This window comes from Eucyclogobius newberryi, unplaced genomic scaffold (assembly GCF_026437365.1).
Source record: "Eucyclogobius newberryi isolate DKJ021-1_F unplaced genomic scaffold, fEucNew1.0.hap1 SCAF_107, whole genome shotgun sequence".
Classification (NCBI taxonomy): Eukaryota; Metazoa; Chordata; class Actinopteri; order Gobiiformes; family Gobiidae; genus Eucyclogobius; species Eucyclogobius newberryi.
In genome coordinates this window covers 147,129-216,890 of record NW_027315732.1, presented here as the reverse complement: position 1 = coordinate 216,890, position 69,762 = coordinate 147,129, and the positions used below count along the sequence as shown (strand labels likewise).

General features: G+C 53.0%; 2 protein-coding genes and 1 long non-coding RNA gene across 3 annotated transcripts in view; all 3 read right to left on the bottom strand.

Moving 5' to 3' along the window:
• Positions 1–13,243, bottom strand: part of slc18a2 (solute carrier family 18 member 2) — an 81,565-nt gene extending 68,322 nt beyond the window's left edge. Inside the window, exons 1-5 of the mRNA XM_072432250.1 lie at positions 13,082–13,243; positions 9,573–9,882; positions 7,796–7,854; positions 7,642–7,725; positions 5,320–5,412 (exon numbers count right to left, since the gene is read on the bottom strand). Coding sequence (XP_072288351.1) covers positions 5,320–5,412; positions 7,642–7,725; positions 7,796–7,854; positions 9,573–9,882; positions 13,082–13,205 — 670 coding nt within the window. The 5' untranslated portion in view covers positions 13,206–13,243. The remainder of the gene's footprint in view (positions 1–5,319; positions 5,413–7,641; positions 7,726–7,795; positions 7,855–9,572; positions 9,883–13,081) is intronic.
• A 9,882-nt stretch (positions 13,244–23,125) lies between these two features.
• On the bottom strand, positions 23,126–56,252 carry LOC140345269 (cytosolic phospholipase A2 beta-like). Its single transcript, XM_072432247.1, has 18 exons — positions 56,139–56,252; positions 54,276–54,416; positions 53,951–54,082; positions 53,798–53,838; positions 50,663–50,705; positions 49,896–49,950; positions 49,403–49,554; positions 46,761–46,786; positions 46,191–46,329; positions 43,657–43,793; positions 43,291–43,510; positions 42,385–42,502; positions 34,000–34,137; positions 32,010–32,114; positions 30,858–31,037; positions 27,499–27,671; positions 25,437–25,623; positions 23,126–23,377 (listed from the first exon to the last, which is right to left on the bottom strand). Exons 1-18 carry the CDS (start codon positions 56,250–56,252, stop codon positions 23,175–23,177), a joined length of 2,304 nt encoding a protein of 767 aa, XP_072288348.1. The 3' UTR covers positions 23,126–23,174.
• A 2,239-nt stretch (positions 56,253–58,491) lies between these two features.
• LOC140345258 (uncharacterized) lies at positions 58,492–60,371 on the bottom strand. The gene is made up of 3 exons (XR_011923860.1): positions 59,901–60,371; positions 59,503–59,536; positions 58,492–58,564 (listed from the first exon to the last, which is right to left on the bottom strand). It is a non-coding gene; the product is annotated as an uncharacterized lncRNA (long non-coding RNA).
• Between the last annotated feature and the right edge of the window lie 9,391 nt (positions 60,372–69,762).

Sequence of the window (69,762 nt, the reverse complement as noted above, 5' to 3'; positions counted from 1 at the left end):
TCGGAGACGAGTCGGAGACGAGTGGGAGACGAGTGGGAGACGAGTCGGAGACGAGTCGGAGACGAGTGGGAGACGAGTGGGAGACGAGTCGGAGACGAGTGGGAGACGAGTCGGAGACGAGTGGGAGACGAGTGGGAGACGAGTCGGAGACGAGTCGGAGACGAGTGGGAGACGAGTCAGAGACGAGTCAGAGACGAGTCAGAGACGAGTCGGGGAGACGAGTCGGAGAGACGAGTCGGGGAGACGAGTCGGGGAGACGAGTCGGGGAGACGAGTCGGGGAGACGAGTCGGAGAGACGAGTCGGGGAGACGAGTCTGAGACGAGTGGGAGACGAGTCAGAGAGACGAGTCGGACACGAGTCGGGGAGACGAGTCGGGGAGACGAGTCGGGGGGACGAGTCGGGGGGACGAGTCGGGGGGACGAGTCGGGGAGACGAGTGGGAGACGAGTGGGAGACGAGTCGGAGACGAGTCGGAGGCGAGTGGGAGACGAGTGGGAGGCGAGTCGGAGACGAGTCGGAGACGAGTCGGAGACGAGTGGGAGACGAGTGGGAGACGAGTGGGAGACGAGTGGGAGACGAGTCGGAGACGAGTGGGAGACGAGTCGGAGACGAGTCGGAGACGAGTCGGAGACGAGTGGGAGACGAGTGGGGGAGACGAGTCGGAGACGAGTCGGAGACGAGTCGGAGACGAGTCGGAGACGAGTGTGAGACGAGTGTGAGACGAGTCGGAGACGAGTGGGAGACGAGTCGGAGACGAGTCGGAGACGAGTGGGAGACGAGTGGGGGAGACGAGTCGGAGACGAGTGGGAGACGAGTCGGAGACGAGTCGGAGACGAGTGGGAGACGAGTGGGGGAGACGAGTCGGAGACGAGTCGGAGACGAGTGGGAGACGAGTCGGAGACGAGTGGGAGACGAGTGGGAGACGAGTCGGAGACGAGTGGGAGACGAGTCGGAGACGAGTGGGAGACGAGTGGGAGACGAGTCGGAGACGAGTCGGAGACGAGTCGGAGACGAGTGGGAGACGAGTGGGGGAGACGAGTCGGAGACGAGTCGGAGACGAGTCGGAGACGAGTCGGAGACGAGTGGGAGACGAGTGGGGGAGACGAGTCGGAGACGAGTCGGAGACGAGTCGGAGACGAGTGGGAGACGAGTGGGAGACGAGTCGGAGACGAGTCGGAGACGAGTGGGAGACGAGTCGGAGACGAGTGGGAGACGAGTGGGAGACGAGTGGGAGACGAGTCGGAGACGAGTCGGAGACGAGTGTGAGACGAGTGTGAGACGAGTCGGAGACGAGTGGGAGACGAGTCGGAGACGAGTCGGAGACGAGTGGGAGACGAGTCGGAGACGAGTCGGAGACGAGTGGGAGACGAGTCGGAGACGAGTCGGAGACGAGTCGGAGACGAGTGGGAGACGAGTCGGAGACGAGTCGGAGACGAGTCGGAGACGAGTGGGAGACGAGTCGGAGACGAGTCGGAGACGAGTCGGAGACGAGTGTGAGACGAGTCGGAGACGAGTCGGAGACGAGTCGGAGACGAGTGGGAGACGAGTCGGAGACGAGTCGGAGACGAGTGGGAGACGAGTGGGGGAGACGAGTCGGAGACGAGTCGGAGACGAGTCGGAGACGAGTGGGGGAGACGAGTCGGAGACGAGTGGGAGACGAGTGGGAGACGAGTGGGAGACGAGTCGGAGACGAGTCGGAGACGAGTCGGAGACGAGTGGGAGACGAGTGGGAGACGAGTCGGAGACGAGTGGGAGACGAGTGGGAGACGAGTGTGAGACGAGTCGGAGACGAGTGGGAGACGAGTCGGAGACGAGTGGGAGACGAGTGGGGGAGACGAGTCGGAGACGAGTGGGAGACGAGTCGGAGACGAGTCGGAGACGAGTGGGAGACGAGTGGGAGACGAGTCGGAGACGAGTCGGAGACGAGTGTGAGACGAGTCGGAGACGAGTGGGAGACGAGTCGGAGACGAGTGGGAGACGAGTCGGAGACGAGTGGGAGACGAGTCGGAGACGAGTCGGAGACGAGTGGGAGACGAGTGGGGGAGACGAGTCGGAGACGAGTCGGAGACGAGTCGGAGACGAGTGGGAGACGAGTCGGAGACGAGTGGGAGACGAGTGGGGGAGACGAGTCGGAGACGAGTCGGAGACGAGTGTGAGACGAGTGTGAGACGAGTCGGAGACGAGTGGGAGACGAGTCGGAGACGAGTCGGAGACGAGTGGGAGACGAGTGGGGGAGACGAGTCGGAGACGAGTGGGAGACGAGTCGGAGACGAGTCGGAGACGAGTGGGAGACGAGTCGGAGACGAGTCGGAGACGAGTCGGAGACGAGTGGGAGACGAGTATGAGACGAGTCGGAGACGAGTCGGAGACGAGTGGGAGACGAGTGGGAGACGAGTGGGAGACGAGTCGGAGACGAGTCGGAGACGAGTGTGAGACGAGTCGGAGACGAGTGGGAGACGAGTCGGAGACGAGTGGGAGACGAGTCGGAGACGAGTCGGAGACGAGTGGGAGACGAGTGGGGGAGACGAGTCGGAGACGAGTGGGAGACGAGTCGGAGACGAGTCGGAGACGAGTGGGAGACGAGTGGGGGAGACGAGTCGGAGACGAGTGGGAGACGAGTCGGAGACGAGTGGGAGACGAGTGGGAGACGAGTGGGAGACGAGTGGGAGACGAGTCGGAGACGAGTCGGAGACGAGTGGGAGACGAGTCGGAGACGAGTGGGAGACGAGTGGGGGAGACGAGTCGGAGACGAGTCGGAGACGAGTGGGAGACGAGTGGGGGAGACGAGTCGGAGACGAGTCGGAGACGAGTGGGAGACGAGTGGGGGAGACGAGTCGGAGACGAGTCGGAGACGAGTCGGAGACGAGTCGGAGACGAGTCGGAGACGAGTGGGAGACGAGTGGGAGACGAGTGGGAGACGAGTGGGGGAGACGAGTCGGAGACGAGTCGGAGACGAGTGGGAGACGAGTCGGAGACGAGTGGGAGACGAGTGGGAGACGAGTGGGAGACGAGTGGGAGACGAGTCGGAGACGAGTCGGAGACGAGTCGGAGACGAGTGTGAGACGAGTCGGAGACGAGTGGGAGACGAGTCGGAGACGAGTCGGAGACGAGTGGGGGAGACGAGTGGGAGACGAGTGGGAGACGAGTCGGAGACGAGTGGGAGACGAGTGGGAGACGAGTGGGAGACGAGTCGGAGACGAGTCGGAGACGAGTCGGAGACGAGTCGGAGACGAGTCGGAGACGAGTGTGAGACGAGTGGGAGACGAGTCGGAGACGAGTGGGAGACGAGTGGGAGACGAGTGGGAGACGAGTCGGAGACGAGTGGGAGACGAGTGGGAGACGAGTCGGAGACGAGTCGGAGACGAGTCGGAGACGAGTGGGAGATGAGTGGGAGACGAGTGGGAGACGAGTCGGAGACGAGTGGGAGACGAGTGGGAGACGAGTCGGAGACGAGTCGGAGACGAGTCGGAGACGAGTGGGAGACGAGTGGGAGACGAGTCGGAGACGAGTCGGAGACGAGTGGGAGACGAGTGGGAGACGAGTCGGAGACGAGTCGGAGACGAGTGGGAGACGAGTGGGAGACGAGTCGGAGACGAGTGGGAGACGAGTCGGAGACGAGTGGGAGACGAGTGGGAGACGAGTCGGAGACGAGTCGGAGACGAGTGGGAGACGAGTCAGAGACGAGTCAGAGACGAGTCAGAGACGAGTCGGGGAGACGAGTCGGAGAGACGAGTCGGGGAGACGAGTCGGGGAGACGAGTCGGGGAGACGAGTCGGGGAGACGAGTCGGAGAGACGAGTCGGGGAGACGAGTCTGAGACGAGTGGGAGACGAGTCAGAGAGACGAGTCGGACACGAGTCGGGGAGACGAGTCGGGGAGACGAGTCGGGGGGACGAGTCGGGGGGACGAGTCGGGGGGACGAGTCGGGGAGACGAGTGGGAGACGAGTGGGAGACGAGTCGGAGACGAGTCGGAGGCGAGTGGGAGACGAGTGGGAGGCGAGTCGGAGACGAGTCGGAGACGAGTCGGAGACGAGTGGGAGACGAGTGGGAGACGAGTCGGAGACGAGTGGGAGACGAGTCGGAGACGAGTCGGAGACGAGTCGGAGACGAGTGGGAGACGAGTCGGAGACGAGTGTGAGACGAGTCGGAGACGAGTGGGAGACGAGTGGGAGACGAGTCGGAGAGACGAGTCGGAGACGAGTCGGGGAGACGAGTCGGGGAGACGAGTCGCTGAGACGAGTCGGGGGGACGAGTCGGGGAGACAAGTCGGAGACGAGTGGGAGACGAGTCAGAGAGACGAGTCGGAGACGAGTCAGAGACGAGTCGGGGAGACGAGTCGGGGAGACGAGTCGGGGAGACGAGTCGCTGAGACGAGTCGGGGGGACGAGTCGGAGAGACGAGTCGGGGGAGACGAGTCGGGGAGACGAGTCGGGGAGACGAGTCGGGGACGAGTCGGAGAGATGAGTCGGGGAGACGAGTCGGGGACGAGTAGGGGAGACGAGTCGGAGAGACGAGTCGGGGAGACGAGTCGGAGAGACGAGTCGGGGAGACGAGTCGGGGACGAGTCGGAGAGACGAGTCGGGGAGACGAGTGGGAGACGAGTGGGAGACGAGTCGGAGACGAGTCGGAGGCGAGTGGGAGACGAGTGGGAGGCGAGTCGGAGACGAGTCGGAGACGAGTCGGAGACGAGTGGGAGACGAGTGGGAGACGAGTCGGAGACGAGTGGGAGACGAGTCGGAGACGAGTCGGAGACGAGTCGGAGACGAGTCGGAGACGAGTGGGAGACGAGTCGGAGACGAGTGTGAGACGAGTCGGAGACGAGTGGGAGACGAGTGGGAGACGAGTCGGAGAGACGAGTCGGAGACGAGTCGGGGAGACGAGTCGGGGAGACGAGTCGCTGAGACGAGTCGGGGGGACGAGTCGGGGAGACAAGTCGGAGACGAGTGGGAGACGAGTCAGAGAGACGAGTCGGAGACGAGTCAGAGACGAGTCGGGGAGACGAGTCGGGGAGACGAGTCGGGGAGACGAGTCGCTGAGACGAGTCGGGGGGACGAGTCGGAGAGACGAGTCGGGGGAGACGAGTCGGGGAGACGAGTCGGGGAGACGAGTCGGGGACGAGTCGGAGAGATGAGTCGGGGAGACGAGTCGGGGACGAGTAGGGGAGACGAGTCGGAGAGACGAGTCGGGGAGACGAGTCGGAGAGACGAGTCGGGGAGACGAGTCGGGGACGAGTCGGAGAGACGAGTCGGGGAGACGAGTGGGAGACGAGTTGGAGAGACGAGTCGGAGATGAAGGAATTAAATTTTCCGTAAAACTGACCGAGCACGCCCATGGCCAGGCCGCCCAGAGCGATGCCAATGGCGTGTCCTCTTTCCTCATCGTCTGTGTAAACGCTCGCCAGCATCCCCATCCCTGAAACGCTCAAGAAACATGAACGTGAACCACGTCTGAGCGACACCTGAGCGAATCCTGAGCAAATCCTGAGCGACACCTGAGCGGATCCTGAGCGAGGCCTGAGCGACACCTGAGCGGATCCTGAGCGAGGCCTGAGCGACACCTGAGCGGATCCTGAGCGACACCTGAGCGAATCCTGAGCAAGGCCTGAGCGACACCTGAGCGGATCCTGAGCGAGGCCTGAGCGACACCTGAGCGAATCCTGAGCGACACCTGAGCGAATCCTGAGCGAGGCCTGAGCGAGGCCTGAGCGGATCCTGAGCGAGGCCTGAGCGAGGCCTGAGCGACACCTGAGCGAATCCTGAGCGAGGCCTGAGCGAGGCCTGCGCAAATCCTGAGCGAGGCCTGAGCGACACCTGAGTGACACCTGAGCAAATCCTGAGCGAGGCCTGAGCGACACCTGAGCAAATCCTGAGCGACACCTGAGCGAATCCTGAGCGAGGCCTGAGCGACACCTGAGAGAATCCTGAGCAAGGCCTGAGCGACACCTGAGCGACACCTGAGCGAATCCTGAGCGAGGCCTGAGCGACACCTGAGCGACACCTGAGCAAATCCTGAGCAAGGCCTGAGCGACACCTGAGCAAATCCTGAGCGAATCCTGAGCGACACCTGAGCGACACCTGAGCGAGGCCTGAGCGACACCTGAGCGAATCCTGAGCGAGGCCTGAGCGACACCTGAGCGAATCCTGAGCGACACCTGAGCGAATCCTGAGCGAGGCCTGAGCGACACCTGAGCGAATCCTGAGCGAGGCCTGAGCGAGGCCTGAGCGACACCTGAGCAAATCCTGAGCGAGGCCTGAGCAAATCATGAGCGACACCTGAGCGAATCCTGAGCGAGGCCTGAGCGACACCTGAGCAAATCCTGAGCGAGGCCTGAGCGACACCTGAGCGATATCTGAACGAATCCTGAGCGACACCTGAGCGAATCCTGAGCGAGGCCTGAGCGACACCTGAGCGACACCTGAGCAAATCCTGAGCAAGGCCTGAGCGACACCTGAGCAAATCCTGAGCGACACCTGAGCAAATCCTGAGCAAGGCCTGAGCGACACCTGAGCAAATCCTGAGCGAATCCTGAGCGACACCTGAGCGAGGCCTGAGCGACACCTGAGCGACACCTGAGCGAGGCCTGAGCGACACCTGAGCGGATCCTGAGCGACACCTGAGCGACACCTGAGCGAGGCCTGAGCGACACCTGAGCGATATCTGAACGAATCCTGAGCGACACCTGAGCGAATCCTGAGCGAGGCCTGAGCGACACCTGAGCGACACCTGAGCAAATCCTGAGCAAGGCCTGAGCGACACCTGAGCAAATCCTGAGCAAGGCCTGAGCGACACCTGAGCAAATCCTAAGCGAATCCTGAGCGACACCTGAGCGACACCTGAGCGAGGCCTGAGCGACACCTGAGCGAGGCCTGAGCGACACCTGAGCGACACCTGAGCGAGGCCTGAGCGACACCTGAGCGACACCTGAGCGAGGCCTGAGCGACACCTGAGCGACACCTGAGCGAGGCCTGAGCGACACCTGAGCGACACCTGAGCGAGGCCTGAGCGACACCTGAGCGAGGCCTGAGCGACACCTGAGCGACACCTGAGCGAGGCCTGAGCGACACCTGAGCGAGGCCTGAGCGACACCTGAGCGACACCTGAGCGAGGCCTGAGCGACACCTGAGCGAGGCCTGAGCGACACCTGAGCGAGGCCTGAGCGACACCTGAGCGACACCTGAGCGAGGCCTGAGCGACACCTGAGCGAGGCCTGAGCGACACCTGAGCGACACCTGAGCGAGGCCTGAGCGACACCTGAGCGAGGCCTGAGCGACACCTGAGCGACACCTGAGCGACACCTGAGCGAGGCCTGAGCGACACCTGAGCGAGGCCTGAGCGACACCTGAGCGACACCTGAGCGAGGCCTGAGCGACACCTGAGCGAGGCCTGAGCGACACCTGAGCGAGGCCTGAGCGACACCTGAGCGACACCTGAGCGAGGCCTGAGCGACACCTGAGCGAGGCCTGAGCGACACCTGAGCGACACCTGAGCGAGGCCTGAGCGACACCTGAGCGAGGCCTGAGCGACACCTGAGCGAGGCCTGAGCGACACCTGAGCGACACCTGAGCGAGGCCTGAGCGAGGCCTGAGCGAGGCCTGAGCGAGGCCTGAGCGAGGCCTGAGCGACACCTGAGCGAGGTGTTACCTGCGACCGAAGAGCAGGAGGAGCCGACTCCCTGCAGAGATCGAGCCAGAAACAGCAGAGCGTAACTGGAGGAAAAGGCGAACACTGCAGAGAAAAGAGGACGTTCAGGAGAAAAAAGGACAAACTGGACTAAATGTGAGCGAGAGACACCGACTGATGGTCGACAGGAACATGATGCAGAAGCCGGCAAAGATGGGGATCTGGTACCCGATCCTGCAAGACACGACACAAATGAGGACTAAACCAGGACTAAACCAGAGCTAAACCAGGGCTAAACCAGGACTAAACCAGGGCTAAACCAGGACTAAACCAGGACTAAACCAGGACTAAGCCAGGACTAAACCAGGGCTAAACCAGGGCTAAACCAGGTCTAAACCAGGACTAAACCAGGACTAAACCAGGGCTAAACCAGGACTAAACCAGAGCTAAACCAGGACTAAACCAGGACTAAACCAGGACTAAACCAGGACTAAACCAGGACTAAGCCAGGACTAAACCAGGGCTAAACCAGGACTAAACCAGGACTAAACCAGGACTAAGCCAGGACTAAACCAGGGCTAAACCAGGACTAAACCAGGACTAAACCAGGACTAAACCAGGGCTAAACCAGGACTAAACCAGGGCTAAACCAGGACTAAACCAGGACTAAACCAGGACTAAACCAGGACTAAACCAGGACTAAGCCAGGACTAAGCCAGGACTAAACCAGGGCTAAACCAGGACTAAACCAGGGCTAAACCAGGACTAAACCAGGACTAAACCAGGACTAAACCAGGACTAAACCAGGACTAAGCCAGGACTAAACCAGGGCTAAACCAGGACTAAACCAGGACTAAACCAGGACTAAGCCAGGACTAAACCAGGGCTAAACCAGGACTAAACCAGGACTAAACCAGGACTAAACCAGGGCTAAACCAGGACTAAACCAGGGCTAAACCAGGACTAAACCAGGACTAAACCAGGACTAAACCAGGACTAAGCCAGGACTAAGCCAGGACTAAACCAGGGCTAAACCAGGACTAAACCAGGGCTAAACCAGGACTAAACCAGGACTAAACCAGGACTAAACCAGGACTAAACCAGGACTAAGCCAGGGCTAAACCAGGGCTAAACCAGGACTAAACCAGGACTAAACCAGGACTAAACCAGGACTAAACCAGGTCTAAACTAGGACTAAACTAGGACTAAACTAGGACTAAACTAGGACTAAACCAGGACTAAACCAGGACTAAACCAGGACTAAACCAGGGCTAAACCAGGACTAAACCAGGACTAAACCAGGACTAAAGCAGGGCTAAACCAGAACTAAACCAGGGCTAAACTAGGACTAAAGCAGGACTAAACCAGGTCCAAACAGGACCATGGATGGTCTGGTCTTGGCGCCTGCTTCAGGCCCAGATGTTCATAACGTGATAAAGTCAGACTCATGTTCTTCGTCCTCTTGACCGCTCTTGACAGACGACGTTTAAAGCTGGATTGATGTTTTCTGATTAATCAGGTTTAAAACACAAACGCGCACTTCCTGGTTCTGTTTTATGCATCAAATCACACCATCGCAACGAGCCACATTTACATAACGCCTGGGCACGTCCTCCTGTGTGTCGGATGCCCTCCCGTCCACATGAGTCCACATTCAGACCTGCTTCTCCTCTTTATTCCCCGTTTGAGTGAATGTTGTGTCTTTGTGTGTGAGTCACGACGACAAGGACGAGTCAAGGCAAATGAAGCGTTCAGCCCGAAGAGCCAGAGCCACTTACGGCACCACAATTCTGACGTGTGTGAGGGGCGTGGCTAAAGCTAGTGTGTGTGAGGGGCGTGGCTAAAGCTAGTGTGTGTGAGGGGCGTGGCTAAAGCTAGTGTGTGTGAGGGGCGTGGCTAAAGCTAGTGTGTGTGAGGGGCGTGGCCCCCTGGCCCCGTGGCCCCGCCCTCACCTGTTGGTCAGAGGGCCAATGAAAGGGTTGGTGATGAGCTGGACCGTGGCTTTGGAGGCGAAGAGCAGTCCCACTTTGACGTTCTCGTTGACCAGACTGGAGCGGGACAGGGGACAGTCCGAGGCGTTTCCCTGGACGGGGCCTGGGTCAGGACTCGGACTGGGGCCCGTGGAGAGCGAGGAGTTGGACGAGGACGACTTGACACTGTTGTCGTACAGAGACACGATGTTCTGGAAGGATCCGGAGGAGCTGATGTTCTGAGCAGGTTCAGGTTTGTCCAACTGATACAAGTAGTTTGGGATTATGGGAACTGTAACGAGAACCAGAACCAGAACCATAATCAGAACCATAATCAGAACCATAATCAGAACCAGAACCAGAACCATAATCAGAACCATAATCAGAACCATAATCAGAACCATAATCAGAACCATAATCAGAACCAGAACCAGAACCATGATCAGAACCATAATCAGAACCATAATCAGAACCATGATCAGAACCAGAACCAGAAAAGGTTTATTCTCATTGTCAATGAACAGATTTCACAAACAGAGGAACTTGTCCTGATTCAACATGAAACAAATGAACAAAGATAAAACAAATAGAAACAATTTAAATCTAATAAAGGATGAAAATAAAAAGGCTTAATATTCAAAAAATGAACAGTTCAGTTACAGATGAAGAGCAGAAAGTGACAGTGATTAAGAAGTGTTCATGAGTCATGAGGGGAGTGGCCTCCTCCTGAGGGGAGTGGCCTCCTCCTGAGGGGAGTGGCCTCCTCCTGAGGGGAGTGGCCTCCTCCTGAGGGGAGTGGCCTCCTCCTGAGGGGAGTGGCCTCCTGCAGCTGATCATCTTCTCATTAGAGGGCGCTGTAGTCTCTGTTTTTCCCTGTCTGTGGCTCCAGCCTACCGTACGGTGATGGAGGAGGTGATGGAGGAGGTGATGGAGGAGGTGATAGAGGAGGTGGTGGAGGAGGTGATGGAGGAGGTGATGGAGGAGGTGATGGAGGAGGTGATAGAGGAGGTGGTGGAGGAGGTGATGGAGGAGGTGATGGAGGAAGTGAGGGAGGAGGTGATAGAGGAGGTGATGTAGGAGGTGATGGAGGAGGTGATGGAGGAGGTGATAGAGGAGGTGGTGGAGGAGGTGGTGGAGGAGGTGATGGAGGAGGTGATAGAGGAGGTGGTGGAGGAGGTGGTGGAGGAGGAGGTGATGGAGGAAGTGAGGGAGGAGGTGATGGAGGAGGTGATAGAGGAGGTGGTGGAGGAGGAGGTGAGGGAGGAGGTGATGGAGGAGGTGGTGGAGGAGGTGGTGGAGGAGGTGGTGGAGGAGGAGGTGAGGGAGGAGGTGATGGAGGAGGTGGTGGAGGAGGTGGTGGAGGAGGTGGTGGAGGAGGAGGTGAGGGAGGAGGTGATGGAGGAGGTGGTGGAGGAGGAGGTGAGGGAGGAGGTGATGGAGGAGGTGATGGTCGTGTAGAACTGCTCCATCATCATCTTGTCTTTCTTCAGCTGCTGCAGGAAGAACATCCTCTGCTGGAGCTGATGGAGGCTCCTCCCACTTGAGGTCCTGGTGATGGAGGCTCCTCCCACTTGAGGTCCTGGTGATGGAGGCTCCTCCCACTTGAGGTCCTGGTGATGGAGGCTCCTCCCACTTGAGGTCCTGGTGATGGTGGCTCCTCCCACTTGAGGTCCTGGTCGTGGTGGCTCCTCCCACTTGAGGTCCTGGTGGTGGAGGCTCCTCCCACTTGAGGTCCTGGTGGTGGTGGCTCCTCCCACTTGAGGTCCTGGTAGTGGTGGCTCCTCCCACTTGAGGTCCTGGTGATGGAGGCTCCTCCCACTTGAGGTCCTGGTGGTGGTGGCTCCTCCCACTTGAGGTCCTGGTGATGGAGGCTCCTCCCACTTGAGGTCCTGGTGATGGAGGCTCCTCCCACTTGAGGTCCTGGTGATGGAGGCTCCTCCCACTTGAGGTCCTGGTGGTGGTGGCTCCTCCCACTTGAGGTCCTGGTGATGGAGGCTCCTCCCACTTGAGGTCCTGGTGATAGAGGCTCCTCCCACTTGAAGTCCTGGTGATGGTGGCTCCTCCCACTTGAGGTCCTGGTGGTGGTGGCTCCTCCCACTGGAGGTCCTGGTGATGGTGGCTCCTCCCACTTGAGGTCCTGGTGGTGGTGGCTCCTCCCACTTGAGGTCCTGGTGATGGAGGCTCCTCCCACTTCTCTCACTTGAGGTCCTGGTGATGGAGGCTCCTCCCACTTCTCTCACTTGAGGTCCTGGTGATGGAGGCTCCTCCCACTTGAGGTCCTGGTGGTGGTGGCTCCTCCCACTTGAGGTCCTGGTGATGGTGGCTCCTCCCACTTGAGGTCCTGGTGATGGAGGCTCCTCCCACTTGAGGTCCTGGTGATGGAGGCTCCTCCCACTTGAGGTCCTGGTGATGGAGGCTCCTCCCACTTGAGGTCCTGGTGATGGTGGCTCCTCCCACTTGAGGTCCTGGTGGTGGTGGCTCCTCCCACTTGAGGTCCTGGTGGTGGAGGCTCCTCCCACTTGAGGTCCTGGTGGTGGTGGCTCCTCCCACTTGAGGTCCTGGTGGTGGTGGCTCCTCCCACTTGAGGTCCTGGTGATGGAGGCTCCTCCCACTTGAGGTCCTGGTGATGGAGGCTCCTCCCACTTGAGGTCCTGGTGATGGTGGCTCCTCCCACTTGAGGTCCTGGTGGTGGTGGCTCCTCCCACTTGAGGTCCTGGTGGTGGTGGCTCCTCCCACTTGAGGTCCTGGTGGTGGTGGCTCCTCCCACTTCTCTCACTTGAGGTCCTGGTGGTGGTGGCTCCTCCCACTTGAGGTCCTGGTGATGGAGGCTCCTCTCACTTGAGGTCCTGGTGATGGAGGCTCCTCCCACTTGAGGTCCTGGTGGTGGTGGCTCCTCCCACTTGAGGTCCTGGTGATGGAGGCTCCTCTCACTTGAGGTCCTGGTGATGGAGGCTCCTCCCACTTGAGGTCCTGGTGATGGAGGCTCCTCCCACTTGAGGTCCTGGTGGTGGTGGCTCCTCCCACTTGAGGTCCTGGTGGTGGTGGCTCCTCCCACTTGAGGTCCTGGTGATGGAGGCTCCTCTCACTTGAGGTCCTGGTGATGGAGGCTCCTCCCACTTCTCTCACTTGAGGTCCTGGTGATGGAGGCTCCTCTCACTTGAGGTCCTGGTGATGGAGGCTCCTCCCACTTGAGGTCCTGGTGATGGTGGGGGGGGCTCTGGGTTGTTACAGCTCCTCATCCCTGTCCCATATGAGCCCGATGAGGATGAGGGTGGTGTCGTCATGGCGATGAGGATGAGGGTGGTGTCGCAAGAAGCAGGAAGCAGAAAGCAGAACGACACAGGAGTCTTAGGCGTCAGGGCAGAGGAACCAGGAACCAAACAAAACAATCAATGGCACTTTGAATAGAAGTTGGGTCAGAATAATCCTAAACACGTTATTGAGACGTTCTTCATAAAGGGTGTGAGCAGGAGCTTCAGATTGAAACTCACCCACGACGGTCATGAGCATGTTGTCCAGCAGCAGAGCCACGAACACGATGAACAGGATCAGCTTCCTGGACCGGTGCTCCTCACGAAGCCACTGTCGCAGCCAGCAGAGAGACTCCAGCGCCATCGCCACGGAAACGCTGCAGAGACGTGCCCAAGGTGTGAGGGAGGAGCAGGAGTCTGAGGGAGGAGCACAGGTGTGAGGGAAAACACAAATGTGAGGAAGGAGCACGAGTCTGAGGGAGGAGCACGAATGTGAGGAAGGAGCACGAGTCTGAGGGAGGAGCACGAATGTGAGGAAGGAGCACGAGTCTGAGGGAGGAGCACGAATGTGAGGAAGGAGCACGAGTCTGAGGGAGGAGCACGAATGTGAGGAAGGAGCACGAGTCTGAGGGAGGAGCACGAATGTGAGGAAGGAGCACGAGTCTGAGGGAGGAGCACGAATGTGAGGGAGGAGCACGAATGTGAGGGAGGAGCACGAGTCTGAGGGAGGAGCACGAATGTGAGGGAGGAGCACGAGTCTGAGGGAGGAGCACGAATGTGAGGGAGGAGCACGAATGTCAGGGAGGAGCACGAGTCTGAGGGAGGAGCACGAGTCTGAGGGAGGAGCACGAGTGTGAGGGAGGAGCACGAGTCTGAGGGAGGAGCACGAGTGTGAGGAAGGAACATGACTCTGAGGGAGGTGCACGAATCTGAGGGAGGAGCACAAATGTCAGGGAGGAGCAGGATTCTGAGGGAGGAGCACGAGTCTGAGGGAGGAGCACGAATGTGAGGAAGGAGCAGGAGTGTGAGGGAGGCGCACGAGTGTAAGGGAGGGGCACGTATGTGAGGGAGGAGCACGAGAGACTCCAGCGCCATCGACACGGAAACGCTGCAGAGACATGCCCAAGGTGTGAGGGAGGCGCAGGAGTCTGAGGGAGGAGAATGAATGTGAGGGAGGAACACGAATGTGGGGGAGGAGCAGGAGTCTGAAGGAGGCGCACGAGTCTGAGGAAGGAGCTCGAGTGTGAGGGAGGAACACGAGTGTGAGGGAGGCGCACGAATTTGAGGAAGGAGCAGGAGTGTGAGGTAGGCGCACGAGTGTCAGGGAGGCGCACGAGTGTAAGGGAGGGGCACGTATGTGAGGGAGGAGCACGAGTCTGAGGGAGGAGCACGAGTCTGAGGGAGGAGCGTGAATGTGAGGGAGGAGCACGAGTGTGAGGGAGGTGCACGAGTCTGAGGGAGGCGCAGGAGTGTAAGGGAGGGGCACGTATGTGAGGGAGGAGCACGTGTCTGAGGGAGGAGCATGAATGTGAGGGAGGAGCATGAATGTGAGGGAGGAACACGAATATAAGGGAGGAGTGGAAGTCTGAGGGAGGAGCACGAATGTGAGGGAGGTGCACGAGTTTGAGGGAGGAGCACGAATGTGAGGGAGGAGCACGAGAGACTCCAGCGCCATCGACACGGAAACGCTGCAGAGACGTGCCCAAGGTGTGAGGGAGGCGCAGGAGTCTGAGGAAGGAGCACAAATGTGAGGGAGGAACACGAATCTGAGGGAGGTGCACGAATATGAGGGAGGAGCAGGGGTCTGAGGGAGGAGCACAAGTATGAGGGAGGAGCAGGAGTCTGAGAGTGGAGCACAAATATGAGGGAGGAGCATGAATATGAGGGAGGAGCACTAGTGTGAGGGAGTAGAAAGAATCTGGGGGAGGAGAAATAATCTTACAGAGGAGGACGAATTTACGAATTTGAGGGAGGAACAGGAATATGAGGGAGGAGAACGAATGTAAGGGAGGAGCACAAGTCTGATGGAGGAGAACAAATGTGAGGGAGGAGTACGAATGTGAGGGAGGAGCTAGAATATGAGGGAGGAGCTAGAATATGAGGGAGGAGCACGAATGTGAGGGAGGAGCTAGAATATGAGGGAGGAGCACGAATGTGAGGGAGGAGCTAGAATATGAGGGAGGAGCACGAATGTGAGGGAGGAGCTAGAATTTGAGGGAGGAGCGATAATCTGAGGGAGGAGCACAAGTCTGAGGTAGGAGCACAAATGTGAGGAAGGAGCACGAGTCTGAGGGAGGAGCAAAAATGTGAGGGAGGAGCACGAATCTGAGGGAGGTCACGAGTCTGAGGGAGGAGCACGAGTGTGAGGGAGGAGCAACAATCTGGGGGTTGAGCAAAAATCTGGGGGAGGAGCACGAATGTGAGGGTGGAGCACAAGTCTGATGGAGGAGCACAAATGTGAGGGAGGAGTACGAATGTGAGGGAGGAGCTAGAATATGAGGGAGGAGCACGAATGTGAGGGAGGAGCAAGAATTTGAGGGAGGAGCGATAATCTGAGGGAGGCGCACGAATCTGAGGGAGGAGCACAAGTCTGAGGGAGGAGCAAAAATGTGAGGGAGGAGCACGAGTCTGAGGGAGGAGCAAAAATGTGAGGGAGGAGCACGAATCTGAGGGAGGTCACGAGTCTGAGGGAGGAGCACGAGTGTGAGGGAGGAGCAACAATCTGGGGGTTGAGCAAAAATCTGGGGGAGGAGCACGAATGTGAGGGAGGAGCATGAATGTGAGGGAGGAACACGAATATAAGGGAGGAGTGGAAGTCTGAGGGAGGAGCACGAATGTGAGGGAGGCGCACGAGTTTGAGGGAGGAGCACGAATGTGAGGGAGGAGCACGAGAGACTCCAGCGCCATCGACACGGAAACGCTGCAGAGACGTGCCCAAGGTGTGAGGGAGGCGCAGGAGTCTGAGGAAGGAGCACAAATGTGAGGGAGGAACACGAATCTGAGGGAGGTGCACGAATATGAGGGAGGAGCAGGGGTCTGAGGGAGGAGCACAAGTATGAGGGAGGAGCAGGAGTCTGAGAGTGGAGAACAAATATGAGGGAGGAGCATGAATATGAGGGAGGAGCACTAGTGTGAGGGAGTAGAAAGAATCTGGGGGAGGAGAAATAATCTTACAGAGGAGGACGAATTTACGAATTTGAGGGAGGAACAGGAATATGAGGGAGGAGAACGAATGTAAGGGAGGAGCACAAGTCTGATGGAGGAGAACAAATGTGAGGGAGGAGTACGAATGTGAGGGAGGAGCTAGAATATGAGGGAGGAGCTAGAATATGAGGGAGGAGCACGAATGTGAGGGAGGAGCACGAATCTGAGGGAGGAGCACAAGTCTGAGGTAGGAGCACAAATGTGAGGAAGGAGCACGAGTCTGAGGGAGGTCACGAGTCTGAGGGAGGAGCACGAGTGTGAGGGAGGAGCAACAATCTGGGGGTTGAGCAAAAATCTGGGGGAAGAGCACGAATGTGAGGGTGGAGCACAAGTCTGATGGAGGAGCACAAATGTGAGGGAGGAGTACGAATGTGACGGAGGAGCACAAATGTGAGGGAGGACAAAGAATCTGAGGGAGGAGCAGGAGTCTGAGGGAGGAGAATGAAAGTGAGGGAGGAACACGAATATGAGGGAGGAGCAGGAGTCTGAGGGAGGCGCACGAGTCTGAGGGAGGCGCACGAGTCTGTGGGAGGAGCACGAATGTGAGGGAGGAGCACGAGTCTGAGGGAGGAGCACGAATGTCAGGGAGGAGCACGAGTCTGAGGGTGGCACACGAGTCTAAGGGAGGAACACGAATGTGAGGGAGGAGCAGGAGTCTGAGGGAGGCGCACGAGTCTGAAGGAGGAGCACGAATGTGAGGGAGGCGCACGAGTTTGAGGGAGGGGCACGAGTCTGAAGGAGGAGCACGAATGTGAGGGAGGAGCACGAGTCTGAGGTAGGAGCACAAATGTGAGGGAGGAACACGAATCTGAGGGAGGTGCACGAATCTGAGGGAGGAGCACAAATGTGAGGGAGGAGTACGAATGTGACGGAGGAGCACAAATGTGAGGGAGGACAAAGAATCTGAGGGAGGAGCAGGAGTCTGAGGGAGGAGAATGAAAGTGAGGGAGGAACACGAATATGAGGGAGGAGCAGGAGTCTGAGGGAGGCGCACGAGTCTGAGGGAGGCGCACGAGTCTGTGGGAGGAGCACGTGTGTGAGGGAGAAACACGAATGTGAGGGAGGAACACGAGTTTGAGGGATTAACGCGAATTTGAGGGAGGCGCAGGAGTCTGAGGGACGAACACAAGTGTGAGGGAGGAGCACGATTCTGAGGGAGGAGCACGAATGTGAGGGAGGACCACGAGTGTGAGGGAGGCGCACGAGTCTGAAGGAGGAGCACGAATGTGAGGGAGGAGCACGAGTCTGAGGGAGGAGCACGAATGTCAGGGAGGAGCACGAGTCTGAGGGTGGCACACGAGTCTAAGGGAGGAACACGAATGTGAGGGAGGAGCAGGAGTCTGAGGGAGGCGCACGAGTCTGAAGGAGGAGCACGAATGTGAGGGAGGCGCACGAGTTTGAGGGAGGGGCACGAGTCTGAAGGAGGAGCACGAATGTGAGGGAGGAGCACGAGTCTGAGGTAGGAGCACAAATGTGAGGGAGGAACACGAATCTGAGGGAGGTGCACGAATCTGAGGGAGGAGCATGAGTGTTAGGGAGGAGCACAAGTCTGATGGAGGAGCACGAATGTGAGGGAGGAGCACGAGTGTGAGGGAGGAGCACAAGTCTGAGGGAGGGGCACGAATGTGAGGGAGGAGAAAGAATTTGAGGGAGGAGCACGAGTCTGAGGGAGGAGCACGAATGTGAGGGAGCAGCACGAGTGTGAGGGAGGTGGATGAATATGAGGAAGGAGCACGAGTCTGAGGGAGGAGCAAAAATGTGAGGGAGGTGCTCGAATCTGAGGGAAAACGTACAAATCTGCTGGAGGCGCACAAATCTGTGGGAGGCGCACAAATCTGAGGGAAAACGCACAAACTCTGAGGGAGGGGCACGAATGTGAGGGAGGAGCACAAGTCTGAGGGAGGGGCACGAATGTGAGGGAGGAGCACAAGTCTGAGGGAGGGGCATGAATCTGAGGGAGGCGCACAAATCTGGGGGAGGCGCACAAATCTGAGGGAAAACGCACAAATCCGAGGGAGGCGCACAAATCTCAGGGAGGCGCACGAATCTCAGGGAGGTGCATGAATCTGAGGGAGGTGCACAAATCTGATGGAGGCGCAATAATCTCAGGGAAGCGCATGAATCTGAGGGAGGCGCACAAATCTGGGGGAGGTGCATGAATCTGAGGGAGGCGCACGAATCTCAGGGAGGCGCACAATCTGAGGGAAAACACACAAACTCTGATGGAAAACGCACAAATCTCAGGGAAAATGCAAATATAAAAAAGAAAATGCACAAATCAGATGCAAAAACGCACAAATCAGAGGGAAAATGCACAAATCAGGGAAAACACACAAACCTGAGGAAAAAGGCAAAAAAGAAAATCTGAGGAACAAAAGACAAAAACTCTGGCAAAAAGTCGGAATAAAAATCCACAGAGGATTTCACACAAAAAAAATGTAAATGTCCAAAAATCTCAAAAAACTTTTCAAAAACAGAGGGCAAAAAAATACAAATTATTGTTGTCCTGGTTTGGAGCTTTTTTAGTCCGAAAAATGCACAGTTAAGACCTGTTCTTAGTCCGGGTTAAATCCTCAGTTTATCCTGGTTCAGACCTGGTTTAGTCCTGGTTTAGTCCTAGTTTAGACCTGGTTTAGTCCTGGTTTAGTCCCGGTTTAGTCCCGGTTTAGTCCTGGTTCAGACCTGGTTTAGTCCTGGTTTAGTCCCGGTTTAGTCCTGGTTTAGTCCTGGTTCAGACCTGGTTTAGTCCTGGTTTAGTCCCGGTTTAGTCCTGGTTCAGACCTGGTTTAGTCCTGGTTTAGTCCCGGTTTAGTCCTGGTTTAGTCCTGGTTCAGACCTGGTTTAGTCCTGGTTTAGTCCCGGTTTAGTCCTGGTTTAGTCCTGGTTTAGTCCTGGTTCAGACCTGGTTTAGTCCTGGTTCAGACCTGGTTTAGTCCTGGTTTAGTCCTGGTTTAGACCTGGTTTAGTCCTGGTTCAGACCTGGTTTAGTCCTGGTTTAGTCCTGGTTTAGACCTGGTTTAGTCCTGGTTCAGACCTGGTTTAGTCCTGGTTTAGACCTGGTTTAGTCCTGGTTCAGACCTGGTTTAGTCCTGGTTTAGTCCTGGTTTAGACCTGGTTTAGTCCTGGTTCAGACCTGGTTTAGTCCTGGTTTAGACCTGGTTTAGTCCTGGTTCAGACCTGGTTTAGTCCTGGTTTAGACCTGGTTTAGTCCTGGTTCAGACCTGGTTTAGTCCTGGTTTAGACCTGGTTTAGTCCTGGTTTAGACCTGGTTTAGTCCTGGTTCAGACCTGGTTTAGTCCTGGTTTAGACCTGGTTTAGTCCTGGTTCAGACCTGGTTTAGTCCTGGTTTAGTCCTGGTTTAGACCTGGTTTAGTCCTGGTTCAGACCTGGTTTAGTCCTGGTTTAGACCTGGTTTAGTCCTGGTTTAGACCTGGTTTAGTCCTGGTTCAGACCTGGTTTAGTCCTGGTTTAGACCTGGTTTAGTCCTGGTTCAGACCTGGTTTAGTCCTGGTTTAGTCCTGGTTCAGACCTGGTTTAGTCCTGGTTTAGTCCTGGTTCAGACCCTCTGTGCTGATGCTGAGGAGCAGACTGTTGCTCTAAGGTTCCTGAGCGATGAGGAAGACCAGTGGGCGGAGCCAAAGGGAGAATGGGGGAGGAGCTGCATGTGCGCGCTCCTGTCAGAGTGTCAGATGCCCTGTCATCCTCCTGCAGCCTGTAACGTCTCATATTTGGGACGTTTAAATGAGACAAATAGACAGAGCAGTTTAAACGTCTTCATTTTGTCCACAATTTAGACATGTCTCTGTGGGAGGAGCATGTCTCTGTGGGAGGAGCATGTCTCTGTGGGAGGAGCATGTCTCTGTGGGAGGAGCATGTCTCTGTGGGAGGAGCATGTATGTCTCTGTGGGAGGAGCATGTCTTTATGTGTCAATAATGGTGTAAAGTTATTTTGTGTTTGGCTGTTTCTATGACATCGTGACTTTTCATTCTTCTGTCGTGTCGATGATGACCTTTGATCTTTGGCCTCAGAGGGAAATCAGATTATTCAGGTCAGAGAGAGTAATCTGACTTCTCCAGCACCAGATCATGATCAGATTTCCTTGTGACTGAGGCGCAGCAGTAGGTCCTGACCCTGGGTCCTCACGTGACTCGGTGCTGTCCTCTGCTGGTGGCCATGGCACACTGCACATTCTTATTATATTTATATTTAAACCAAATCAAGATGTAAATCTGCCTAAGAAGCAGAATGTTAATGAAGTGCATTTTTAATTGGTATTTTGTTAATAATTATCTGCACTAAACAAACTCTAAAACACTTTTATGTGGTTCAAAATGTGTTTCACATTTCTCATTAATAATAAATATATATATATATTTCCTCTGACCCTTGAGACCACCACGATGTCCGGTTGGTTCTGTATCCGGAAGTCCCAGTTGGATCAGCCTCATCAGGTTGTAGGCTGTAGACTGTAGGCTGTAGGTTGTAGGTTGTAGGCTGTACACTGTAGGTTGTAGACTGTAGGCTGTAGACTGTAGGTTGTACACTGTAGGCTGTAGGTTGTAGGTTGTACACTGTAGGCTGTAGGCTGTAGGTTGTAGACTGTAGGTTGTACACTGTAGGCTGTAGGTTGTAGGCTGTAGGTTGTAGACTGTAGGTTGTACACTGTAGGCTGTAGGCTGTAGGTTGTAGACTGTAGGTTGTACACTGTAGGCTGTAGGTTGTAGGCTGTAGGTTGTAGACTGTAGGTTGTACACTGTAGGCTGTAGGCTGTAGGTTGTAGACTGTAGGTTGTACACTGTAGGCTGTAGGTTGTAGGCTGTAGACTGTAGGTTGTAGACTGTAGGCTGTAGGCTGTAGGTTGTAGGCTGTACACTGTAGGTTGTAGACTGTAGGCTGTAGACTGTAGGTTGTACACTGTAGGCTGTAGGTTGTAGACCGTAGGTTGTACACTGTAGGCTGTAGGTTGTAGGCTGTAGGTTGTAGACTGTAGGTTGTAGACTGTAGGCTGTAGGTTGTAGGCTGTAGGTTGTAGGTTGTAGGCTGTAGACTGTAGGTTGTAGGCTGTACACTGTAGGTTGTAGACTGTAGGCTGTAGACTGTAGGTTGTACACTGTAGGCTGTAGGTTGTAGACTGTAGGTTGTACACTGTAGGCTGTAGGTTGTAGGCTGTAGGTTGTAGACTGTAGGCTGTAGGTTGTAGGCTGTAGGTTGTAGGCTGTAGGTTGTAGACTGTAGGTTGTACACTGTAGGCTGTAGGTTGTAGGCTGTAGGTTGTAGACTGTAGGTTGTACACTGTAGGCTGTAGGCTGTAGGTTGTAGACTGTAGGTTGTACACTGTAGGCTGTAGGTTGTAGACTGTAGGTTGTACACTGTAGGCTGTAGGCCGTAGGTTGTAGACTGTAGGTTGTACACTGTAGGCTGTAGGCTGTAGGTTGTAGGCTGTAGGTTGTACACTGTAGGCTGTAGGCTGTAGGTTGTACACTGTAGGCTGTAGGCTGTAGGTTGTAGACTGTAGGTTGTACACTTTAGGCTGTAGGTTGTAGACTGTAGGTTGTACACTGTAGGCTGTAGGCTGTAGGTTGTACACTGTAGATTGTAGGCTGTAGGCTGTAGGTTGTAGGTTGTACACTGTAGGCTGTAGGTTGTAGGCTGTAGGTTGTACACTGTAGGTTGTAGGCTGTAGGCTGTATGCTGTAGGTTGTAGGCTGTAGGTTGTACACTGTAGGCTGTAGGCTGTAGGTTGTAGGCTGTAGGTTGTACACTGTAGGTTGTACACTGTAGGCTGTAGGTTGTACACTGTAGGTTGTAGGCTGTAGGTTGTACGCTGTAGGCTGTAGGTTGTAGGCTGTAGGTTGTAGGCTGTAGGTTGTACACTGTAGGCTGTAGGCTGTAGGCTGTAGGTTGTAGACTGTAGGTTGTACACTGTAGGCTGTAGGCTGTAGGTTGTAGGCTGTAGGCTGTAGGTTGTAGACTGTAGGTTGTACACTGTAGGCTGTAGGTTGTAGGCTGTAGGTTGTAGACTGTAGGTTGTACACTGTAGGCTGTAGGTTGTACACTGTAGGCTGTAGGCTGTAGGTTGTACACTGTAGGCTGTAGGCTGTAGGCTGTAGACTGTAGGTTGTACACTGTAGGCTGTAGGTTGTAGGCTGTAGGCTGTAGGTTGTACACTGTAGGCTGTAGGCTGTAGGTTGTACACTGTAGGCTGTAGGTTGTAGGCTGTAGGCTGTAGGTTGTAGGCTGTAGGTTGTACACTGTAGGCTGTAGGCTGTAGGTTGTACACTGTAGGCTGTAGGTTGTAGGCTGTAGGCTGTAGGTTGTAGGCTGTAGGTTGTACACTGTAGGCTGTAGGCTGTAGGTTGTACACTGTAGGCTGTACACTGTAGGCTGTAGGCTGTAGGTTGTACACTGTAGGCTGTAGGCTGTAGGTTGTAGACTGTAGGCTGTACACTGTAGGCTGTAGGCTGTAGGTTGTACACTGTAGGCTGTAGGCTGTAGGTTGTAGACTGTAGGCTGTACACTGTAGGCTGTACACTGTAGGCTGTAGGCTGTAGGTTGTACACTGTAGGCTGTAGGCTGTAGGTTGTAGACTGTAGGCTGTACACTGTAGGCTGTACACTGTAGGCTGTAGGCTGTAGGTTGTACACTGTAGGCTGTAGGCTGTAGGTTGTAGACTGTAGGCTGTAGGCTGTAGGTTGTAGACTGTAGGTTGTACACTGTAGGCTGTAGGCTGTAGGTTGTAGACTGTAGGCTGTACACTGTAGGGTGTAGGCTGTAGGTTATAGGCTGTAGGTTGTGACATCACGAGGGGGAAATGTTGACAAAAATGTGTCTCATATTTTTGGCCAGTGTCAGTAAAACAATAATGTCAATGCAATAGAAAACAAACAAACAAACAAACAAACAAACAAACAAACAAACAAACAAACAAACAAACAAACAAACAAACAAACAAACAAACACGTCTTAGTTGATGTGAAATGTTTGTAAAAATAAATCACAAATGTGCAGAAATATTTCAAAATCCTTTTTCATTTTTATTTTTCATGACATATTTTCCACATCGTGATCCTCTTCACACTTATGTAGACCACACCCCTCAGGAGCCCTCAAGCAGAGGCTCCGGGCCCTTCACTTTCGGCCCCTGCTCATGGCTCTGGACAGCGCAGACAGGATGGTGTCTCTGCTCTGGAGGACGTTGTAGGACGTGAGGTCGATCAGAGCGTCGTAGTCGGCCTCAGAGTAGGTCATGTGATCAGTGGTAAAAGGAGAGTCTGAGGAGCTCACGTCCACCTGACCTGCTGCCACCTCCTGCTGCGTCTCACGCCGCACACCTGCAACACACAACACCTGTCCATGTCAGGGGCCACTCTCAGGGGCCACCACCCTCAGGGGCCACTCTCAGGGGCCACACTCAGGGCCGCCACTCTCAGGGGCCACACTCTCAGGGGCCACACTCTCAGGGGCCACACTCTCAGGGGCCACACTCTCAGGGGCCACACTCTCACTGGCCACACTCTCAGGGCCCACACTCTCAGGGGCCACACTCTCAGGGGCCACCACTCTCAGGGGCCACACTCTCAGGGGCCACACTCTCAGGGGCCACACTCTCAGGGGCCACTCTCAGGGCCGCCACTCTCAGGGCCGCCACTCTCAGGGGCCACACTCTCAGGGGCCACACTCTCAGGGGCCACTCTCAGGGGCCACACTCTCAGGGGCCACTCTCAGGGCCGCCACTCTCAGGGGCCACACTCTCAGGGGCCACTCTCAGGGGCCACACTCTCAGGGGCCACACTCTCAAGGGCCACACTCTCAGGGGCCACCACTCTCAGGGGCCACACTCTCAGGGGCCACCACTCTCAGGGGCCACTCTCAGGGCCGCCACTCTCAGGGGCCACCACCCTCAGGGGCCACACTCTCAGGGGCCACTCTCAGGGGCCACCACTCTCAGGGGCCACTCTCAGGGCCGCCACTCTCAGGGGCCACCACCCTCAGGGGCCACACTCTCAGGGGCCACACTCTCAGGGGCCACACTCTCAGGGGCCACACTCTCAAGGGCCACACTCTCAGGGGCCACCACTCTCAGGGGCCACTCTCAGGGCCGCCACTCTCAGGGGCCACCACCCTCAGGGGCCACACTCTCAGGGGCCACACTCTCAAGGGCCACACTCTCAGGGGCCACCACTCTCAGGGCCGCCACTCTCAGGGGCCACCACCCTCAGGGGCCACACTCTCAGGGGCCACTCTCAGGGCCGCCACTCTCAGGGGCCACACTCTCAGGGGCCACACTCTCAGGGGCCACACTCTCAGGGGCCACCACTCTCAGGGGCCACACTCTCAGGGGCCACACTCTCAGGGGCCACACTCTCAGGGGCCACCACTCTCAGGGGCCACACTCTCAGGGGCCACACTCTCAGGGGCCACACTCTCAGGGGCCACCACTCTCAGGGGCCACTCTCAGGGCCGCCACTCTCAGGGGCCACCACCCTCAGGGGCCACACTCTCAGGGGCCACACTCTCAGGGGCCACCACTCTCAGGGGCCACACTCTCAGGGGCCACACTCTCACGGGCCACACTCTCAGGGCCCACACTCTCAGGGGCCACCACTCTCAGGGGCCACTCTCAGGGCCGCCACTCTCAGGGGCCACCACCCTCAGGGGCCACACTCTCAGGGGCCACACTCTCAGGGGCCACCACTCTCAGGGGCCACACTCTCAGGGGCCACACTCTCAGGGGCCACTCTCAGGGCCGCCACTCTCAGGGGCCACACTCTCAGGGGCCACACTCTCAGGGGCCACTCTCAGGGCCGCCACTCTCAGGGGCCACACTCTCAGGGGCCACACTCTCAGGGGCCACACTCTCAGGGGCCACACTCTCAGGGGCCACTCTCAGGGCCGCCACTCTCAGGGGCCACACTCTCAGGGGCCACACTCTCAGGGGCCACACTCTCAGGGGCCACACTCTCAGGGGCCACTCTCAGGGGCCACACTCTCAGGGGCCACACTCTCAGGGGCCACCACTCTCAGGGGCCACTCTCAGGGCCGCCACTCTCAGGGGCCACCACCCTCAGGGGCCACACTCTCAGGGGCCACACTCTCAGGGGCCACACTCTCAGGGGCCACACTCTCAGGGGCCACACTCTCAGGGGCCACTCTGGATCCAAGAAACAGACCAGAGACTTCAGACTGACACATGTTTGGATGGAACTAAAGAACCAGAGGACACATGGCCATATTACTACAACTACTACTGTTGCTCTCACCTGAGCCCTGGGCCCCCCTCTCTGGCCCTAGGGGCCCACTCTCACCTTTGCCATAGGGGCACTCTCACCTTTGCCCTAGGGGCCCTTTCACCCTCTAACCTTTGCCCTAGGGGCCCTCTCACCCTCTCACCTGGGGCCTTGTACTCTCTGTAGGAGGCGTTGACCAGGGGCAGGAGCAGTACGATGGGGGCCGTGGGCTCCTCTGGGGCCTCAAACACGTAGACTTCTCTCTGTGGCTGTGTGTGTAAGTGTCCGTACTCTGCAGAAGGGAAGGACACTCGGTGCTCCTCACAGAACTGACTCGTCTTCTCCAGAACCTGAGACAGAAGACGACGTGTTCTTCAGACGAGGAAACATTAAAAGTACAAAGAGTTTTTCACATTAAGATGATGAGCCCCAGAACCAGGTTTAGTATGAATATGAATATGAACATTTTTATCCTACAGCAGATTTAAATTGTTTTCTTTTTGACTTGTACAAGTTGTTTTATCATTGTTCATTGTTTTATGTTGCAACAATCTGGTCCGGCTCAGGCTCAGGTTCTTTACAGAAGAGTTCGGACTCTAGCGCCACCAGCTGTTGTAAAAAGGTCTTACACTGATGCTACATTTACATCGCTGCAGCGAGAAAGAAGCTTTTCCACAGTGAAAGTCTGAGGACACTTGAGGACACTTGAGAACGCTTAAGAACGCTTCAGAATGCTTGAGGACACTTGAGGACACTTTAGGACGCTTGAGGACACTTGAGAACGCTTAAGAACGCTTGAGGACACTTGAGGAAACTTGAGGACACTTGAGGACACTTGAGGATGCTTGAGGTCACTTGAGGACACTTGAGGACACTGGAGGAAGCTTGAGGACACTTGAGGACACTTGAAGACACTGGAGGAAGCTTGAGGACACTTGAGGACGCTTGAGGTCGCTTGAGGACAGTTGAGGACACTGGAGGAAGCTTGAGGTTGCTTGAGGACACTTGAGGACACTGGAGGAAGCTTGAAGACACTTGAGGACACTTGAGGACACTTGAGGACTCCTTGAGGTTGCTTAAGGACGCTTTAAGTCGCTTGAGGACTCTTGAGGACACTTGAGGACGCTTGAGGACTCTTCAGGTCGATTGAGGACACTTGAGGTCGCTTGACTACGCTTGAGGACGCTTGAGGTTGCTTGAGGACACTTGAGGTCACTTGAGGACACTTGAGGTCACTTGAGGTCTCTTGAGGACACTTGAGGAAACCTGAAGACGCTTGAGGTCGCTTGAGGACACTTGAGGACACTTGAGGTCGCTTGAGGACGCTTGAAGTTGCTTGAGGACTCTTGAGGACATTTGAGGACACTTGAGGACGCTTGAGGACTCTTGAGGTTGCTAGGACACTTGATGTCGCTTGAGGACACTTGAGGACACTTGAGGACACTTGAGGTCGCTTGAGGACACTTGAGGACACTTGAGGACGCTTGAGGACTCTTCAGGTCGCTTGAGGACACTTGAGGTCGCTTGACTACGCTTGAGGACGCTTGAGGTTGCTTGAGGACACTTGAGGTCACTTGAGGACACTTGAGGTCACTTGAGGTCTCTTGAGGACACTTGAGGAAACCTGAAGACGCTTGAGGTCGCTTGAGGACACTTGAGGACACTTGAGGTCGCTTGATGACGCTTGAAGTTGCTTGAGGACTCTTGAGGACATTTGAGGACACTTGAGGCCGCTTGAGGACTCTTGAGGTTGCTAGGACACTTGATGTCGCTTGAGGACACTTGAGGACACTTGAGGACACTTGAGGTCGCTTGAGGACACTTAAGGTCTCTTGAGGACGCTTGAGGACACTTGAGGACACTTGAGGTCGCTTGAGGACACTTGAGGACACTTGAGGACACTTGAGGACACTTGAGGACACTTGAGGACGCTTGAGAACGCTTGAGGACAGTTGAGGACACTGGAGGACACTTGAGGACACTTGAGGACGCTTAAGAACGCTTGAGGACACTTGAGGACACTTGAGGACACTTGAGGACGCTTGAGGTCACTTGAGGACAGTTGAGGACACTGGAGGAAGCTTGAGGTTGCTTGAGGACCCTTGAGGACACTGGAGGACGCTTGAGGACACTTGAGGACATGTGGACCGAGCTGCAGTTTAGACGTCTTGAGCATTGAAGTCAAAGTAATGTGTGGGACAAGTGGGCGTGTCTGCATGACTCACACTGAAGATGTTCTGAGGGTCCCAGGAGCAGCTCACGACGATGATGACGTCCACATGTCTCTCTGGACGAAGCACCGGAGGACAACCAATGTTTATGGCGAGTCCAGAGTCGATGAGCTGAAGAGTGGGGTCAGACGGGGTCAACTGGTTTGGGAAGGCATCCGGGTGAGACTCTGCAACACAAGAGACATGTCCAAACATTACGTCCTCCACACCAGACCCGTCTCAGCTTCACACACAGTAGGGGGCAGTAGAGAGACACTAAATGGAGTGGGGGAAGTCTTTTTGGACGGCGAGCAGCTTGGACTTCACCTGTAGGACACGTGTGTTTGAGGACTTTACCTGTAGGACACGTGTGTTTTTTAAAGACTTCACCTGTAGGACACGTGTGTTTGAGGACATCACCTGTAGGACACGTGTGTTTGAGGACCTGTACTACACGTGTGTTTGAGGACATCACCTGTAGGACATGTGTATTTGAGGACCTGTAGGACACGTGTGTTTGAGGACATCACCTGTAGGACACGTGTGTTTGAGGACCTGTAGGACACGTGTATTTGAGGACATCACCTGTAGGACACGTGAGTTTTTTGAGGACTTCATCTGTAGGACACATGTTTTTGAGGACATCACCTGTAGGACATGTTTTTTGAGGACTTCAGCTGTAGGACACGTGTGTTTGAGGACTTCACCTGTAGGACACATTTTTTGAGGACTTCACCTGTAAGACATTTGTGTTTGAGGACATCACTTGTAGGACACGTGTGTTTGAGGACATCACCTGTAGGACACGTGAGTTTTTTGAGGACTTCACCTGTAGGACACGTGTATTTGAGGACATCACCAGTAGGACACGTGTGTTTTTTGAGGACTTCATCTGTAGGACACATGTGTTTGAGGACATCACCTGTAGGACACGTTTTTTGAGGACTTCAGCTGTAGGACACAAGTGTTTGAGGACATCACCAGTAGGACACGTGTGTTTTTTGAGGACTTCAGCTGTAAGACATTTGTGTTTGAGGACATCACTTGTAGGACACGTGTGTTTGAGGACTTCACCTGTAGGACATATGTGTTTGAGGACCTGTAGGACACGTGTGTTTGAGGACCTGTAGGACACGTGTGTTTGAGGACTTCACCTGTAGGACACGTGTGTTTGAGGACCTGTAGGACACGTGTGTTTGAGGACCTGTAGGACACGTGTGTTTGAGGACCTGTAGGACACGTGTGTTTGAGGACCTGTAGGACATGTGTGTTTGAGGACCTGTAGGACATGTGTGTTTGAGGACCTGTAGGACATGTGTGTTTGAGGACTTCACCTGTAGGACACGTGTGTTTGAGGACCTGTAGGACACGTGTGTTTGAGGACTTCACCTGTAGGACACGTGTGTTTGAGGACCTGTAGGACACGTGTGTTTGAGGACCTGTAGGACACGTGTGTTTGAGGACCTGTAGGACATGTGTGTTTGAGGACCTGTAGGACACGTGTGTTTGAGGACCTGTAGGACATGTGTGTTTGAGGACCTGTAGGACACGTGTGTTTGAGGACATCACCTGTAGGACATGTGTGTTTGAGGACCTGTAGGACATGTGTGTTTGAGGACATCACCTGTAGGACATGTGTGTTTGAGGACCTGTAGGACACGTGTGTTTGAGGACATCACCTGTAGGACATGTGTGTTTGAGGACCTGTAGGACACGTGTGTTTGAGGACATCACCTGTAGTACATGTGTGTTTGAGGACCTGTAGGACACGTGTGTTTGAGGACATCACCTGTAGGACGCGTGTGTTTGAGGATATCACCTGTAGGACACGTGTGTTTGAGGACCTGTAGGACACGTGTGTTTGAGGACATCACCTGTAGGACACGTGTGTTTGAGGACCTGTAGGACACGTGTGTTTGAGGACCTGTAGGACACGTGTGTTTGAGGACATCACCTGTAGGACACGTGTGTTTGAGGACCTGTAGGACACGTGTGTTTGAGGACCTGTAGGACACGTGTGTTTGAGGACATCACCTGTAGGACACGTGTGTTTGAGGACCTGTAGGACACGTGTGTTTGAGGACATCACCTGTAGGACACGTGTGTTTGAGGATCTGTAGGACACGTGTGTTTGAGGACCTGTAGGACATGTGTGTTTGAGGACATCACCTGTAGGACACGTATGTTTGAGGACCTGTAGGACACGTGTGTTTGAGGACATCACCTGTAGGACACGTGTGTTTGAGGACCTGTAGGACACGTGTGTTTGAGGACCTGTAGGACACGTTTGTTTGAGGACATCACCTGTAGGACATGTGTGTTTGAGGACCTGTAGGACACGTGTGTTTGAGGACATCACCTGTAGGACATGTGTGTTTGAGGACCTGTAGGACACGTGTGTTTGAGGACATCACCTGTAGGACACGTGTGTTTGAGGACCTGTAGGACACGTGTGTTTGAGGACCTGTAGGACACGTGTGTTTGAGGACCTGTAGGACACGTGTGTTTGAGGACATCACCTGTAGGACACGTGTGTTTGAGGACCTGTAGGACACGTGTGTTTGAGGACCTGTAGGACACGTGTGTTTGAGGACATCACCTGTAGGACACGTATGTTTGAGGACCTGTAGGACACGTGTGTTTGAGGACATCACCTGTAGGACACGTGTGTTTGAGGACCTGTAGGACACGTGTGTTTGAGGACATCACCTGTAGGACACGTGTGTTTGAGGACCTGTAGGACACGTGTGTTTGAGGACATCACCTGTAGGACACGTGTGTTTGAGGACCTGTAGGACAAGTGTGTTTGAGGACATCACCTGTAGGACACGTGTGTTTGAGGACATCACCTGTAGGACACGTGTGTTTGAGGACCTGTAGGACAAGTGTGTTTGAGGACATCACCTGTAGGACACGTGTGTTTGAGGACCTGTAGGACACGTGTGTTTGAGGACATCACCTGTAGGACACGTGTGTTTGAGGACCTGTAGGACAAGTGTGTTTGAGGACATCACCTGTAGGACACGTGTGTTTGAGGACATCACCTGTAGGACACGTGTGTTTGAGGACCTGTAGGACACGTGTGTTTGAGGACATCACCTGTAGGACACGTGTGTTTGAGGACCTGTAGGACAAGTGTGTTTGAGGACATCACCTGTAGGACACGTGTGTTTGAGGACCTGTAGGACAAGTGTGTTTGAGGACATCACCTGTAGGACACGTGTGTTTGAGGACCTGTAGGACAAGTGTGTTTGAGGACATCACCTGTAGGACACGTGTGTTTGAGGACCTGTAGGACAAGTGTGTTTGAGGACATCACCTGTAGGACACGTGTGTTTGAGGACCTGTAGGACAAGTGTGTTTGAGGACATCACCTTTCTGAGCCTGGAAGTTGCTGTTCTGTCCATAGTCCTGGTGCAGGGACAGTCCTCTGGTGAAGTTGAAGGTCTTGTTGGCGATTGGTCGGTTCTGGAAGAATCCCCTGCTCTTGTCCCCGAGGCCGGACACTGGAGACACCTGGAGCGTGTCCAGAGTGGACGGGGCGTCGTCCTCCTCTGACAGAGACGAGACGCCAGGGTCAGAGCTTTAGCATTTGAGTCAAAGTATGAGCTAGGACACATCATCTCCACAGCTCGTCCCCCACAGCTCGCCCTAACCCCACAGCTCGTCCTTCTCAGCTCATCCTCCACAGCTCGTCCTAACTCCACAGCTCGTCCTAACTCCACAGCTCGTCCCCCACAGCTCGTCCCCCACAGCTCGTCCAAACTCAACAGCTCGTCCTAACCCCACAGCTCGTCCCCCACAGCTCGTCCCCCACAGCTCGTCCAAACTCAACAGCTCGTCCTAACCCCACAGCTCGTCCCCCACAGCTCGTCCAAACTCAACAGCTCGTCCTAACCCCAAAACCCGTCCTCCACAGCTTGTCCTAACTCCACAGCTCGTCCTAACTCCACAGCTCGTCCCCCACAGCTCGTCCTCCACAGCTCGTCCTAACCCTAAAGCCCGTCCTCCACAGCTCGTTCTAACCCCACAGCTCGTCCTAACCCCACAGCTCGTCCTTCTCAGCTCGTCCTCCACAGCTCGTCCTCCACAGCTCGTCCTAACTCCACAGCTCGTCCTCCAAAGCTCGTCCCCCACAGCTCGTCCCCCACAGCTCATCCCCCACAGCTCGTCCCCCACAGCTCGTCCTAACTCCACAGCTCGTCCTCCAAAGCTCGTCCCCCACAGCTCGTCCCCCACAGCTCGTCTTAACCCCACAGCTCGTCCTACTCAGCTCGTCCTCCACAGCTCGTCCTCCACAGCTCGTCCTAACTCCACAGCTCGTCCCCAACAGATCGTCCCCCACAGCTTGTCCAAACTCAAAAGCTCGTCCTAACCCTAACCCTAATATTGCTCAAACTGAATGGACATTTACTCCTCTGTGATTGGACACAAACCGGATTGGACACACCCTCTTCCTGCTTTGGGACCAATCCACGTCCAAATGTCTCAGGTCGGTTTTTAGAGCCATAATGTGGAGCCTTTACCAATTTTGTCCACGTCGGCGCCGTGGTCAGGCTTCTCAGGGTCTCCTCCGGTCAGATAACTCGAAATATCACCAAGTGTGACAGAAATGGCACTGCTCCAGATCCCTGCAGGTCAGAGAGAGGTCAGAGAGGTCAGAGAGAGGTCAGAGAGAGGTCAGAGAGAGGTCAGAAAGGTCAGAGAGAGGTCAGAGAGAGGTCAGAGAGGTCTGAGAGGTCAGAGAGAGGTCAGAGAGAGGTCAGAGAGGTCTGAGAGGTCAGAGAGAGGTCAGAGAGAGGTCAGAGAGGTCTGAGAGGTCTGAGAGGTCAGAGAGAGGTCAGAGAGAGGTCAGAGAGAGGTCAGAGAGGTCTGAGAGGTCAGAGAGAGGTCAGAGAGCGGTCAGAGAGGTCTGAGAGGTCAGAGAGAGGTCAGAGAGGTCAGAGAGAGGTCAGAGAGAGGTCAGAGAGGTCAGAGAGAGGTCAGAGAGGTCAGAGAGAGGTCAGAGAGAGGTCAGAGAGGTCAGAGAAAGGGCAGAGAGGCAAGAAAGGTCAGAGAGAGGTCAGAGAGGGCAGAAAGAGATCAGAGAGGTCAGAGAGGTCAGAGAGAGGTCAGAGAGGTCAGAGAGAGGTCAGAGAGAGGTCAGAGAGGTAAGAGAGGTCAGAGAGAGGTCAGAGAGGGCAGAAAGAGATCAGAGGTCAGAGAGAGGTCAGAGAGAGGTCAGAGAGGTAAGAGAGGTCAGAGAGAGGTCAGAGAGGGCAGAAAGAGATCAGAGGTCAGAGAGAGGTCAGAGAGAGGTCAGAGAGAGGTCAGAGAGGGCAGAAAGAGATCAGAGGTCAGAGAGAGGTCAGAGAGAGGTCAGAGAGGTAAGAGAGGTCAGAGAGAGGTCAGAGAGGGCAGAAAGAGATCAGAGGTCAGAGAGAGGTCAGAGAGAGGTCAGAGAGGTAAGAGAGGTCAGAGAGAGGTCAGAGAGGGCAGAAAGAGATCAGAGGTCAGAGAGAGGTCAGAGAGGTAAGAGAGGTCAGAGAGAGGTCAGAGAGGGCAGAAAGAGATCAGAGGTCAGAGAGAGGTCAGAGAGAGGTCAGAGAGGTAAGAGAGGTCAGAGAGAGGTCAGAGAGGGCAGAAAGAGATCAGAGGTCAGAGAGAGGTCAGAGAGGTAAGAGAGGTCAGAGAGAGGTCAGAGAGGGCAGAAAGAGATCAGAGGTCAGAGAGAGGTCAGAGAGAGGTCAGAGAGGTAAGAGAGGTCAGAGAGAGGTCAGAGAGGGCAGAAAGAGATCAGAGGTCAGAGAGAGGTCAGAGAGAGGTCAGAGAGGTAAGAGAGGTCAGAGAGAGGTCAGAGAGGGCAGAAAGAGATCAGAGGTCAGAGAGAGGTCAGAGAGGTAAGAGAGGTCAGAGAGAGGTCAGAGAGGGCAGAAAGAGATCAGAGGTCAGAGAGAGGTCAGAGAGAGGTCAGAGAGGTAAGAGAGGTCAGAGAGAGGTCAGAGAGGGCAGAAAGAGATCAGAGGTCAGAGAGAGGTCAGAGAGAGGTCAGAGAGAGGTCAGAGAGGGCAGAAAGAGATCAGAGGTCAGAGAGAGGTCAGAGAGAGGTCAGAGAGGTAAGAGAGGTCAGAGAGAGGTCAGAGAGGGCAGAAAGAGATCAGAGGTCAGAGAGAGGTCAGAGAGAGGTCAGAGAGGTAATTCTCTGTACATTGTCCCTTTGAATAAAGACTAAACTAACATGAATCTAATGATAAAATGCATCAAGATCAGTGTTCAGAACCACAGAAGACACACGTGTGACAGACCGGCACACGTGTGACAGACCGGCACACGTGTGACAGACCGGCACACGTGTGACAGACCGGCACACGTGTGACAGACCGGCACACGTGTGACAGACCGGCACACGTGTGCTGCATGAAGTAGGAGGCTTTAGTGAACGGAGCTGAAGTTAGATAGTGACTCCTAAAACACTAGCTCAATGAACATAAACGATGAGCTCAATGGGGTTTGTTTCTAAAGCGACTCATCGCTTACCCATGAGGAAGGGCAGCCTCATCTCCGGCAGCTTCTTGATCAAATGTCCCAGGAAAAACTCTGAGCCGAAGTCCTCAGCTCTGATAAAGGCTCCGTATTTCTGCAGACCCACCTCGAACGGAGTGAACTCCACCCACTCTGAGGAAGAGAAACATCTGACATGACCATAAAGAACCACTCTGAGGAGGAGAAACATCTGACGTGACCATAAAGAACCACTGAGGAGGAGAAACATCTGACGTGACCATAAAGAACCACTCTGAGGAGGAGAAAACATCTGACGTGAGCATAAAGAACCACTCTGAGGAGGAGAAAACATCTGCTGTGACCATAAAGAACCACTCTGAGGAGGAGAAACATCTGACGTGACCATAAAAAACCACTCTGAGGAGGAGAAACATCTGACGTGACCATAAAGAACCACTCTGAGGAGGAGAAACATCTGACGTGACCATAAAGAACCACTCTGAGGAGGAGAAACATCTGCTGTGACCATAAAGAACCACTCTGAGGAGGAGAAACATCTGACGTGACCATAAAGAACCACTCTGAGGAGGAGAAACATCTGACGTGACCATAAAGAACCACTCTGAGGAGGAGAAACATCTGACGTGACCATAAAGAACCACTGAGGAGGAGAAACATCTGACGTGACCATAAAGAACCACTCTGAGGAGGAGAAACATCTGACGTGACCATAAAGAACCACTCTGAGGAGGAGAAACGTCTGACGTGACCATAAAGAACCACTCTGAGAAGGAGAAACGTCTGCTGTAACCATAAAGAACCACTCTGAGGAGGAGAAACATCTGACGTGACCATAAAGAACCACTCTGAGGAGGAGAAACATCTGCTGTGACCATAAAGAACCACTCTGAGGAGGAGAAACATCTGACGTGACCATAAAGAACCACTCTGAGGAGGAGAAACATCTGACGTGACCATAAAGGACCACTCTGAGGAGGAGAAACATCTGACGTGACCATAAAGAACCACTCTGAGGAGGAGAAACATCTGACGTGACCATAAAGAACCACTCTGAGGAGGAGAAACATCTGACGTGACCATAAAGAACCACTTTGAGGAGGAGAAACATCTGACGTGACCATAAAGAACCACTCTGAGGAGGAGAAACATCTGCTGTGACCATAAAGAACCACTCTGAGGAGGAGAAACATCTGACGTGACCATAAAGAACCACTCTGAGGAGGAGAAACATCTGACGTGACCATAAAGAAGCACTCTGAGGAGGAGAAACATCTGACATGACCATAAAGAACCACTCTGAGGAGGAGAAACATCTGACGTGACCATAAAGAACCACTCTGAGGAGGAGAAACATCTGCTGTGACCATAAAGAACCACTCTGAGGAGGAGAAACATCTGACGTGACCATAAAGAACCACTCTGAGGAGGAGAAACATCTGACGTGACCATAAAGAACCACTCTGAGGAGGTGAAACATCTGACGTGACCATAAGGAACCACTCTGAGGAGGAAAAACATCTGACGTGACCGTAAAGAACCACTCTGAGGAGGTGAAACGTCTGACGTGACCATAAAGAACCACTCTGAGAAGGAGAAACGTCTGCTGTAACCATAAAGAACCACTCTGAGGAGGAGAAACATCTGACATGACCATAAAGAACCACTCTGAGGAGGAGAAACATCTGACGTGACCATAAAGGACCACTCTGAGGAGGAGAAACATCTGACGTGACCATAAAGAACCACTCTGAGGAGGAGAAACATCTGACGTGACCATAAAGAACCACTCTGAGGAGGAGAAACATCTGAGGTGACCATAAAGAACCACTCTGAGGAAGAGAAACATCTGACGTGACCATAAAGAACCACTCTGAGGAGGAGAAACATCTGACGTGACCATAAAGAACCACTCTGAGGAGGAGAAACATCTGACGTGACCATAAAGAACCACTCTGAGGAGGTGAAACATCTGACGTGACCATAAGGAACCACTCTGAGGAGGAGAAACATCTGACGTGACCATAAAGAACCACTCTGAGGAGGTGAAACGTCTGACGTGACCATAAAGAACCACTCTGAGAAGGAGAAACGTCTGCTGTAACCATAAAGAACCACTCTGAGGAGGAGAAACATCTGACATGACCATAAAGAACCACTCTGAGGAGGAGAAACATCTGACGTGACCATAAAGGACCACTCTGAGGAGGAGAAACATCTGACGTGACCATAAAGAACCACTCTGAGGAGGAGAAACATCTGACGTGACCATAAAGAACCACTCTGAGGAGGAGAAACATCTGACGTGACCATAAAGAACCACTTTGAGGAGGAGAAACATCTGACGTGACCATAAAGAACCACTCTGAGGAGGAGAAACATCTGACGTGACCATAAAGAACCACTCTGAGGAGGAGAAACATCTGCTGTGACCATAAAGAACAACTCTGAGGAGGAGAAACATCTGCTGTGACCATAAAGAACCACTCTGAGGAGGAGAAACATCTGCTGTAACCATAAAGAACCACTCTGAGGAGGAGAAACATCTGCTGTGACCATAAAGAACCACTCTGAGGAAGAGAAACATCTGACGTGACCATAAAGAACCACTCTGAGGAGAAACATCTGCTGTGACCATAAAGAACCACTCTGAGGAGGAGCAACATCTGACATGACCATAAAGAACCACTCTGAGGAGAAACATCTGCTGTGACCATAAAGAACCACTCTGAGGAGGAGAAACATCTGCTGTGACCATAAAGAACCACTCTGAGGAGAAACATCTGCTGTGACCATAAAGAACCACTCTGAGGAGGAGAAACATCTGACGTGACCATAAAGAACCACTCTGAGGAGGAGAAACATCTGACGTGACCATAAAGAACCACTCTGAGGAGGAGAAACATCTGCTGTGACCATAAAGAACCACTCTGAGGAGGAGAAACATCTGACGTGACCATAAAAAACCACTCTGAGGAGGAGAAACATCTGCTGTGACCATAAAGAACCACTCTGAGGAGGAGAAACATCTGACGTGACCATAAAGAACCACTCTGAGGAGGAGAAACATCTGACATGACCATAAAGAACCACTCTGAGGAGGAGAAACGTCTGACGTGACCATAAAGAACCACTCTGAGAAGGAGAAACGTCTGCTGTAACCATAAAGAACCACTCTGAGGAGGAGAAACATCTGACGTGACCATAAAGAACCACTCTGAGGAGGAGAAACATCTGACATGACCATAAAGAACCACTCTGAGGAGGAGAAACATCTGACGTGACCATAAAGGACCACTCTGAGGAGGAGAAACATCTGACGTGACCATAAAGAACCACTCTGAGGAGGAGAAACATCTGACGTGACCATAAAGAACCACTTTGAGGAGGAGAAACATCTGACATGACCATAAAGAACCACTCTGAGGAGGAGAAACATCTGACGTGACCATAAAGAACCACTTTGAGGAGGAGAAACATCTGACGTGACCATAAAGAACCACTCTGAGGAGGAGAAACATCTGACGTGACCGTAAAGAACCACTCTGAGGAGGAGAAACGTCTGACGTGACCATAAAGAACCACTCTGAGGAGGAGAAACGTCTGCTGTAACCATAAAGAACCACTCTGAGGAGGAGAAACATCTGACGTGACCATAAAGAACCACTCTGAGGAGGTGAAACATCTGACGTGACCATAAAGAACCACTCTGAGGAGGTGAAACGTCTGACGTGACCATAAAGAACCACTCTGAGAAGGAGAAACGTCTGCTGTAACCATAAAGAACCACTCTGAGGAGGAGAAACATCTGACGTGACCATAAAGAACCACTCTGAGGAGGAGAAACATCTGACGTGACCATAAAGAACCACTCTGCGGAGGAGAAACATCTGACGTGACCATAAAGAACCACTCTGAGGAGGAGAAACATCTGACGTGACCATAAAGAACCACTCTGAGGAGGAGAAACATCTGACGTGACCATAAAGAACCACTCTGAGGAGGAGAAACATCTGACGTGACCATAAAGAACCACTCTGAGGAGGAGAAACATCTGACATGACCATAAAGAACCACTTTGAGGAGGAGAAACATCTGACATGACCATAAAGAACCACTCTGAGGAGGAGAAACATCTGACTTGACCATAAAGAACCACTCTGAGGAGGAGAAACATCTGACGTGACCATAAAGAACCACTCTGAGGAGGAGAAACATCTGACGTGACCATAAAGAACCACTCTGAGGAGGAGAAACATCTGCTGTGACCATAAAGAACCACTCTGAGGAGGAGAAACATCTGACGTGACCATAAAGAACCACTCTGAGGAGGAGAAACATCTGACGTGACCATAAAGAACCACTCTGAGGAGGAGAAACATCTGACGTGACCATAAAGAACCACTCTGCGGAGGAGAAACATCTGACGTGACCATAAAGAACCACTGAGGAGGAGAAACATCTGACGTGACCATAAAGAACCACTCTGAGGAGGAGAAACATCTGACGTGACCATAAAGAACCACTCTGAGGAGGAGAAACATCTGACGTGACCATAAAGAACCACTCTGAGGAGGAGAAACATCTGCTGTGACCATAAAGAACCACTGAGGAGGAGAAACATCTGACGTGACCATAAAGAACCACTCTGAGGAGGAGAAACATCTGACGTGACCATAAAGAACCACTCTGAGGAGGAGAAACATCTGACGTGACCATAAAGAACCACTCTGAGGAGGAGAAACATCTGACGTGACCATAAAGAACCACTCTGAGGAGGAGAAACATCTGACGTGACCATAAAGAACCACTCTGAGGAGGAGAAACATCTGACGTGACCATAAAGAACCACTCTGCGGAGGAGAAACATCTGACGTGACCATAAAGAACCACTCTGAGGAGGAGAAACATCTGACGTGACCATAAAGAACCACTCTGAGGAGGAGAAACATCTGACGTGACCATAAAGAACCACTCTCTTTCTTCTGCTTAAGCCTCATTGTACTGCTTTATATGAGTAACTTCTCCACTTGTATGGGACATGGACTGTGCTGGAGACATGTGATTATGGGACATGGACTGTGCTGGAGACATGTGATTATGGGACATGGACTGTGCTGGAGACATGTGATTATGGGACATGGACTGTGCTGGAGACATGTGATTATGGGACATGGACTGTGCTGGAGACATGTGAGTATGGGACATGGACTGTGCTGGAGACATGTGAGTATGGGACATGGACTGTGCTGGAGACATGTGAGTATGGGACCTGAGAGGGAAGGTGGTCCTCACAGAGGGACAATAGCAGACATTGAGGACAGAGGACAGTCCCTGTGAATCCCACAGACAAATGGCAACGAAGAGGAACAAGGAAAGAAGCTACGGCTAAATATCTACAACGAGTGAGGCAAGTCCTAAAGCAGCTCAATGGCCACGCCCTGCAGTGATCTGACCCCTGAGCCACGCCCTGCCAGTGGTCTGACCCCTGAGCCACGCCCTGCCAGTGATCTGACCCCTGAGCCACGCCCTGCCAGTGGTCTGACCCCTGAGCCACGCCCTGCCAGTGATCTGACCCCTGAGCCACTCCCTGCCAGTGGTCTGACCCCTGAGCCACGCCCTGCCAGTGGTCTGACCCCTGAGCCACGCCCTGCCAGTGATCTGACCCCTGAGCCACGCCCTGCCAGTGATCTGACCCCTGAGCCACGTCCTGCCAGTGGTCTGACCCCTGAGCCACGTCCTGCCAGTGATCTGACCCCTGAGCCACGTCCTGCCAGTGGTCTGACCCCTGAGCCACGCCCTGCCAGTGATCTGACCCCTGAGCCACTCCCTGCCAGTGGTCTGACCCCTGAGCCACGCCCTGCCAGTGGTCTGACCCCTGAGCCACGCCCTGCCAGTGATCTGACCCCTGAGCCACGCCCTGCCAGTGATCTGACCCCTGAGCCACGTCCTGCCAGTGGTCTGACCCCTGAGCCACGTCCTGCCAGTGAGCCACACCCTGCAGGAATAATCAGGAGGCCAAAGGAGGAGATACAGATGTTAAGACACGAAAGCTTCTGATCATGGAGGGTTCATCCCAAATCCACCACTGAGACTGGACACTAACACCCTGAAACTGGACAATAGCACCCTGAGACTGGACACTAGCACCCTGAGACTGGACACCAGCACACTGAGACTGTACACTAGCACCCTGAGACTGGACACTAGCACCCTGAGACTGTACACTAGCACCCTGAGACTGGACACTAGCACCCTGAGACTGTACATTAACACCCTGAGACTGGACACTAGCACCCTTAGACTGTACACTAGCACCCTGAGACTGGACACTAGCACCCTGAGACTGTACATTAACACCCTGAGACTGGACACTAGCACCCTTAGACTGTACACTAGCACCCTGAGACTGGACACTAGCACCCTGAGACTGTACACTAGCACCCTGAGACTGGACACTAGCACCCTGAGACTGTACACTAGCACCCTGAGACTGTACACTAGCACCCTGAGACTGGACACTAGCACCTTGAGACTGGACACTAGCACCCTGAGACTGGACACTAGCACCCTGAGACTGGACACTAGCACCCTGAGACTGGACACTAGCACCCTGAGACTGGACACTAGCACCCTGAGACTGTACACTAGCACCCTGAGCTTTACACTAGCACCCTGAGACTGTACACTGGCACCCTGAGACTGTACACTAGCACCCTGAGACTGGACACTAGCACCCTGAGACTGTACACTAGCACCCTGAGACTGTACACTAGCACCCTGAGACTGTACACTAGCACCTTGAGACTGGACACTAGCACCCTGAGACTGGACACTAGCACCCTGAGACTGGACACTAGCACCCTGAGACTGTACACTAGCACCCTGAGACTGGACATTAGCACCCTGAGACTGGACACTAGCACCCTGAGACTAGACACTAGCACCCTGAGACTAGACACTAGCACCCTCAGACTGTACACTAGCACCCTGAGACTGGACACTTGCACCCTCAGACTGTACACTAGCACCCTGAGACTGGACACTTGCACCCTCAGACTGTACACTAGGAAGGAGGCGGGACTATTGAGTTTGAGAACCACTGTCCAGGACGAAACGTCCAAGATCCATAAGTACATCAAGGACAAGGCTCCTACAGAGGACGTGCTCAGTGTGTCTCAGTCAATGGGGAACAGAGGATGATCAGGTGCTGGAGGGACCATCATGGGAGGACACGCCCCTACAAGGGAGGACACGCCCCTACATGAGAGGGCACGCCCCTGCATTGGATGTACCACCGGAACATAACTGAAGTGGCTGATATCACCAAATCCTACCAATGTTTAGAAAGAGCCGGTCCGAAAGACAGAGGCCCTGATCTACCACACCAGACAAGACCCAAGGTGTAGCTGTTCAAAGGGCCCTGAGACCATCCCACACATAACTGCAGGTGCAGATGCTGCAGGGACAGCACACATGGAGCTCCATCACCAGGAGCTGGCACAGTGTAGAGACCAAAGTGTTCCCAAGGAAAAGGTGGGAAACACCTCCAAAGGTGGTGGAGAACTACCGCGCCAAGGTCCTCTGGGATTTCAGATACAGACGGACAGAATGGTAATGGTGGTCTCAAGGGTCAGAGGAAAGCGGTGGTGGTGGACATTGTAGTTCATGAGATGGAAAAAGGAACATGAGAAACTAGAGAAATCCCAAGGCCTCAGAGAGGAGCTGGAGAAGGTCTGGAGCCTGAAGGTATCAGTGGTGCTGTAGTGACCGGAGCACTTGGGGCAGTGACCCCCAAACTGGAGGAATGACCCCCAAACTGGAGGAATGACCCTCAAACTGGAGGAATGACCCCCAAACTGGAGGAATGACCCCCAAACTGGAGGAATGACCCTCAAACTGGAGGAATGACCCTCAAACTGGAGGAATGACCCCCAAACTGGAGGAATGACTTGAGCAGAACCAGGTAAAACATCAGACATCACGGTCCAGAAAAGTAGAAAAGTGCAGGAACAGCAAAGATACTGAAGAACCCTCAAGCTCCCAGGGGCCTCTGGAGGAGGACCCGAGCTTGAAGGGGGAGGACGAGAGACCACTTGCGGAGGGTGAGGAAGAGTTTTTTTTAAATATATAAATTGCACCAGAATACGCCACCTACTGGCTGTTCCAAGACTATGAAAATAGACAAAAGCTGAAAGTCTTTCCTCTTTATAGTCTTTTTCAGCTTTTGATCTTCTGACAAATGTTTCTTCTGGAGTTAAACCTTGAGCATTGAACCATCTCTGAGCCAGGATCCTGGTCTGGAGAAACCAGGAAGACTTACAGAAAGGCCCCACATGGTCCAAGCGTCAGACCCAGACCTTCTCTCATTCCTGAACCCTGGAGCCGAATGTCACATACCGGCTTCAGCCTCGTGTCCATTGATGGCCTCCTTCACATTGACCGCCGTGTAAATGGGGAGAGGGTTCTGACCGTTCTTCACCGTCTTCTGCTGATCAGACAGAGTGCTGTTGTGTTTCTGGAAGGACAAGAAACAACGTCTGAGAGAAGCAGAAGATGGAGCAGAAGATGGAGCAGAAGATGGAGCAGAAGATGGAGCAGAAGATGGAGCAGAAGATGGAGCAGAAGATGGAGCAGAAGATGGAGCAGAGGATGGAGCAGAGGATGGAGCAGAAGATGGAGCAGAGGATGGAGCAGAAGATGGAGCAGAAGATGGAGCAGAAGATGGAGCAGAAGATGGAGCAGAGGATGGAGCAGAGGATGGAGCAGAAGATGGAGCAGAGGATGGAGCAGAAGATGGAGCAGAAGATGGAGCAGAAGATGGAGCAGAGGATGGAGCAGAAGATGGAGCAGAAGATGGAGCAGAAGATGGAGCAGAAGATGGAGCAGAGGATGGAGCAGAAGATGGAGCAGAAGATGGAGCAGAAGATGGAGCAGAAGATGGAGCAGAAGATGGAGCAGAGGATGGAGCAGAAGATGGAGCAGAAGATGGAGCAGAAGATGGAGCAGAAGATGGAGCAGAAGATGGAGCAGAAGATGGAGCAGAGGATGGAGCAGAAGATGGAGCAGAGGATGGAGCAGAAGATGGAGCAGAAGATGGAGCAGAAGATGGAGCAGAAGATGGAGCAGAAGATGGAGCAGAGGATGGAGCAGAAGATGGAGCAGAAGATGGAGCAGAAGAGAAGGTCATAAAGAGCAGATTCAGTTTAAAGAGGTTTCTCTGGACCGGTCTTGTAATTCTCTCTGGTCCTGTTTCTTTTCTTGAATGTGTTTTAAAAAGAAAGTATATAAAAAAAAGAGTCAAACCTGTCCAAACACGTAGTGTTCGAATACGAGTCCAACCATGTCGATGTAGGACACTAGGTGGCCCTGTTTCTCCTTCTCCTCCATCTCATGGTGGTAGTACATCATCTTCTCCAGGCTGAACGCACTCAGGCTGGATTTGGTCATTTGTGTTTTGTTTTTTGAGATGATGGTTTCCAGGTTCTGGGACCAGTTTTCGTCCTGGCAAAGAGTGGACATCGCCCTGAAGACACAGAGTTATTTAGAAGAGAAGAGGAAGAGAAGGAGCAGAGGAAGAGGAGGAGCAGAGGAAGAGGAGGAGCAGAGGAAGGGGAGGAGCAGAGGAAGGGGAGGAGCAGAGGAGGACGGTGAAGATAAAGCGTCTCTGACCAGGTGGACCCAGACACTCCTGTGACATAAGTGGCGGTGTCCAGGACTCCGATCTCCTTCAGACCCTTCAGAAAACCCAGAGAGCCAGTGCAGGCTCTGGCCCCGCCTCCTGAGGCCACCAGAGCGATGGTCGGCACCTGGAGGAGCAGAGGAGCAAGTGTGAGGAGCAGAGGAGCAAGTGTGAGGAGCAGAGGAGCAAGTGTGAGGAGCAGAGGAGCAAGTGTGAGGAGCAGAGGAGCAAGTGTGAGGAGCAGAGGAGCAAGTGTGAGGAGCAGAGGAGCAAGTGTGAGGAGCAGAGGAGCAAGTGTGAGGAGCAGAGGAGCAAGTGTGAGGAGCAGAGGAGCAAGTGTGAGGAGCAGAGGAGCAAGAGTGAGGAGCAGGAGAGCAAGTGTGAGGAGCAGAGGAGCAAGTGTGAGGAGCAGAGGAGCAAGTGTGAGGAGCAGAAGAGCAAGTGTGAGGAGCAGAAGAGCAAGTGTGAGGAGCAGAGGAGCAAGTGTGAGGAGCAGAAGAGCAAGTGTGAGGAGCAGAAGAGCAAGTGTGAGGAGCAGAGGAGCAAGAGTGAGGAGCAGAGGAGCAAGTGTGAGGAGCAGAAGAGCAAGTGTGAGGAGCAGAAGAGCAAGTGTGAGGAGCAGAGGAGCAAGTGTGAGGAGCAGAGGAGCAAGTGTGAGGAGCAGAGGAGCAAGTGTGAGGAGCAGGAGAGCAAGTGTGAGGAGCAGAGGAGCAAGTGTGAGGAGCAGAGGAGCAAGTGTGAGGAGCAGAGGAGCAAGTGTGAGGAGCAGGAGAGCAAGTGTGAGGAGCAGAGGAGCAAGTGTGAGGAGCAGAGGAGCAAGTGTGAGGAGCAGGAGAGCAAGTGTGAGGAGCAGAGGAGCAAGTGTGAGGAGCAGGAGAGCAAGTGTGAGGAGCAGAGGAGCAAGTGTGAGGAGCAGAGGAGCAAGTGTGAGGAGCAGAGGAGCAAGTGTGAGGAGCAGGAGAGCAAGTGTGAGGAGCAGAGGAGCAAGTGTGAGGAGCAGGAGAGCAAGTGTGAGGAGCAGAGGAGCAAGTGTGAGGAGCAGAGGAGCAAGTGTGAGGAGCAGAGGAGCAAGTGTGAGGAGCAGAGGAGCAAGTGTGAGGAGCAGAGGAGCAAGTGTGAGGAGCAGGAGAGCAAGTGTGAGGAGCAGAAGAGCAAGTGTGAGGAGCAGAGGAGCAAGTGTGAGGAGCAGGAGAGCAAGTGTGAGGAGCAGAGGAGCAAGTGTGAGGAGCAGGAGAGCAAGTGTGAGGAGCAGAGGAGCAAGTGTGAGGAGCAGAGGAGCAAGTGTGAGGAGCAGAGGAGCAAGTGTGAGGAGCAGGAGAGCAAGTGTGAGGAGCAGAGGAGCAAGTGTGAGGAGCAGGAGAGCAAGTGTGAGGAGCAGAGGAGCAAGTGTGAGGAGCAGAGGAGCAAGTGTGAGGAGCAGAGGAGCAAGTGTGAGGAGCAGGAGAGCAAGTGTGAGGAGCAGAGGAGCAAGTGTGAGGAGCAGGAGAGCAAGTGTGAGGAGCAGAGGAGCAAGTGTGAGGAGCAGAGGAGCAAGTGTGAGGAGCAGAGGAGCAAGTGTGAGGAGCAGGAGAGCAAGTGTGAGGAGCAGAGGAGCAAGTGTGAGGAGCAGGAGAGCAAGTGTGAGGAGCAGGAGAGCAAGTGTGAGGAGCAGAGGAGCAAGTGTGAGGAGCAGAGGAGCAAGTGTGAGGAGCAGGAGAGCAAGTGTGAGGAGCAGAGGAGCAAGTGTGAGGAGCAGGAGAGCAAGTGTGAGGAGCAGAGGAGCAAGTGTGAGGAGCAGGAGAGCAAGTGTGAGGAGCAGAGGAGCAAGTGTGAGGAGCAGGAGAGCAAGTGTGAGGAGCAGAGGAGCAAGTGTGAGGAGCAGGAGAGCAAGTGTGAGGAGCAGAGGAGCAAGTGTGAGGAGCAGGAGAGCAAGTGTGAGGAGCAGAGGAGCAAGTGTGAGGAGCAGAGGAGCAAGTGTGAGGAGCAGAGGAGCAAGTGTGAGGAGCAGAGGAGCAAGTGTGAGGAGCAGGAGAGCAAGTGTGAGGAGCAGGAGAGCAAGTGTGAGGAGCAGAGGAGCAAGTGTGAGGAGCAGAGGAGCAAGTGTGAGGAGCAGGAGAGCAAGTGTGAGGAGCAGAGGAGCAAGTGTGAGGAGCAGGAGAGCAAGTGTGAGGAGCAGGAGAGCAAGTGTGAGGAGCAGGAGAGCAAGTGTGAGGAGCAGAGGAGCAAGTGTGAGGAGCAGAGGAGCAAGTGTGAGGAGCAGGAGAGCAAGTGTGAGGAGCAGAGGAGCAAGTGTGAGGAGCAGAGGAGCAAGTGTGAGGAGCAGGAGAGCAAGTGTGAGGAGCAGAGGAGCAAGTGTGAGGAGCAGAGGAGCAAGTGTGAGGAGCAGGAGAGCAAGTGTGAGGAGCAGGAGAGCACAAAAGTCAGATGCGGTCGTATCGAAGCCTTTGACGTTTTACATCTGGAAACCCTGCAGCCTCCGGCACATGATTCAACAGCGCCTCCTCGACAGCGCCTCCTGCTGGTGTTTTAAGTCCAGCGCACAGACCTGTTTATCTGAGGGGGCGGAGTCCAGCCCGAGCAGAGCCTGAAGCGCTCGGGCCACGCCCTTCCTCCGCTTCAGCAGGAACTCCTTCTCCTGAGCGGGAACGTCCAGAGAGAGACGCACTCTCAGCTTCTCCTTAGACCTGACACAAGTGAGAGGAGATCAGACCCAGCACCTCCTGACACAAGTGAGAGGAGATCAGACCCAGCACCTCCTGACACAAGTGAGAGGAGATCAGACCCAGCACCTCCTGACACAAGTGAGAGGAGATCAGACCCAGCACCTCCTGACACAAGTGAGAGGAGATCAGACCCAGCACCTCCTGACACAAGTGAGAGGAGATCAGACCCAGCACCTCCTGACACAAGTGAGAGGAGATCAGACCCAGCACCTCCTGACACAAGTGAGAGGAGATCAGACCCAGCACCTCCTGACACAAGTGAGAGGAGATCAGACCCAGCACCTCCTGACACAAGTGAGAGGAGATCAGACCCAGCACCTCCTGACACAAGTGAGAGGAGATCAGACCCAGCACCTCCTGCCTGAGCGGAGGAGACGGCGTGACCACAGTACCTGTCCAGGCGCAGATCCACTTGGGTCTGAAAACACAGATACATTTGGTTATTTTCAATGGTCCATGGTGTAGTAGCAGTAGTATTCATAGTAGTATTAGTACCTCCTCCAGAGTGAGAGACTGAACTGAGGTGTAGTAGCAGTAGTATTCATAGTATTCACAGAAGTATTCACAGAAGTATTCACAGAAGTATTACTACCTCCTAAAGAGAGAGGGAGACGTCTGTGAAGTGCAGAGGAGAATTCAGAAGAACCGACTGTTGAAGCTCCTCTGGTTTCTCCAGCACTTCATTTTCCACTTTCACCTCCTGTGAGGAGTATCTGACATCACATCTGTCCTGTCCCTGGTCCTGGTCCTGGTCCTGGTCCTGGTCTGGTCCTGGTCTGGTCCTGGTCTGGTCCTGGTCTGGTCCTGGTCCTGGTCCTGGTCCTGGTCCTGGTCCTGGTCCTGGTCCTGGTCTGGTCCTGGTCTGGTCCTGGTCTGGTCCTGGTCCTGGTCTGGTCCTGGTCTGGTCCTGGTCTGGTCCTGGTCCTGGTCCTGGTCCTGGTCCTGGTCTGGTCCTGGTCCTGGTCCTGGTCTGGTCCTGGTCCTGGTCCTGGTCTGGTCCTGGTCTGGTCCTGGTCTGGTCCTGGTCTGGTCCTGGTCCTGGTCTGGTCCTGGTCCTGGTCCTGGTCTGGTCCTGGTCCTGGTCTGGTCCTGGTCTGGTCCTGGTCTGGTCCTGGTCCTGGTCCTGGTCCTGGTCCTGGTCTGGTCCTGGTCCTGGTCTGGTCCTGGTCCTGGTCTGGTCCTGGTCTGGTCCTGGTCTGGTCCTGGTCTGGTCCTGGTCCTGGTCCTGGTCTGGTCCTGGTCTGGTCCTGGTCTGGTCTGGTCCTGGTCTGGTCCTGGTCTGGTCCTGGTCTGGTCCTGGTCTGGTCCTGGTCTGGTCTGGTCCTGGTCTGGTCCTGGTCTGGTCTGGTCCTGGTCTGGTCCTGGTCCTGGTCTGGTCCTGGTCTGGTCTGGTCCTGGTCTGGTCCTGGTCCTGGTCCTGGTCTGGTCCTGGTCCTGGTCCTGGTCTGGTCCTGGTCTGGTCCTGGTCCTGGTCCAGGTCCTGGTCTGGTCCTGGTCTGGTCTGGTCCTGGTCTGGTCCTGGTCTGGTCCTGGTCCTGGTCCTGGTCTGGTCCTGGTCTGGTCCTGGTCCTGGTCTGGTCTGGTCCTGGTCTGGTCCTGGTCTGGTCCTGGTCTGGTCCTGGTCTGGTCTGGTCTGGTCCTGGTCCTGGTCCTGGTCTGGTCCTGGTCCTGGTCTGGTCTGGTCCTGGTCTGGTCCTGGTCTGGTCCTGGTCTGGTCCTGGTCCTGGTCTGGTCCTGGTCTGGTCCTGGTCCTGGTCTGGTCCTGGTCTGGTCCTGGTCTGGTCCTGGTCTGGTCCTGGTCCTGGTCTGGTCCTGGTCTGGTCCTGGTCTGGTCCTGGTCCTGGTCTGGTCCTGGTCTGGTCCTGGTCTGGTCCTGGTCCTGGTCTGGTCCTGGTCTGGTCCTGGTCTGGTCTGGTCCTGGTCTGGTCCTGGTCCTGGTCCTGGTCTGGTCCTGGTCCTGGTCTGGTCCTGGTCTGGTCCTGGTCCTGGTCTGGTCCTGGTCCTGGTCCTGGTCTGGTCCTGGTCCTGGTCCTGGTCCTGGTCCAGGTCCTGGTCTGGTCTGGTCTGGTCCTGGTCTGGTCCTGGTCCTGGTCCTGGTCTGGTCCTGGTCCTGGTCCTGGTCTGGTCTGGTCCTGGTCTGGTCCTGGTCTGGTCCTGGTCTGGTCCTGGTCTGGTCTGGTCCTGGTCCTGGTCCTGGTCTGGTCCTGGTCCTGGTCTGGTCTGGTCCTGGTCTGGTCCTGGTCTGGTCCTGGTCTGGTCCTGGTCCTGGTCTGGTCCTGGTCTGGTCCTGGTCCTGGTCTGGTCCTGGTCTGGTCCTGGTCTGGTCCTGGTCCTGGTCTGGTCCTGGTCTGGTCCTGGTCTGGTCTGGTCCTGGTCTGGTCCTGGTCTGGTCCTGGTCCTGGTCTGGTCCTGGTCTGGTCCTGGTCCTGGTCTGGTCCTGGTCTGGTCCTGGTCTGGTCCTGGTCCTGGTCTGGTCCTGGTCTGGTCCTGGTCTGGTCTGGTCCTGGTCTGGTCCTGGTCCTGGTCCTGGTCTGGTCCTGGTCCTGGTCTGGTCCTGGTCTGGTCTGGTCCTGGTCTGGTCCTGGTCCTGGTCCTGGTCCTGGTCTGGTCCTGGTCCTGGTCCTGGTCTGGTCCTGGTCTGGTCCTGGTCCTGGTCTGGTCCTGGTCTGGTCCTGGTCTGGTCCTGGTCTGGTCCTGGTCTGGTCCTGGTCCTGGTCTGGTCCTGGTCCTGGTCTGGTCTGGTCCTGGTCTGGTCCTGGTCTGGTCCTGGTCTGGTCCTGGTCCTGGTCTGGTCCTGGTCTGGTCCTGGTCTGGTCCTGGTCTGGTCCTGGTCCTGGTCCTGGTCTGGTCCTGGTCCTGGTCCTGGTCTGGTCCTGGTCTGGTCCTGGTCCTGGTCCTGGTCCTGGTCTGGTCCTGGTCTGGTCCTGGTCTGGTCCTGGTCCTGGTCTGGTCCTGGTCCTGGTCTGGTCCTGGTCTGGTCCTGGTCTGGTCCTGGTCCTGGTCTGGTCCTGGTCCTGGTCCTGGTCTGGAGTACCTTGATGGTGGACTGCGCCTCACTCCCTGTCAGCATCACCTCGGTCTTCAGCTCCCGGTTCACGTGGAACTGCAGCACCTCCTCGTCCGTCAGGGACACGCTCCTCTCGTAGGCTCCGCCCAGCTTCAGCCTGGGCGCTCTGCTCAGAAAACCTGAGGAGGGCGACAGAGGGTCATGTGTCCCAGTCCAGACGTCCCACCCGAGTCCTCCTTCAGGACGCGCCTCCTTCAGGACGCGCCTCCTTCAGGACGCGCCTCCTTCAGGACGCGCCTCCTTCAGGACGCGCCTCCTTCAGGACCTGCCTCCTTCAGGACGCGCCTCCTTCAGGACGCGCCTCCTTCAGGACGCGCCTCCTTCAGGACGCGCCTCCTTCAGGACCTGCCTCCTTCAGGACGCGCCTCCTTCAGGACGCGCCTCCTTCAGGACGCGCCTCCTTCAGGACGCGCCTCCTTCAGGACGCGCCACCTCCTGCTCTTCTGACTTTGTGACTCACTGTTTGTCTCTGAAAGGTTCTTGACTTTGACGTTTATTACAGCCAGAGGAGGCGCCTGGAGAACAATAGAACATGATTGTCAGAAGGAGGAGGCGCCTGGAGAACAATAGAACATGATTGTCAGAAGGAGGAGGCGCCTGGAGAACAATAGAACATGATTGTCAGAAGGAGGAGGCGCCTGGAGAACAATAGAACATGATTGTCAGAAGGAGGAGGCGCCTGGAGAACAATAGAACATGATTGTCAGAAGGAGGAGGCGCCTGGAGAACAATAGAACATGATTGTCAGAAGGAGGAGGCGCCTGGAGAACAATAGAACATGATTGTCAGAAGGAGGAGGCGCCTGGAGAACAATAGAACATGATTGTCAGAAGGAGGAGGCGCCTGGAGAACAATAGAACATGATTGTCAGAAGGAGGAGGCGCCTGGAGAACAATAGAACATGATTGTCAGAAGGAGGAGGCGCCTGGAGAACAATAGAACATGATTGTCAGAAGGAGGAGGCGCCTGGAGAACAATAGAACATGATTGTCAGAAGGAGGAGGCGCCTGGAGAACAATAGAACATGATTGTCAGAAGGAGGAGGCGCCTGGAGAACAATAGAACATGATTGTCAGAAGGAGGAGGCGCCTGGAGAACAATAGAACATGATTGTCAGAAGGAGGAGGCGCCTGGAGAACAATAGAACATGATTGTCAGAAGGAGGAGGCGCCTGGAGAACAATAGAACATGATTGTCAGAAGGAGGTGCTGTGTCAGATGCCCTCACCATCAGGATCCCGTTGGTTTGATACTTCTGAGCCTTTTCTTCACTGCAACGAAAGAAACAAAAATACTTTGGTCGATTGGAAAACCCAACGATGTTCCAGACGTCAGTGCGATTCTCTCGTCTCCAGAGCCTCTAGAGTCCATGAGCTGTGCTTCCTGTAAACAGCCAGCAGAGGGCGCATGGACGAGTGACGCAGTGGCTAAAACTGCAATGTTACTGTTACGAAAGGTCCAGACTCATGGTCAGCAAAAGAGTTTGAGAGCCCCTGACCTATAGCCACGTGTCCTCTGGTTCTGTTTGGTTCAGTCCTAAAGTCTCTGTCTTAAGTCTCTGTCTTAAGTCTCTGTCTTAAGTCTCTGTCTTAAGTCTCTGTCTTAAGTCTCTGGTCCTGAGAGGTTCTAGCGCCCAAAGCATCTGGCTCTTGAAGCTTGAGCAAAGAAGACGCTCTTGTCTTTGTACTTCTAGTACTACTAGGTCTCCTTTAACCCTGAAGGTCCCCTTTAACCCTGAAGGTCTCCTTTAACCCTGAAGGTCCCCTTTAACCCTGAAGGTCTCCTTTAACCCTGAAGGTCTCCTTTAACCCTGAAGGTCCCCTTTAACCCTGAAGGTCTCCTTTAACCCTGAAGGTCCCCTTTAACCCTGAAGGTCTCCTTTAACCCTGAAGGTCCCCTTTAACCCTGAAGGTCTCCTTTAACCCTGAAGGTCTCCTTTAACCCTGAAGGTCTCCTTTAACCCTGAAGGTCCCCTTTAACCCTGAAGGTCTCCTTTAACCCTGAAGGTCTCCTTTAACCCTGAAGGTCCCCTTTAACCCTGAAGGTCCCCTTTAACCCTGAAGGTCTCCTTCAGGATTTGGGCGGCAAGAGGAACGTTTGGGCGGCGAGAGGAACGTTTGGGCGGCGAGAGGAACGTTTGGGCGGCGACCGGTACGTTTGAACGTTTGGGCGGCGAGAGGAACGTTTGGGCGGCGAGAGGAACGTTTGGGCGGCGAGAGGAACGTTTGGGCGGCGAGAGGAACGTTTGGGCGGCGAGAGGAACGTTTGGGCGGCGAGCGGAACGTTTGGGCGGCGAGAGGAACGTTTGAACGTTTGGGCGGCGAGAGGAACGTTTGGGCGGCGAGAGGAACGTTTGGGCGGCGAGAGGAACGTTTGGGCGGCGAGAGGAACGTTTGAACGTTTGGGCGGCGAGACGAACGTTTGGGCGGCGAGCGGAACGTTTGGGCGGCGAGAGGAACGTTTGGGCGGCGAGAGGAGCGTTCGGGCGGCGACAGGTGCGTTTGGGCAGCGAGAGGAACGTTTGGGCGGCGAGAGGAACGTTTGGGCGGCGACCGGTACGTTTGAACGTTTGGGCGGCAAGAGGAACGTTTGAACGTTTGGGCGGCGAGAGGAACGTTTGGGCGGCGAGAGGAACGTTTGGGCGGCGAGAGGAACGTTTGGGCGGCGAGAGGAGCGTTCGGGCGGCGACAGGTGCGTTTGGGCAGCGAGAGGAACGTTTGGGCGGCGAGAGGAACGTTTGGGCGGCGAGAGGAACGTTTGGGCGGCGACAGGTGCGTTTGGGCAGCGAGAGGAACGTTTGGGCGGCGAGAGGAGCGTTCGGGCGGCGACAGGTGCGTTTGGGCAGCGAGAGGAACGTTTGGGCGGCGAGAGGAACGTTTGGGCGGCGAGAGGAACGTTTGGGCGGCGACCGGTACGTTTGAACGTTTGGGCGGCGAGAGGAACGTTTGGGCGGCGAGAGGAACGTTTGGGCGGCGAGAGGAACGTTTGGGCGGCGAGAGGAACGTTTGGGCGGCGAGAGGAACGTTTGGGCGGCGAGAGGAACGTTTGGGCGGCGAGAGGAACGTTTGGGCGGCGAGAGGAACGTTTGGGCGGCGAGCGGAACGTTTGGGCGGCGAGAGGAACGTTTGAACGTTTGGGCGGCGAGAGGAACGTTTGGGCGGCGAGAGGAACGTTTGGGCGGCGAGAGGAACGTTTGGGCGGCAAGAGGAACGTTTGGGCGGCGAGAGGAACGTTTGGGCGGCGAGAGGAGCGTTCGGGCGGCGACAGGTACGTTTGAACGTTTGGGCGGCGAGAGGAACGTTTGGGCGGCGACAGGTGCGTTTGGGCAGCGAGAGGAGCGTTCGGGCGGCGAGAGGAACGTTTGGGCGGCGAGAGGAACGTTTGGGCGGCGACAGGTACGTTTGAACGTTTGGGCGGCGAGAGGAACGTTTGGGCGGCGAGAGGAACGTTTGGGCGGCGAGAGGAACGTTTGGGCGACGAGAGGAACGTTTGGGCGGCGAGCGGAACGTTTGGGCGGCGAGAGGAACGTTTGAACGTTTGGGCGGCGAGAGGAACGTTTGGGCGGCGAGAGGAACGTTTGAACGTTTGGGCGGCGACAGGAACGTTTGGGCGTCGAGAGGAACGTTTGGGCGGCGAGCGGAACGTTTGGGCGGCGAGAGGAACGTTTGAACGTTTGGGCGGCGAGAGGAACGTTTGGGCGGCGAGCGGAACGTTTGGGCGGCGAGAGGAACGTTTGGGCGGCGAGAGGAACGTTTGGGCGGCGAGAGGAACGTTTGGGCGGCGAGAGGAACGTTTGGGCGGCGAGAGGAGCGTTCGGGCGGCGACAGGTACGTTTGAACGTTTGGGCGGCGAGAGGAACGTTTGGGCGGCGAGAGGAACGTTTGGGCGGCGAGAGGAACGTTTGGGCGGCGAGAGGAACGTTTGGGCGGCAAGAGGAACGTTTGGGCGGCGAGAGGAACGTTTGGGCGGCGAGCGGAACGTTTGGGCGGCGAGCGGAACGTTTGGGCGGCGAGAGGAACGTTTGGGCGGCGAGAGGAACGTTTGGGCGGCGAGAGGAACGTTTGAACGTTTGGGCGGCGACAGGAACGTTTGGGCGTCGAGAGGAACGTTTGGGCGGCGAGCGGAACGTTTGGGCGGCGAGAGGAACGTTTGAACGTTTGGGCGGCGAGAGGAACGTTTGGGCGGCGAGAGGAACGTTTGGGCGGCGAGAGGAACGTTTGGGCGGCGAGAGGAGCGTTCGGGCGGCGACAGGTACGTTTGAACGTTTGGGCGGCGAGAGGAACGTTTGGGCGGCGAGCGGAACGTTTGGGCGGCGAGAGGAACGTTTGCCCAAAGCGTCGCCATGAGCCGATGTGTCCCTCACCTTTTCTGCAGCTGGAAGTCCAGCTCCAGCAGGTCCTCCGTCTGTCACACAAACACCAGAGGCTTCAGCAGCAGATCTTTCTCCTCCAAAAAGACCATAAACTAACAACTAATGACCCAAAACTATGACGGGATCAAAGAGCTGGAGTCTGACCTCTGGTCCGATGATGAAGGATTTACTCAGCTTGGTGTCCAGCTCCAGAGTGCTCAGGTCCAGCAGGACTGTGGACACCAGGTCATCTCTGCTGAGGAGGTCTTCATCATACAGGCGGATCTCCAAGATGTTCTACAAGAGAACCAGGTCTGAACCAGGTCTAAACCAGGTCTGAACCAGGTCTAAACCAGGTCTGAACCAGGTCTAAACCAGGTCTGAACCAGGTCTGAACCAGGTCTGAACCAGGTCTGAACCAGGTCTGAACCAGGTCTAAACCAGGTCTAAACCAGGTTCTCGGTCTGGACTCACCTTGGTCTGGACTCACCTTGGTCTGGACTGGGACTCTGAAGTTGAAGTTCTCGTTCCACTCTGGGCAGTTGTTGTTGTTGATGGTTTTGGTTCTTTCTGTTGTGGCCGTTGCCGTCGGTAACGTCAGTGTCACGTAAAAGTCCGACCCCGACACTGGGAAAAAAACGAGACAGGACTCAGAGCCAGGACTAAACCAGGTCTAAATCAGGACTAAACCAGGACTAAACCAGGTCTGAACCAGGACTAAAGCAGGACTAAAGCAGGTCTAAACCAGGACTAAAGCAGGACTAAACCAGGACTAAACCAGGACTAAACCAGGACTAAACCAGGACTAAACCAGGACTAAACCAGGTCTGAACCAGGACTAAAGCAGGACTAAACCAGGACTAAAGCAGGACTAAAGCAGGTCTAAACCAGGACTAAAGCAGGACTAAACCAGGACTAAAGCAGGACTAAACCAGGACTAAACCAGGACTAAACCAGGTCTAAACCAGGACTAAAGCAGGACTAAACCAGGACTAAAGCAGGACTAAACCAGGTATAAACCAGGACTAAACCAGGACTAAACCAGGTCTGAACCAGGACTAAAGCAGGACTAAACCAGGACTAAAGCAGGACTAAACCAGGACTAAACCAGGACTAAACCAGGACTAAACCAGGTCTGAACCAGGACTAAAGCAGGTCTAAACCAGGACTAAAGCAGGACTAAACCAGGACTAAACCAGGACTAAACCAGGACTAAACCAGGTCTGAACCAGGACTAAAGCAGGTCTAAACCAGGACTAAAGCAGGACTAAACCAGGTCTAAACCAGGACTAAAGCAGGACTAAACCAGGACTAAAGCAGGACTAAAGCAGGTCTAAACCAGGACTAAAGCAGGACTAAACCAGGACTAAAGCAGGACTAAACCAGGTATAAACCAGGACTAAACCAGGACTAAACCAGGACTAAAGCAGGACTAAAGCAGGACTAAAGCAGGTCTAAACCAGGACTAAAGCAGGACTAAACCAGGACTAAAGCAGGACTAAACCAGGACTAAACCAGGACTAAACCAGGTCTAAACCAGGACTAAAGCAGGACTAAACCAGGACTAAAGCAGGACTAAACCAGGACTAAAGCAGGACTAAACCAGGACTAAACCAGGACTAAAGCAGGACTAAACCAGGTCTAAACCAGGACTAAACCAGGACTAAAGCAGGACTAAACCAGGACTAAAGCAGGACTAAAGCAGGACTAAAGCAGGACTAAACCAGGACTAAAGCAGGACTAAAGCAGGACTAAAGCAGGTCTAAACCAGGACTAAACCAGGACTAAAGCAGGACTAAACCAGGACTAAAGCAGGACTAAACCAGGACTAAACCAGGACTAAACCAGGACTAAACCAGGTCTAAACCAGGACTAAACCAGGACTAAAGCAGGACTAAACCAGGACTAAAGCAGGACTAAAGCAGGACTAAAGCAGGACTAAAGCAGGACTAAACTAGGACCATGTTCTCAGCCTCCATTGTTGATGCGGCTCAGAGCTGTGGTCACATGATCACCGGTGCCTGTCGCCGCGGTAACCCCTAAACCCGGTGGTGGACACAGGAAGTAAGGGTCAGACTGAAGAAGGTCATCGACAGGTTTCAGGTCAAGCGGGCGCAGCTCGTGCTGTCGCTGAGGAGGAGTTTGAGGAGGAGTTTGAGGAGGAGTTTGAGGAGGAGTTTGAGGAGGAGTTTGAGGAGGAGTTTGAGGAGGCCATGGAGGAGGACTATCGGTCGGCCCCAAAGAAATTCTGGCAAAGCGTCCGGCGCCTCATGAGGAAGAAGCAGTGCCTCATCAACACTGTTTACGGAGCCGGTGGAGAAGCCGGCGGAGAAGCCGGTGGAGGCCTGCTGACCTCCACTGAGGAGGTCGTGGGACGGTGGAAGGACTTTGAGGACCTCCTTAATCCCTCAGTCACGTCTTCTGAAGAGAAAACAGAGACCAGGGACTCAGGGGCCGACTCGTCCATCACCCGAGCTGAAGTCACTGAGGTTGTTGGCTCCTCGGTGGCTCCTCGGTGGCTCCTCGGTGGCTCCTCGGTGGCTCCTCGGTGGCTCCTCGGTGGCTCCTCGGTGGCTCCTCGGTGGCTCCTCGGTGGCTCCGGGGGTGGATGAGATCCTGAGGTCCTAAAGTCTCTGGATGTTGTAGGGCTGTCTCTGACACGTCTCTGTAACAGGGCGTGGCGGTCGGGGACAGTGTCTCTGGCAGACCGGGGTGGTGGTCCCTCTGTTCAAGAAGGGGGACCGGAGGGTGTGTCCCACCTACAGAGGGATCCCACTCCTCAGCCTCCCATAAGGTCTATTCCAGGTCCTGGAGGAGAATCTGACCCATAGAACCTCAGATTCAGGAGGAGCAGGTTTAGGTCCTGGTGGTGCAACACTGGACCAGCTCTAGACTCTCCACCAGGGGGCGCCAGGGCTCATGGGAGTTTGCACTGTCACATGTGCTTTGTGGATCTGGAGAAGGCTTTCCACCGTGTCCCTCGGGGTGTCCTTTGGGGGGTGCTCCAGGAGTACGGGGCCCGGGGCCCTTTGCTCAGGGCTGTCCGGTCCCTGTCTGACAGGAGCAGGAGCTGTGGTCACTGCAGTAAGTCAGACCTGTTCCCAGTGAGGGACTCCTCAGGGCTGCGCTTTGTCACCGGTTCTGTTCATAGTTTTTATGGACGGAATTTCTAGGCGCAGTCAGGGGTCAGAGGGTGTGGTCAGGGGTCAGAGGGTGTCCGGTTTGGGGACCACAGGATCTCATCTATGCTGTTCGTCCATCAAACCCGCACCTGCAGCTGCACTGGGAGAGTTTGAGCCGAGTGTGAAGTGTCTCGGACGAGAATCAGCTCCAAATCAGAGGTCATGGTTCTCGACCGGAAAAAGGTGTCTTGTCCTCTCCAGGTGGGTGGGGGGTCCTCGCCCTCTCCAGGTGTGTTGGGGTCCTCGCCCTCTCCAGGTGGGTGGGGGTCCTCGCCCTCTGCAGGTGGGTGGGGGTCCTCGCCCTCTCCAGGTGGGTGGGGGTCCTCGCCCTCTCCAGGTGGGTGGGGGTCCTCGCCCTCTCCAGGTGGGTGGGGGGTCCTCGCCCTCTCCAGGTGGGTTGGGGTCCTCGCCCTCTGCAGGTGGGTGGGGGTCCTCGCCCTCTCCAGGTGGGTGGGGGTCCTCGCCCTCTCCAGGTGGCTGGGGGTCCTCGCCCTCTCCAGGTGGGTGGGGGTCCTCGCCCTCTCCAGGTGGGTGGGGGTCCTCGCCCTCTCCAGGTGGGTGGGGGTCCTCGCCCTCTCCAGGTGGGTGGGGGTCCTCGCCCTCTCCAGGTGGGTTGGGGTCCTCGCCCTCTGCAGGTGGGTGGGGGTCCTCGCCCTCTCCAGGTGGGTGGGGGTCCTCGCCCTCTCCAGGTGGGTGGGGGTCCTCGCCCTCTCCAGGTGGGTGGGGGGTCCTCGCCCTCTCCAGGTGGGTGGGAGGTCCTTTCTCCAAGTGGAGGAGTTCAAGTATCTTGGGGTCTTGATGGAGTGTGTGATTGACAGTTGGACTGTTGAGGTGAAGGAGCTAAGTACAAAGACAAAGCTCTGGATTTACCGCTCACTCTATGTTCTGACCTCACCTCTGGTCATGAGCTTTAATGACCCAAAGGACAAGATCGAGGATACAAACGGTCCAAATGAGTTTCCTCCGCCGGATGGCTGGGCGCTCCCTTAGAGATAGGGGGAGGAGCTCAGTCACACGGGGGGAACTCAGAGTAGAGCTGCTGCTCCTCCTGGGCTCTTCCCTGGGGAGGAGTTTCGGGCATGTCCCACCGGGAAGAGGCCCCGGGGAAGACCCAGGACAAGCTGGAGTGACTATGTCTCTCGGATGTACTGGGGACCCCCCGGAGGAGTTTGAGAAAGTGTCTGGGGAGGGGCAAGTCTGGGAGTCCCTGCTTAGACTGCTGCCCCGGAGAAGCAGAAGAAGATGGATGGATGGGAACTGGACGTAACCATGGAAACCAAACTCGTAACCAAGGATTTGATTGGCGGTTCCAGCTTCATTCGCACATGTCACTGTTCTGGCAAAATGCAGGTAAATTCCCAGGTCCAGTGCGTGTGTGAGCAGCGGCTCTGAGTGGAGCCGCTGCTCCACGAGAACCAGCTTGTCTCCATGGAGATAACGTTAAAGTGATACTGTGGAACACTGAACAGATGGAGGCGGAGTTACACACTGCACATGTGCAGAAGAGACCACACCCAGACTCACAAAGGTCCTGACCCCGTGTGACCTTCGCTCGCAGCACGGTGACCTTCAGAGTGGAGAAGGACACGAACTCCACCTGAAACACAAACAGATCCAAACCAGGTCTAAACCAGGTCTAAACCAGGACTAAACCAGGACTAAACCAGGACTAAACCAGGTCTAAACCAGGACTAAACCAGGGCTAAACCAGGACTAAACCAGGTCTAAACCAGGACTAAACCAGGACTAAACCAGGACTAAACCAGGACTAAACCAGGACTAAACCAGGACTAAACCAGGACTAGTGGATTTAGGGTTGTGCCGTGTTTGTGAAGTGAAGAAGGGCGCTCTCTGCTGGTCATCACGAGAAACACACTCAGACTCTTCAAACATTTGGAACAAGTTCTTCAAATGAAAAAGAGACAGAAACACAACCCAAAAACCACACAGAGCTCATCTTCAGCACACAATAACAGGACCTACACCAGGACCTACACCAAGACCTGCAACAGGACCTACACCATGACCTACACCATGACCTACACCAGGAGTAAACCAGGTCCAAACCAGGTCCAAACCAGGACCTACACCAGGACCTGCACCAGGACCTACACCAGCACCAGGACCTACACCAGGACCTACACCAGGACTAAACCAGGACCTGCACCATGACCTACACCAGGACCTACACCAGGACCTACACCAGGACCTACACCAGGACTAAACCAGGACCTGCACCATGACCTACACCAGGACCTGCACCATGACCTACACCAGGACCTGCACCAGGACCTACACCAGGACCTGCACCATGACCTACACCATGACCTACACCAGGACCTGCACCAGGACCTACACCAGGACCTACACCATGACCTACACCAGGACTAAACCAGGACTAAACCAGGACTAAACCAGGACTAAACCAGGTCTAAACCAGGACTAAACCAGGGCTAAACCAGGACTAAACCAGGTCTAAACCAGGGCTAAACCAGGTCTAAACCAGGTCTAAACCAGGACTAAACCAGGGCTCACCTGAAAAGGATCAGGCCAAAACGTCTCTTTGAACCTGAAATGAAACATACAAACACAATGCAAATTATCAAGAAATCAGGTTCATTCTCCTGCACCATCAGACCAGGACCAGGACCAGGACCAGGACCAGGACCAGGACCAGGACCAGGACCAGGACCAGGACCAGGACCAGGACCAGGACCAGGACCAGGACCAGGACCAGGATGAGACCAGACCAAATAGATTTATTCAAATTAGATTTGACATGACGTCAGGCTTTGTGAAAAACAACACTGTATAAGACCAATTCACCCCATATTAATGCCACAGTCTGGGACATTTCAGGCAAAGCATGCCCTCCCCTCCCCCTATGAGGGAGGGCATCTGACACACACAAGAATAACTGCCTTCAAACGTACCAGGAGACAAGCCAGGAGAAAAGTTCCATATCGCCGAAAGATTCAAGAGGAAAACCTGGACCAAACCTGTACTAAACCTGGACTAAACCTGGACTAAACCTGGACCAAACCTGGACTAAACCTGGAATAAAGCTGGACTAAACCTGGACTAAACCTGGACTAAACCTGGACTAAACCTGGACCAAACCTGGACTAAACCTGGACTAAAGCTGGACTAAACCTGGACTAAACCTGGACTAAAGCTGGACTAAACCTGGACTAAACCTGGACTAAGCCTGGACTAAACCTGGACTAAACCTGGACTAAACCTGGACTAAACCTGGACTAAGCCTGGACTAAACCTGGACTAAACCTGGACTAAACCTGGACTAAACCTGGACTAAACCTGGACTAAAGCTGGACTAAACCTGGACTAAAGCTGGACTAAACCTGGACTAAAGCTGGACTAAACCTGGACTAAAGCTGGACTAAACCTGGACTAAAGCTGCAGACGTCTGCCTGAGGTAAACGGGCTGTTCATATAGGCTGGAGGCGGGGCCAGAGCCACAGGAGGTGTGACAAAATAATGTATATTTTGAGAATTCCTGGATCTGGTTCGTGGATATGAGCTTCTTTACACAGAAGATGATGAACCACTGGAGTCGTGTTGTAGACGCTCCACAGACTCAGAAAAGACCAGCTATTTTGCCCTTTTTAGTTTGTTTTTGACAAAAGCCCGATACGAGTGAAAGTCGTTTTATCATTTTAGATGTGACACGGTGTAAGAGGGAAAGAACTCTCACTGTATGTACAGGTGAAGAGACAGGGCCTTCGACAGGGCCACTGAGGGTGGGGCAGGGGTCAAAGGTCAAAAATAGGAGTGGCCAAGAAACACATCAGAACACAATCATTATCATAAACATTTACAATGCCCAAAACAATAGACAAATAGTGACACCTCATGATGAATTACACAAACGTCCAAAATAGCAACTAATACAGCACAAAATAAACACCTGTGAGTTCTATGGAAACCTGCAGGTGTTCAGAGCCGTTACAGGGACATGTTGAGGCACCTGAGGAGCCAGTGTCAGCAGCCTATGGATCCTATACGCTTCACCTTGTTTTAAAATTGGGTCATGGTCCCCTCCTCTTGGGGGCGGGGACATTTCCCCTCTTCTTGGGGGCGGGGACATGTACCCTCCTCTTGGTGGCGGGGACATGTCCCATTCTGCACAAACAGAGTGTTGCAAACGTTGTGCTGATGTTGAAATAAACCTTGCGGGGTTTTCGCTGTTATTGCAGGTAACTGAGGTGTGTCTTTAGAGCTTTATACCACTCTGAGGTGTGTCTTTAGAGCTTTATACCACTCTGAGGTGTGTCTTTAGAGCTTTATACACTCTGAGGTGTGTCTTTAGAGCTTTATACCACTCTGAGGTGTGTCTTTAGAGCTTTATACACTCTGAGGTGTGTCTTTAGAGCTTTATACACTCTGAGGTGTGTCTTTAGAGCTTTATACCACTCTGAGGTGTGTCTTTAGAGCTTTATACACTCTGAGGTGTGTCTTTAGAGCTTTATACACTCTGAGGTGTGTCTTTAGAGATTTATACACTCTGAGGTGTGTCTTTAGAGCTCTATTACACTCTGATGTGTGTCTTTAGAGCTTTATACCACTCTGAGGTGTGTCTTTAGAGCTCTATTACACTCTGAGGTGTATATTTAGAGCTTTATACCTCTCTTAGGTGTGTCTTTAGAGCTTTATACACTCTGACGTGTGTCTTTAGAGCTTTATTACACTCTGAGGTGTGTCTTTAGAGCTCTATTGCACTCTGAGGTGTGTCTTTAGAGCTTTATACACTCTGAGGTGTGTCTTTAGAGCTTTATACCACTCTGAGGTGTGTCTTTAGAGCTTTATACACTCTGAGGTGTGTCTTTAGAGCTCTATTACACTCTGAGGTGTGTCTTTAGAGCTTTATACACTCTGAGGTGTGTCTTTAGAGCTTTATAACACTCTGAGGTGTGTCTTTAGAGCTCTATTACACTCTGAGGTGTGTCTTTAGAGCTTTATACACTCTGAGGTGTGTCTTTAGAGCTTTATTACACTCTGAGGTGTGTCTTTAGAGCTCTATTGCACTCTGAGGTGTGTCTTTAGAGCTTTATACACTCTGAGGTGTGTCTTTAGAGCTTTATACCACTCTGAGGTGTGTCTTTAGAGCTTTATACACTCTGAGGTGTGTCTTTAGAGCTCTATTACACTCTGAGGTGTGTCTTTAGAGCTTTATACACTCTGAGGTGTGTCTTTAGAGCTTTATAACACTCTGAGGTGTGTCTTTAGAGCTCTATTACACTCTGAGGTGTGTCTTTAGAGCTTTATACACTCTGAGGTGTGTCTTTAGAGCTTTATAACACTCTGAGGTGTGTCTTTAGAGCTTTATTACACTCTGAGGTGTGTCTTTATGGCTTTATTCCACTCTGAGGTGTGTCTTTAGAGCTCTATTACACTCTGAGGTGTGTCTTTAGAGCTTTATAACACTCTGAGGTGTGTCTTTAGAGCTGTATACCACTCTGAGGTGTGTCTTTAGAGCTTTATACACTCTGAGGTGTGTCTTTAGAGCTTTATTACACTCTAAGGTGTGTCTTTATGGCTTTATTCCACTCTGAGGTGTGTCTTTAGAGCTCTATTACACTCTGAGGTGTGTCTTTATAGCTTTATAACACTCTGAGGTGTGTCTTTAGAGCTGTATACCACTCTGAGGTGTGTCTTTAGAGCTTTATACACTCTGAGGTGTGTCTTTAGAGCTTTATTACACTCTAAGGTGTGTCTTTAGAGCTCTTTTACACTCTGAGGTGTGTCTTTAGAGATTTATACACTCTGAGGTGTGTCTTTAGAGCTTTATACACTCTGAGGTGTGTCTTTAGAGCTTTATACCACTCTGAGGTGTGTCTTTAGAGCTTTATACCACTCTGAGGTGTGTCTTTAGAGCTTTATACACTCTGAGGTGTGTCTTTAGAGCTGTATACCACTCTGAGGTGTGTCTTTAGAGCTTTATACACTCTGAGGTGTGTCTTTAGAGCTCTATTACACTCTGAGGTGTATCTTTAGAGCTTTATAACACTCTGAGGTGTGTCTTTAGAGCTCTGTTACACTCTGAGGTGTGTCTTTAGAGCTTTATTACACTCTGAGGTGTGTCTTTATGGCTTTATTCCACTCTGAGGTGTGTCTTTAGAGCTTTATACCACTCTGAGGTGTGTCTTTAGAGCTCTATTACACTCTGAGGTGTGTCTTTAGAGCTTTATACACTCTGAGGTGTGTCTTTAGAGCTCTATTACACTCTGAGGTGTGTCTTTAGAGCTTTATACACTCTGAGGTGTGTCTTTAGAGCTTTATAACACTCTGAGGTGTGTCTTTAGAGCTTTATTACACTCTGAGGTGTGTCTTTATGGCTTTATTCCACTCTGAGGTGTGTCTTTAGAGCTCTATTACACTCTGAGGTGTGTCTTTAGAGCTTTATAACACTCTGAGGTGTGTCTTTAGAGCTGTATACCACTCTGAGGTGTGTCTTTAGAGCTTTATACACTCTGAGGTGTGTCTTTAGAGCTTTATTACACTCTAAGGTGTGTCTTTATGGCTTTATTCCACTCTGAGGTGTGTCTTTAGAGCTCTATTACACTCTGAGGTGTGTCTTTATAGCTTTATAACACTCTGAGGTGTGTCTTTAGAGCTGTATACCACTCTGAGGTGTGTCTTTAGAGCTTTATACACTCTGAGGTGTGTCTTTAGAGCTTTATTACACTCTAAGGTGTGTCTTTAGAGCTCTTTTACACTCTGAGGTGTGTCTTTAGAGATTTATACACTCTGAGGTGTGTCTTTAGAGCTTTATACACTCTGAGGTGTGTCTTTAGAGCTTTATACCACTCTGAGGTGTGTCTTTAGAGCTTTATACCACTCTGAGGTGTGTCTTTAGAGCTTTATACACTCTGAGGTGTGTCTTTAGAGCTGTATACCACTCTGAGGTGTGTCTTTAGAGCTTTATACACTCTGAGGTGTGTCTTTAGAGCTCTATTACACTCTGAGGTGTATCTTTAGAGCTTTATAACACTCTGAGGTGTGTCTTTAGAGCTCTGTTACACTCTGAGGTGTGTCTTTAGAGCTTTATTACACTCTGAGGTGTGTCTTTATGGCTTTATTCCACTCTGAGGTGTGTCTTTAGAGCTTTATACCACTCTGAGGTGTGTCTTTAGAGCTCTATTACACTCTGAGGTGTGTCTTTAGAGCTTTATACACTCTGAGGTGTGTCTTTAGAGCTTTATAACACTCTGAGGTGTGTCTTTAGAGCTCTATTACACTCTGAGGTGTGTCTTTAGAGCTTTATACACTCTGAGGTGTGTCTTTAGAGCTTTATTACACTCTGAGGTGTGTCTTTAGAGCTCTATTGCACTCTGAGGTGTGTCTTTAGAGCTTTATACACTCTGAGGTGTGTCTTTAGAGCTTTATACCACTCTGAGGTGTGTCTTTAGAGCTTTATACACTCTGAGGTGTGTCTTTAGAGCTCTATTACACTCTGAGGTGTGTCTTTAGAGCTTTATTACACTCTAAGGTGTGTCTTTAGAGCTCTTTTACACTCTGAGGTGTGTCTTTAGAGATTTATACACTCTGAGGTGTGTCTTTAGAGCTTTATACACTCTGAGGTGTGTCTTTAGAGCTTTATACCACTCTGAGGTGTGTCTTTAGAGCTTTATACCACTCTGAGGTGTGTCTTTAGAGCTTTATACACTCTGAGGTGTGTCTTTAGAGCTCTATTACACTCTGAGGTGTATCTTTAGAGCTTTATAACACTCTGAGGTGTGTCTTTAGAGCTCTGTTACACTCTGAGGTGTGTCTTTAGAGCTTTATTACACTCTGAGGTGTGTCTTTATGGCTTTATTCCACTCTGAGGTGTGTCTTTAGAGCTTTATACACTCTGAGGTGTGTCTTTAGAGCTTTATTACACTCTGAGGTGTGTCTTTAGAGCTCTATTGCACTCTGAGGTGTGTCTTTAGAGCTTTATACACTCTGAGGTGTGTCTTTAGAGCTTTATACCACTCTGAGGTGTGTCTTTAGAGCTTTATACACTCTGAGGTGTGTCTTTAGAGCTCTATTACACTCTGAGGTGTGTCTTTAGAGCTTTATACACTCTGAGGTGTGTCTTTAGAGCTTTATAACACTCTGAGGTGTGTCTTTATAGCTTTATAACACTCTGAGGTGTGTCTTTAGAGCTGTATACCACTCTGAGGTGTGTCTTTAGAGCTTTATACACTCTGAGGTGTGTCTTTAGAGCTTTATTACACTCTAAGGTGTGTCTTTAGAGCTCTTTTACACTCTGAGGTGTGTCTTTAGAGATTTATACACTCTGAGGTGTGTCTTTAGAGCTTTATACACTCTGAGGTGTGTCTTTAGAGCTTTATACCACTCTGAGGTGTGTCTTTAGAGCTTTATACCACTCTGAGGTGTGTCTTTAGAGCTTTATTACTCTCTGAGGTGTGTCTTTAGAGCTTTATACACTCTGAGGTGTGTCTTTAGAGCTGTATACCACTCTGAGGTGTGTCTTTAGAGCTTTATACACTCTGAGGTGTGTCTTTAGAGCTCTATTACACTCTGAGGTGTATCTTTAGAGCTTTATAACACTCTGAGGTGTGTCTTTAGAGCTCTGTTACACTCTGAGGTGTGTCTTTAGAGCTTTATTACACTCTGAGGTGTGTCTTTATGGCTTTATTCCACTCTGAGGTGTGTCTTTAGAGCTTTATACCACTCTGAGGTGTGTCTTTAGAGCTCTATTACACTCTGAGGTGTGTCTTTAGAGCTTTATACACTCTGAGGTGTGTCTTTAGAGCTTTATAACACTCTGAGGTGTGTCTTTAGAGCTCTATTACACTCTGAGGTGTGTCTTTAGAGCTTTATACACTCTGAGGTGTGTCTTTAGAGCTTTATTACACTCTGAGGTGTGTCTTTAGAGCTCTATTGCACTCTGAGGTGTGTCTTTAGAGCTTTATACACTCTGAGGTGTGTCTTTAGAGCTTTATACCACTCTGAGGTGTGTCTTTAGAGCTTTATACACTCTGAGGTGTGTCTTTAGAGCTCTATTACACTCTGAGGTGTGTCTTTAGAGCTTTATACACTCTGAGGTGTGTCTTTAGAGCTTTATAACACTCTGAGGTGTGTCTTTAGAGCTCTATTACACTCTGAGGTGTGTCTTTAGAGCTTTATACACTCTGAGGTGTGTCTTTAGAGCTTTATAACACTCTGAGGTGTGTCTTTAGAGCTTTATTACACTCTGAGGTGTGTCTTTATGGCTTTATTCCACTCTGAGGTGTGTCTTTAGAGCTCTATTACACTCTGAGGTGTGTCTTTAGAGCTTTATAACACTCTGAGGTGTGTCTTTATAGCTTTATAACACTCTGAGGTGTGTCTTTAGAGCTGTATACCACTCTGAGGTGTGTCTTTAGAGCTTTATACACTCTGAGGTGTGTCTTTAGAGCTTTATTACACTCTAAGGTGTGTCTTTAGAGCTCTTTTACACTCTGAGGTGTGTCTTTAGAGATTTATACACTCTGAGGTGTGTCTTTAGAGCTTTATACACTCTGAGGTGTGTCTTTAGAGCTTTATACCACTCTGAGGTGTGTCTTTAGAGCTTTATACCACTCTGAGGTGTGTCTTTAGAGCTTTATACACTCTGAGGTGTGTCTTTAGAGCTGTATACACTCTGAGGTGTGTCTTTAGAGCTCTATTGCACTCTGAGGTGTGTCTTTAGAGCTTTATACACTCTGAGGTGTGTCTTTAGAGCTTTATACCACTCTGAGGTGTGTCTTTAGAGCTTTATACACTCTGAGGTGTGTCTTTAGAGCTCTATTACACTCTGAGGTGTGTCTTTAGAGCTTTATACACTCTGAGGTGTGTCTTTAGAGCTTTATAACACTCTGAGGTGTGTCTTTAGAGCTCTATTACACTCTGAGGTGTGTCTTTAGAGCTTTATACACTCTGAGGTGTGTCTTTAGAGCTTTATAACACTCTGAGGTGTGTCGTTAGAGCTTTATTACACTCTGAGGTGTGTCTTTATGTCTTTATTCCACTCTGAGGTGTGTCTTTAGAGCTCTATTACACTCTGAGGTGTGTCTTTAGAGCTTTATACACTCTGAGGTGTGTCTTTATAGCTGTATACCACTCTGAGGTGTGTCTTTAGAGCTTTATACACTCTGAGGTGTGTCTTTAGAGCTTTATTACACTCTAAGGTGTGTCTTTAGAGCTGTATACCACTCTGAGGTGTGTCTTTAGAGCTGTATACCACTCTGAGGTGTGTCTTTAGAGCTTTATACACTCTGAGGTGTGTCTTTAGAGCTTTATTACACTCTAAGGTGTGTCTTTAGAGCTCTTTTACACTCTGAGGTGTGTCTTTAGAGCTTTATACCACTCTGAGGTGTGTCTTTAGAGCTTTATACCACTCTGAGGTGTGTCTTTAGAGCTTTATACACTCTGAGGTGTGTCTTTAGAGCTGTATACCACTCTGAGGTGTGTCTTTAGAGCTTTATACACTCTGAGGTGTGTCTTTAGAGCTCTATTACACTCTGAGGTGTATCTTTAGAGCTTTATAACACTCTGAGGTGTGTCTTTAGAGCTCTGTTACACTCTGAGGTGTGTCTTTAGAGCTTTATTACACTCTGAGGTGTGTCTTTATGGCTTTATTCCACTCTGAGGTGTGTCTTTAGAGCTTTATACCACTCTGAGGTGTGTCTTTAGAGCTCTATTACACTCTGAGGTGTGTCTTTAGAGCTTTATACACTCTGAGGTTTGTCTTTAGAGCTTTATTACACTCTGAGGTGTGTCTTTAGAGCTCTATTACACTCTGAGGTGTGTCTTTAGAGCTTTATACACTCTGAGGTGTGTCTTTAGATCTTTATAACACTCTGAGGTGTGTCTTTAGAGCTTTATATACTCTGAGGTGTGTCTTTAGAGCTTTATACACTCTGAGGTGTGTCTTTAGAGCTGTATACCACTCTGAGGTGTGTCTTTAGAGATTTATACACTCTGAGGTGTGTCTTTAGAGCTTTATACCACTCTGAGGTGTATATTTAGAGCTTTATACACTCTGAGGTGTGTCTTTAGAGCTGTATACCTCTCTAAGGTGTGTCTTTAGAGCTTTATTACACTCTGAGGTGTGTCTTTAGAGCTCTATTGCACTCTGAGGTGTGTCTTTAGAGCTTTATATACTCTGAGGTGTGTCTTTAGAGCTCTATTGGACTCTGAGGTGTGTCTTTAGAGCTTTATACACTCTGAGGTGTGTCTTTAGAGCTTTATACCACTCTGAGGTGTGTCTTTAGAGCTTTATACACTCTGAGGTGTGTCTTTAGAGCTGTATACCACTCTGAGGTGTGTCTTTAGAGCTTTATACACTCTGAGGTGTGTCTTTAGAGCTCTATTACACTCTGAGGTGTGTCTTTAGAGCTTTATACCACTCTGAGGTGTATATTTAGAGCTTTATACACTCTGAGGTGTGTCTTTAGAGCTGTATACCTCTCTAAGGTGTGTCTTTAGAGCTTTATACACTCTGAGGTGTGTCTTTAGAGCTTTATTACACTCTGAGGTGTGTCTTTAGAGCTCTATTGCACTCTGAGGTGTGTCTTTAGAGCTTTATATACTCTGAGGTGTGTCTTTAGAGCTCTATTGGACTCTGAGGTGTGTCTTTAGAGCTTTATACACTCCGAGGTGTGTCTTTAGAGCTTTATACCACTCTGAGGTGTGTCTTTAGAGCTTTATACACTCTGAGGTGTGTCTTTAGAGCTGTATACCACTCTGAGGTGTGTCTTTAGAGCTTTATACACTCTGAGGTGTGTCTTTAGAGCTCTATTACACTCTGAGGTGTGTCTTTAGAGCTTTATACACTCTGAGGTTTGTCTTTAGAGCTCTATTACACTCTGAGGTGTGTCTTTAGAGCTCTATTACACTCTGAGGTGTGTCTTTAGAGCTTTATAACACTCTGAGGTGTGTCTTTAGAGCTTTATTACACTCTGAGGTGTGTCTTTATGGCTTTATTCCACTCTGAGGTGTGTCTTTAGAGCTTTATATACTCTGAGGTGTGTCTTTAGAGCTTTATACACTCTGAGGTGTGTCTTTAGAGCTTTATACACTCTGAGGTGTGTATTTAGAGCTTTATAACACTCTGAGGTGTGTCTTTAGAGCTTTATACCACTCTGAGGTGTGTATTTAGAGCTTTATATACTCTGAGGTGTGTCTTTAGAGCTTTATTACACTCTGAGGTGTGTATTTAGAGCTCTATTACACTCTGAGGTGTGTCTTTAGAGCTTTATACACTCTGAGGTGTGTCTTTAGAGCTGTATACCACTCTGAGGTGTGTGTTTAGAGCTTTATTACACTCAGAGGTGTGTCTTTAGAGCTCTGTTACACTCTGAGGTGTGTCTTTAGAGCTTTATACACTCTGAGGTGTGTCTTTAGAGCTTTATACCACTCTGAGGTGTGTCTTTACAGCTTTATACACTCTGAGGTGTGTCTTTAGAGCTTTATACACTCTGAGGTGTGTCTTTAGAGCTTTATACCACCCTGAGGTGTGTCTTTAGAGCTTTATACCACTCTGAGGTGTGTCTTTAGAGCTTTATACACTCTGAGGTGTGTCTTTAGAGCTTTATACACTCTGAGGTGTGTCTTTGGAGCTTTATACACTCTGAGGTGTGTCTTTGGAGCTTTATACACTCTGAGGTGTGTCTTTAGAGCTTTATACACTCTGAGGTGTGTCTTTAGAGCTTTATTACACTCAGAGGTGTGTCTTTAGAGCTCTGTTACACTCTGAGGTGTGTCTTTAGAGCTTTATACACTCTGAGGTGTGTCTTTAGAGCT

What these genes read in the sequence shown, in the direction of transcription:
- LOC140345269 (XM_072432247.1), bottom strand. Translation starts at nt 56,252, where the DNA reads ATGGACGAGTCGGCCCCTGAGTCCCTGGTCTCTGTTTTCTCTTCAGAA. An exon ending in GACTTCCAGCTGCAGAAAAG is followed by an intron (nt 50,706 to 53,797) that starts GTGAGGGACACA and finishes CTTTCGTTGCAG; the next exon opens with TGAAGAAAAGGCTCAGAAGT. An exon ending in CGCCGACGTGGACAAAATTG is followed by an intron (nt 31,038 to 32,009) that starts GTAAAGGCTCCA and finishes CGTCTCTGTCAG; the next exon opens with AGGAGGACGACGCCCCGTCC.